This window comes from Mytilus edulis, chromosome 3 (genome assembly GCF_963676685.1).
Source record: "Mytilus edulis chromosome 3, xbMytEdul2.2, whole genome shotgun sequence".
In the NCBI taxonomy this organism is placed as follows: Eukaryota; Metazoa; Mollusca; class Bivalvia; order Mytilida; family Mytilidae; genus Mytilus; species Mytilus edulis.
The window spans coordinates 86,868,561-86,934,032 of NC_092346.1; the positions used below are offsets into that span (position 1 = coordinate 86,868,561).

The 65,472-nt window shown below is 31.8% G+C and overlaps 3 protein-coding genes across 4 annotated transcripts in view; all 3 read left to right on the top strand.

The window, feature by feature from the left end:
* Nucleotides 1-12,437, top strand: part of LOC139517679 (short-chain collagen C4-like) — a 12,674-nt gene extending 237 nt beyond the window's left edge. The window contains exons 1-4 of the mRNA XM_071308967.1: nucleotides 1-109; nucleotides 4,576-4,708; nucleotides 7,945-8,013; nucleotides 11,786-12,437. The exon at nucleotides 1-109 is cut by the window's left edge and continues 237 nt beyond it. Of these exons, the coding sequence (XP_071165068.1) occupies nucleotides 74-109; nucleotides 4,576-4,708; nucleotides 7,945-8,013; nucleotides 11,786-12,267 (720 nt within the window). The 5' untranslated portion in view covers nucleotides 1-73 and the 3' untranslated portion in view covers nucleotides 12,268-12,437. The remainder of the gene's footprint in view (nucleotides 110-4,575; nucleotides 4,709-7,944; nucleotides 8,014-11,785) is intronic.
* Nucleotides 12,438-23,892: 11,455 nt separating this feature from the next.
* LOC139517680 (monocarboxylate transporter 12-like) lies at nucleotides 23,893-42,525 on the top strand. 2 transcript variants are annotated; one of them, XM_071308969.1, is made up of 6 exons: nucleotides 23,893-24,031; nucleotides 27,263-27,512; nucleotides 27,945-28,088; nucleotides 30,604-31,443; nucleotides 32,237-32,362; nucleotides 42,401-42,525. In XM_071308969.1, exons 2-6 carry the CDS (start codon nucleotides 27,278-27,280, stop codon nucleotides 42,415-42,417), a joined length of 1,362 nt encoding a protein of 453 aa, XP_071165070.1. In that variant the 5' UTR covers nucleotides 23,893-24,031; nucleotides 27,263-27,277; the 3' UTR covers nucleotides 42,418-42,525. The 2 variants fall into 2 exon arrangements, with proteins under 2 accessions (XP_071165070.1, XP_071165069.1); XM_071308968.1 differs by lacking the exon at nucleotides 42,401-42,525 and adding an exon at nucleotides 36,050-36,352.
* An 11,445-nt stretch (nucleotides 42,526-53,970) lies between these two features.
* LOC139515474 (acetylcholine receptor subunit beta-type acr-3-like) lies at nucleotides 53,971-54,933 on the top strand. Its single transcript, XM_071305046.1, has one exon. The coding sequence runs from the start codon at nucleotides 53,971-53,973 to the stop codon at nucleotides 54,931-54,933; it is 963 nt and encodes a 320-aa protein (XP_071161147.1).
* The last annotated feature ends 10,539 nt before the right edge of the window (nucleotides 54,934-65,472 follow it).

Genomic DNA, 65,472 nt, shown 5'->3' on the forward strand with positions numbered 1-65,472 from the left:
CTAGAAAATCCAACAGCACGAGTTAATCTATTTATATCTATGTTAATGTTTACATCGCTTATATGGTCATCGGATGACTTTAGAGGTCAACTCGATAGTTAATAAGATGGTGAGTAGACTAAATTTATGTCTTACTGAAAAATTATAACACCAGGATTTTTGATATCACAAACTAGTCAAAAAACATTTACTAAATTTTATCATCGGTACAAGGAAATAATTCGTAAATATAACTCTACATGCAGACATCTTATACGTTCATGTATTTCACATCCAATCTTTTATGGCAATATTCTTTACAAAACACAATAGCAGTATTCATCACAAAAGCTAACAAAACCTTTAAACAGACTTGTTAAGAAGGGATATAGTTACGATACTGTTGTCAGGTCATTAAAGATTGCATATTTTGGATTTAATATTGATTCACTTATAGGGTCTTTGCAGCGGAATTAAGGGGCTCGCGGGTGTAAATTATTTTTTTCTTTACATAAAGGATTTCGGTATATTTTTCTATAGATGAACTTTATCATATACTTAATAGAAAAATGAAATAAAAAAATGGGATAACCGTTCATTTAAGCTCACAATCTGCCTCCAAAAGAAGAATACATTTTTGTTAAAGTCCTTTTTTCTGTTAAACTAATAGGAGAAATGTAGGTAATATCGAAGTAAAAAAAGAACTAATTTACAGAAATCACTTAAATTTCACAATTTAGTTAATGTACAGCTTATTTGAAAACAACAATAAAAAATATAGGTCACCGATGAGTTAAAAAAAAGATATTTCAACTTTAATGCAAAAAAATGACATTTTTGCACCATAGGGAGATAATTTTGAGCTTTTTCAGTGATATAAATATTTTAAAAGTCATCTGGGACCAAACCGAATCGATTTTTTTTTTTGGTTGATTTTTGTACCATATCATAAAGTTATAACTAATAGTGTAATAAATAAGACTTGTATTGAAAAAAAATATGTTGCTGAAAATTTTGTACCCGCGAGCCTCCTTAAACACATTTATTCTAAAAACAATTGTCGGCATGACACGGGTTATGTTCTTCACATATATTTCATGATGGTATAATACTAAACCCCTAACAGGATATTCATATGATGAAGACATAATCTTTCAATCAGTTTAATTGAGGTCTGGAGCTGGCATGTCAGTAACTGCTAGTAGTCTGTTGTTATTTATGTATTATTGTCATTTTGTTTATTTTCTTTTGTTCGTTTTCTGACATCGGACTCGGACTTCTCTTAAACTGATTTTACTGTGTGTATTATTGTGAGTTTGTTTTTCTACATTGGCTAGAGGTATCGGAGGAGCCTCTAACCTTTGTTAGTCTGGTATGCTTTTTAATGTTAGTAACTTGTGTATAATTCGGAGTTTAGTATGACGTTCATAATCACTGAACTAGTATGCATATTTGTTAAGAGGTCAGCTGAAGGACGCCTCTGGGGCGGGGGTTTCTCGCTACATTGAAGACCCATTGGTTGCCTTCGGCTGTTGTCTGCTCTATGTTCGGTTTGTTGTCGCTCTGACACATTCTCCATTTCTATTCTCAATTTTAAAATACACACAAAACGAAGCTACGTATTTTCATGCTCGTGCTCTGTTTATTGTTTTTTTATACTTTTAATAGTTTGCATAAATGTTCAACATTGTTATAAATAAAATATAAAAATTTGATTAAAATCGGTGGGAATGAATTCGACAGCTAGTGCCCCTTTAAGATAATTTTGCTTGATTAATAGAAAATGCTCTTGTACGTTTAAGTTGTTATGCCACATTCATTGTACTAACCAAAATCAATGCTATTCTTTTAAATATGTTATGCAGCTACATAAAAGTAACCTTTTGAATGGCTTTCTTTTGTTAGTGATCGATCAAAACTCGCTGAATGCAATATGCTTTAACATTACATATACTTGGCGATCAAAATGGTTGAATTACATGAACAGGTCTAATTGTATCTCTTTTACTACGCATTTCGACAAATATTGTCTCATCAGGGATGCGTTAGGCCAAAATATGTGAAAATACATAACTAATAAAAACAATGAAGATTTGAACAATATGCACATTTGCTATAGTAGCTGCAATGCAGGTGTGTTTATGGTCATCTTTGAATTACAGTACACGGCTTCTTTTTTTTGTCATTTTAAACGATGACTATGATAAATAGTTTTTGTTAAAATATATTCGTGATACATGCTAAATCAAACACAGATATTTTTGTCTAGGTTTAAGATGGATGTTCCATAATCCATAATTCATGACTTCAATATTTCTACATTAGTTCTTTTTCGCACAGTATATTTGAATATAAAACTTACCTTTTGCTTTTATATCTGCGACACAAAAGACATTACAAACACAAGTTGTAATATTCTTATCAGTGACATATTCACATCTACACGATTAGTATAGTAATACAAACACCTAATATCTCGTACATCCACTCATCATTTATAAAGTACAAAACAAACAATAAAAAAAAGACAAAAAAAGATTTGAATAACAAGGGGAGAAACAATTCCTCGTTGATCATTTGAACAAACTGCCGCAATTTAAATACATTTAAACTAAAGATGAAAACTAAATTGATATAGCCAGTCTACAACTTTTAGTTGTTGTAATAGAAACTAAACAGTATGCATTCACGTTTGAGAAACATTTTCAGTAATGTTGATGCTGATCTGTACCGTGTTATTATTAAACATTATCCTGCATACAGGGAAAACGGTACTATTTATTCTGCCATAGGCGACAATACTAACATTTTCTAAATTTATCAGTTTTCATAATAAAAACCTGGATAAAACAGTTATGTGTGGTGTTAGTACTTTATTACTCTATTTTAAAAATTGAAGCCAAATAGTATCATGACCAATTTCAAACGAAGCTTGTTTATGTTATCCATGCCCACCGTCATTTTACACCAAATTTATGAAATTTTGGAAGCCTTTTCGAATAATTCTCTAGAAAATATTTTAATAGGTTTTAAAATTTATATTGTAAATTTACACACTGTAGTTATTCATAGATAAATTAAAAAATATATTGTACCCTTACATCCAAAATAAAATAAAATAATAAAATATTGAATCTTGAATCCAATCACAGCCCTCCTGAGTTGACTTCCTTCACCTGTCTTTGGTACACAAAAGGCCAACCTAATGCTGGGAAAATGTAATAGTACCGTTTTCCCTACAGTGGCAGTCTTTTGTTGAAGGTTGTACTCTTAACCTTTTCTAAATGAAACAAGAGAAACATTGTTCTTATAATTAAAAAAATATGCGATCATCAATTGAGCTTCTATTGGTTGGTGATGATGGCCTTAAATTTCACCCTAGTAAAATAAAGAAATCGGTTTCAGTCCCTATCAGAATAACACATAGATTCACAACATATATTTTTCACACTTCAGTTCAGACCTGTCTTTACTTATATGTTATATTATATTATATTGTCCTTTTTTTATATATTTTTCTTTTGTTCTTGTTTTTATATCATGTTTATATTTGTATACGGACAGGACGTTGCCTTATCCCTAATACAGATCTCATCGGTACTAACGTTGATTTTGTATTGGTTTGGGTTTTTTTTTTTCATTTGAAACAAAACTTACAAGTTGTTTAACTAAAATTGATAAAGTAATGTAAATAATTTATTTAAGAATTTAATGCTTCTTCTTGTAACTTTAATGTGCTGTATAAGCAATGGTAAACGCATTATTTTTATACGCTTTTCATACTATAAATGTGCGCACGATCAACACCTTAACAGCTCTATAAAATAACCGAAAGAAGCATTAAATAACAATTTTATGTCAAAAAACAAGATATGACGAATATATCAAATTAGTCTAGTCGTTTCCTTAGCTGGGAAGTTGTAACGAAATGCACTAGTTTTCATGAATTTTACATTTTATTGAGAAACCACATCTAATTTTTAAATGCCTCTCTATTAATATCGATTCCTTGAAAGTAAGGAATGAATAAAATCAGATTCTAATAAAACATATATTTCTGTGGGGTCATTTGTTCTCTTGTGGAGACTTGTCTCATTGGCAATCATACCACATCTTCTTGTTTATATGTAATGTAAATATCGTCAACAAATTAATTGGTGCGAGTCTGTTGCATCTATCCATCCATAACACAGATGATATCTGAACGATAATAAAATTCTGTTTTTGCCTGAAGCATTTTGAACTACAGACTTTAACTATACAGACTTAACTATACAGGTCCAACAGATAAATATTTTCAACAAATGGAGCAGGTAATGCTTACTATATATTATTATTATTTAGTTGTTTTGGTAATATATCTTTCTTTCGCTTGTATTTTTTGTTTTTGTTTTGTTTTTGTGGGTGTTTAATGAATACAATTTGTCAGATATAAAAGTCATTATATATACACAAAGATTTTATTGGACGAATATAAATAGTAATACACCAAATTGAATATTTGATGTCCATTTTTCACACGTCAAACAAAACCCCTCACGCTCATGCAATATAAAGAGCATGTACTCATTAAACTGATATTTTTTTTTCCTTTAGGGTCTAGTATTCCGAAATTTCCGCCAGTGTTTGATATTATGGACTGGTATGTTATTGGCATCTGAGTGTCATGGTTATAACTTAGAGGAAGTTCTAGAAGAAATTGACTCCAGATCAGATTATCAGCTCAGAGGTAAAAAAAAAAGTACTATCATGCTAAGATACAAAACAATATACGATGTCTACAATCTTTTTTCGACATTTTTTTTTACAGGTATCATTTTCTGCAATATGCGATATTGATTTGTGCTGATACACTACAACAGATATTTATCATACATAAAAACCCTGAATAAATGTAGGAAAAGAATAATTTATGCAGTAAATGAAATTATTGTTTCTAAAACATCAAATTAATGTTGAGTAAAGTATCGTTTAAAACAAGAATAAATAATTTATCGATTTGCACTAACTAAATGTTATTCACCGCATCCATCCATGTGCCGGGATCCATTGGACAATATTGTAAATTTTTAACCCACTATCTACAATGTACATTTTAAAATTGCAAAGTACTAATACAGTAGCAGGTAAAAGCAATAACAGCAATAAGAGCGCTTGTCCTTTGCTTTTTGTGTATGTTGCTGTTCAAACAATGATGTTGTGTCATGGATGGATATCCTTAGCCTTTCTTTTCTATTATACAAATGTTGCCATTTGGGGCTATTACTCATACCGTCGCCAACCCATTACAACTCACAATTTATCAACAAGAACTGTATATGTTTAAACTATTTTGTTGTATAACCTTTAAAGGGGTACTAGCTACGAGATACATTAAAAATCTAAAGTAAGATTTTTTTTTGTTAAATTATAATGAAAGTGAAATAGTGAAATAATAATTCGCTTTTAGCAGCCAAAATAGTTCAATTTTATCAAATTAAGCGAAGAAACATTGATATTTGAAGAAACATTGATATTTGCTAATTCACTTGCAAGTGAATCTGTCTCAAGATTCAAGATTCTTTATTTCTTAAACACCATAAAGATACAATGGTACAAAGAAGTTCATCAAAAGTCATATAACATAACACAAACACACATGACAAGATGAGATGAAAATATCAAATAATACATGATAAACAGTATAGTAAAGAAGAGTGGTGATTAACCAGGAAGACTCACTTGAAAAGTTATAACCCTGATAAATTTGCACAGCTTTTTCAACTTATTCTTAATTTTTAACTGAAATAGTTTTTCAAATTTTAGTATGTTACATCTGTGCAAGAAAAAAGTATCCAAATATTGTGCTCGAAAATTTGCCAAAGAACTACACTGCAAAGTGTAATGAAATTCATCACCAATCTCGTTACAATGACATAAGTTACAATATCTAAGGTTTCGCTCAATCTTATTCCATCTACCAGTTTCGATGGGTAACTTATGGTTACCCGTACGAAATCTACAATATGTTATTCTATCTTTATCATTTAAAATATTCAGATATTCCTCAAATTCAAAATTTTGTTTATACAATTTGTAGGCCAAACCTTTTGGCGAACAGTCAATATCAGCTCTCCATTTCTGTTGAAACTGATCAAATAACTTTTGTTTTAAACTAATACCCAACCACTTAGAATTAAAATTTCCTTGTGACAACCATATATTGCTGTATCCACATTTATCTAATATATCTTTAATGCATTTCAACCAATCTGACCTAAATTGGTTGTCCGAATTTTTCAAGAACACGTATTTGTATAGTATTTTAGCAATCCTGTTATCATCCCCATTAACCATTTTTGACCAAAAATTAACCATACGCAGCTGTATATATAAAGACATGGGATAAATACCAAGTTCACCATAAATCATAAAATTGGGTGTCGACTTCTTAAGGTTTAATAATAATTTACAAAATTTTAGGTGCACTTTTTCTATAATATCAGTATTACTGAAACCCCAAATCTCACACCCATACAGGAGAATTGGCTTCACAATTTTATCAAAAAGATCATATTGTGATTTCACTGACAAGTTGTGCAACCTCCCCTTTTTCAATACTTCATACATTGCTTTATTTGCTTTTCTAACTAAAATCTTCTTAGCACTCATAAAGCTACCTGTTCTTGAAAAATTCAACCCAAGATATGTCAATCCATTGACTATCTCCAATGCATTTCCGTCATATATAAAGTTAATATATTGGGGTAATCTACCACCAGAAAAAATTATAATCTTAGTTTTACTTGTGTTAACTTTTAATTTCCAGGTACTGCAATATTCAAAGAATATATCTAATTGCAACTGCAGATCGGATGCATTATCCGAAAATAACACTGTATCATCTGCGTATAATAACACAAACAGTTTTAAGTAGATATCAAACTCATTCTCTATTTCATCAGTAATACAATTTAAACCACATACATTTTTTTCTTCAATGAATCTGTCAACCTCATTAAATCCGTATTCATGTGAACTTCAGTTTAACCCCTAGCTAGAGATTGACAACGCATGCATTGTACGTGTACTGGTTATTTTTAAAGAAAAAGAATGTCAACAATGAAAGTGAAACTACGGTAACCCATTTAATTACTTATTCGATCCATATAAAATGGTTCTTATACGGTTAAAAACAATGAGAAACATATATGTTTAATCTATAAAATAAAATCAAACAGACCTATAAAAATCTAATTGCACGTGTTGGTTTAATCTATTCATATCTTTATTATGTTTACATCGCTTATATGGTCATTTGAGGTCAAATCGATAGTTAATTAGATAATTAGATGGCGTCTGGACTAAAATTCACATGAAACGAACCTACATATTCTCTACCCCATGCTCTGTAAACTGTTTCTTTTGGACTTTTGGTAGTTTGGATAAATGTTTTACATTGTTTATATAAATCAAATATGAGAATTTGAAACAAATCTGTGACCATGATTTTGACAGCCAGTGCCCCTTTAATTAACATCAAATATATCATATTGCTCTTGAGGAACAGTTTGCTATGATTGAAACTGTTTTTTGCGTTTGGCCAGAGTTCTTGAAAAGTGGTGGTCCAAAGGTTTTGATATCCAAAATTTCTAAATGACCACCACAATTTTGCAAATAGTGAGAACCAGCAGATGTATTCCAATGACCATCAGGGGAAAATAAGATTTCGAGAACTCTGTTAGGCTAAAGGCCGCTTCTTCCAGCTATACTATATTCGTTTTTTTACCCCCCCCCCCCCCCCCCCTATTCCCAGTAAGAAACTATCGCAATGAAAAATATATTTTAGTTTCACATCTGTTGATTATGTAATTCTGTGAAAGGGCATTGTGATTGCTACAAACTATGATAATTATTGTTTCGAACATGTACACATTTTCCCTCCAGTCTTTGTAAAATTTTAATTACTGTATTGACTGATTTCAGGTAATGGACCTACATTCACCAGATGGGGTCGTTCTGAGTGTCCACCTACGAGCGAAAAGGTTTATAATGGTAGGTTTAATATCTATAAGATTGTTCATCTAGTCATTGTGTAAGCCTAGGCTACTTCATGTAACATACTTAAATATGGACATTTGAAATTCCTAGTACTTTTTTTGTTCTTTTATCGCTATGTAAAAACATAGAACTGATATTTGATTTGTCAGTCTTTAGTCGTTACAAAGTTATTTTCAAGAATTTAGGCTTTGAATGTTTGTTCTGTCTTAAAGTCATATGAAACCTCAAATTAAAAAAAATAATTATACACGTGCTAACTACACATGCTTCTTTGTTGATTGTTACTCTAAGGTGACAATCGGTAAACTACGGCTTCAAAACACGACAATTAAGTAGCTGCCATATTTTCACATCATAACAGACAGAGAGAAAAAAATATTGACGATTATAAGATATGTTTGCTTAAAAAATGATAAAATCGTGCCCAGAAGACTATGTTTATGATATATACATGCATTGGTTCAAGAATTGGATAAACATCATTTTTCAAAAGTCACTCGTTTTATATGACTTTTATTTTGATTTTAAACCAATTAACGAATTAGGGTCATTATTACACCAAGTCCACGTCAAAAATCTATATCTTACTACTAGTGTGAAATTCTTCTGGTTCTTTCATATATATATATAACAAAGTTGCCACTAAAATGAACACCATTGTTGAAACCGTACCGTACCCTTACAACATTTTTGTATACAATCAAAATTAAAATATTCAGTGCAAATTCTAATCAAGATGATTGTTCATCACACGATCAAATCTAAAACTATATGTGTATAAACAAGTTGCTTTCTTTATAATAAAAAAAAGAAAAGCAATACATGAACCTAAGACCGCTGACTGCCGGGTCACCAAAAGATTGTTGCTGAATTTGTGTTTGCTTTTGAATTGAAATAATTGACTGTGAATAGAAGAAGCCAGTTGAAAGTATATATTTACAGCTTCTATTTGAATAGTTATTTTAAAGCTCGACTATTTTAATTATTACTTTGGAATGTACATAATTTTTCCGATTATAACCCTTTGGCAAATCCTAATTTCTACTAACCGGATGACTTATGCAAATCGCACAAACCTATCGCACTATAAATTTGTGCACTCAGTTTGCAAATATAATCAGGAAATTCTGGATGCATTTATTTTATCTATCATATCTCTATATTTTGATTTCTACATGAATGCCTTTATATTCTCAACTCGTATTTGAAGTTGTCTTTACTTATGGTAGATGTTGTATGCGGTGAAACCTAAGGCATGCAATGGGTTCGGACCTCTTATGTAGAGACTTATTTTGGTCTCATGAAACATCTCAAATTTTAAGGATTTCCTGATTTTACTTAAATCAATTCAAACATTCTACAGGGAAACTCAGTTTTGCCGAAGAATTTCTTAATTCAGGAGTTTATGAATACCTTTACGCACTTTCAAAATAAACAATTTATATAAAAAGATTTAGATATAAAAATATACCAGAATTAAAATGATGTACGCCAGATACGAGTTAAGTCTACAAAAAAAGCATCAGTGACGCTCGAATGAAAAAAGTTAAAAGGTTAAATATATTTCAAAGTTAAGGAATGTATTCCTTGGGAAGACAATCCTTAGCTTTTCAAAAAGGTCAAAGTTTATAATAGGAACGTGACTCAAAAAAGGAACAAAAGAAAAACAACTCGAGGTCAGAATACCGTTAGTAATGATGACCGTGCTTGAAAGGCGCATGTAGTGAATTTAATAGTATTGCATGCAAGTAGTACTTTAGCGCACGAAATAATAAATAGAAAGCTCCTCACTGATACTCAGGAAAAGAATACGCATTTGCGTCATCGCATATCTTAATATAATAGTTAGTTCGAATGTCAAACGGCCTACATTAAATTGTTTGACTCCGGATTCATTGACATTTTATCCGGAATTGAGAACGTAAACCGATAGTATGCTTTTGAAATGTGATCTATAATGTGAATAAATCAAACCAATCAAGACGTGTAGGATTGTTGGTCAACACAAGGAGGTCAATGAATAAAATTTTCAAACCGTTACCATAGTACAAATATGAAGATGCTATAAGTTTAAACTATTAAAACAAACAAACAAAAATTGAATTAAAATTCTATAATAAACTAACGTTCCTGTTAGTATTTTTTTCAAATTCTTTTGAATATATATAATATCAATAAACAGGAACGTCCAGTAATTACGGATGGACATTTTATTTATCGAATGAATCTATTTTTAAATTCTAACATTCCACTATATGAATATATTACTATACAAAATATAAGCAAAGACTTCTAAATCCATACTAAAACAGTATAAAATAATCAATATTATGGTTGTAATTGAATTTTGTTGTGATTATTGTAAATTATTTTTTACGGTTGTTGTGACCTGCAAGGCTTTAAAATCATGCTTTATGAATTGAAAACACACAAGAACTTTTTTATTTACGACCGTTTAAAATTTTAATATTTAATAAATTTATCTTACTTTCCGTTTTATTGATATATTACAATGCAAAAAAAATAATAATAATTACTCATAAAACCTACATACTAAAATGGTATGAAATAATTAACGTAGAAATATAATGATTATTGTTTAAAAACAATTTTTTTTTGGTAGGATGCAAGAATTTATTTAGATTTAATTTTAATGTTTTCTTTACAAATGAATATTTAAAAATACCAAAGCAGAGTATCTTGTCATATAAAATACTTATTTCTTAATTGCAACTCTGAAAATATTCTGATTTCAATCATTGTTAGTTTCTTCAGAAACATAAATACAGTATATATTGTGTATATATTTCTTTGATTCTGATTGAATAAAATACTTTTTATAAGAAAACTCTCTCTGTTTTCCGACCTAATATTAATATTATAACCAGAAAGATATCTTCCGTAAGTCTATGATGAAATACACAGTATCCCGTGGTTGAATCTTCAAACATAATTAGTTTACATGTTATCGAGACAACAGACAATACCACGTTATAATTGACCCAGATACACACAGTGTACAGTGGTCTTTTTTAAACAAATATAATTGCGTCGTCAAGGGCCATCAAGAGACCATATCAAAGACGTAGATAACAACCTGTTAAGACCTGTATAAATGACCGAAAACATTCGAGACGTTCCGAGAATTTTCTTCTGACTTCCGGCCGAGAGATATCGAGTGGCCCATAGACACATCCAAAACTCGCCAATATATAAGCATGAACCCCTCAGGGGGTTCATGCAAAAAATGTAATAGGAGGATACACTTTCTTATTTGCAAATAAGTTTCAGTTTTTGCCAAATTTTTTAAAATGTAGAGTCAATTGTACCTGAATTTTTTGAAGGGTTGTGCCGTTTTCTAAATATTTTTCAACATGTACAAAAATTTGCCACATTATAGATTCATACAAATTCTTTGAATTTTTAAAAACAGTTTGCGCATTTTCGAACATTCTACCAAATTATAATTACCAAAAGATGCTTAAAGCTGGTAGAATTTTCAAAATCAGTGATGATTCACAACTGAAATGGAAGGACATTCTGAGTGAACAAAAATTATATTCATTGAGGAAGTAAGCCTATATACATTTAGGGAGATATACATAACGATTTCCTTTATAAAAAATGTTTACACTAAATACAAATGTAAAGCAAAATTTCATTAACTGATTTCTTTCTTGGTTTAAAGCTTTACAAGTCATAATATATAATGATATTCTTTTTTTATTCACCTGAAATGAAATGATATTTATATTGTACATAACAGGTTACATGTCGGGACCTAAACATAACTTCGGTGGCTCTGGATCCAATTACCTCTGTCTACCAACCAATCCGCAGTGGGGCGACTACTCTGCAGCATTTAATAACAAAAGAGCTGTCATAGTAGGTGTGGAGATGGAAACCAGTTCCGGAAAACCTTATCCTTCGTACTTACAAGATCATGATTCCGCTTGTGTCGTCTGCCAGACCATTAACAGTAATTCCATTTTAATGGTTCCAGCACGACTAACGTGTCCGCCAGGATGGACGAGTCAGTACAATGGCTATCTCATGTCAGAAATGTCTACAGCGAACAGACGGAGAACTGAATATATCTGTTATGATGGTTCGCCAGTCCAAATCCCAGGCTCAGGTAGTAGAGAAAACCAGGCTATGATTACACCTGTAGAAGTACTATGCGGTTCTCTAGATTGTTCTAAGTATGTCAGTGGTCGAGAACTAACTTGTGTAGTGTGTTCTAGGTAGAAAGGATGTTTTGTTTGGAATAAAGAAAATCAATCAAATGTTAGCAAATTTGTTTCTTACTCTGTTATCATCTGTCTGAATATGTTTCTTTTAAACTAATATATATACACAAACATCAGACAAACTAGGTATTGTGATTATAATTCAGTAAATAAAATAATAAATGCTGCGGTCTGATAATCCTTCGTCCCGCCTTTGTATAATGTTATAGTAATCATATACGTGTGAGGTTATTCGTTATGCTTACTCTTTAACCTATAAGAATAACTCAATGCTTAAATACTTTGAAGTGGACCTTTTCAAAATATGTTTGGCTTTATATACACTAACTACATTTTCAATCATATATATGGCAAATATTTGAAACATAAAATTAAACTGTATATGCTTGCACGTTAGAGTTTATGTTTTCAGAATGTTTCTGGAGTAACCGTTTGCAACCGTAGAATCCGGTAACTCAATTGCAGATAAAGTTAGACTTGCTTTCGTGCAAAAGGTTCAAAATGTTCAACGAATACTTTTCAAATTTTAATATATTGTAAATTTTTACAAAAGAAGTTCCGTTCGATATTAGCGAATCGTAGACTTTCACGTTTGTGGTTTCACCATTATGGTCGTTCATTAAATAGAAATTGGCAACTTATGTCGGGTCAGTGTTATTTGAGAGCTGGATCAAATTCTGATTAAATGTATATTTGTTGTATCTCGTGACAAAATCGAGGTTGATGGTGCAATTTTACTTTCTGTTTAGAAGTTGTTGTCCGTGATTGTAATTATTTCTGTCGGTGTCACAGCGTATTGTTAGGATTCACGGAACAGATTTAGAGATGAGCTACTAGTTTATCTTTCCAAAACGTAAGGCATATCTGCAACATCTTACTACAACCAAAATTGTCCACAGCACATGTTGGAAAAAGTGAATAACTTGGGAAAGAATTGGGATAAACAAGAAAACTTTAAGGTAGATTACTTGGTGCAGTTCAAACTACACACGCTGGATGGGCTGTTATATGTATATGTTTGAGATATATGACTACGTATCGTCCATTATAAATAATAACTTTTTATATGAAATATTTTTCTATGAATATACTTGCACATGATCAATTGAAAATTAATATAAAAAAATGGTGACTAGGACAAAATACATCAGTGGCTCACCCGTTAATTCGCTATTTCAAAACTCGGAAAGCGACATTTTACCGCTTAGTGGTAAAGTCTTTTTCGTTAAACCAAGAAATTGTAGATCTCAGAGGCCAAATTCATAGACAATTTTATCCTGCATCTCTTTTATACAATCCCCTTCCCTTTCATGAATGTGACCTACCGAATTAGACTATTTACCGGATTTGTTATAACATGAACAACACGACGGGTGTCACATGTGGAGTGTGGAGCAGGATCTGATTACCCTCCGGAGCACCTGAGATCACTCTAGTTTTTGATGGGGTTCGTGTTGCTTATTATTTAGTTTTCTATGTTGTGTCATGTGTACTATTGTTTGTCTGTTTGTCTTTTTCATTTTTAGCCAGTTTATTTTCGATTTATAAGTTTGACTGTCTCTCTGGTATCTTTCGCCCCTCTTTTAGAGTGATGTCCTTATTCGAACCAGTATCTCTTATAACTTTCTAAATATTGGTCCTGTAGCAGTTATCAATCTTAACCAGTAAATCTGGTACGAATAATCATACTTTATGACCGATCGGTGCTGTTTGAGATTTTTTTTCTAAAAATGGTCGTTTTTTTTATTTTTTAATTGCTAGTCCGAAAAATCTCTCTGTAATTTTGTAAAAATGTATCATGTGAATATGTGTGATAACTCGTTCGGTCTCTTCTATAGATAGTCTTACAAAGTAAATCATAGTACTTCGTACAATAACGGTATGGATATGCGAATTTATGGACTAAAATGTCTTTGAACATGTATATGATGGACATTTACATTAGGGCATAATAAATACCGGTAAACGGCTTTGACACAAATTTTAAATGGCAGAACTCATTTATTATATGTTCGTCCGTATTTATTCATTCTTGTGTGGATTTCGAAATGGAAGTGATTTTGTAAAGTCACACACTGCAGTGTCAAAGGCTAACAATACTCTTTGGTCCAACTTCTCCTCGCTGAAACTTTCAAAACGATACATCTTTCAATGATCCTGTGATATGAGGCAGGTGTTACCTGTGAAAGAAGAAGTCCATTTTAGGAGTTCTATTTTTATTGTAATGCTGTCATTATTCTTTTTTTTTTTTTTTTTTTTTTTTTTTTTTGTAATGTGTTTATTGGCAAAGAACTACATGTATATTAACAATAGTGAATAAGTTCATAATACATCAGCAAAATCGAGTACATACAGTTGATATTTTGAATCCTTCTATAAACATAGAATATTATTAATAATAATTTGAAAAAAACAATTGAAAATCTTAATCTGAGGTAGCATGGATTGGGTAGATATTTTTATTACGTGAAAGTTAACTTATAAAATCATTCTATTAGTTGGAGCCAGGGGTTCCAGCAGGTGTACGCTCTTTGCAGTGGTTTATTTTTATAAAATATTATTTTTTCAATAAACAAATTTTCTTTAAGATAATTTTTTAAGGCTATACTATTTAATTGTCCACATTGCATTTTTGTTTTGTATATATAGTATTTAGTTAATAGTATTATGAGATTTCTTATGTAGTTTTTTTCTGTTTTTTCTAATATCCCAAATAAGACAATATCTAAATTAAGTGGTAGTTCAATTTGGACTTTTGAATATATCCATTTATTAAGTTCTTCCCAAACATCAAAAACTTTTGGACATGTCCAGAATATGTGTTCAATAGTTTCTATTGAGTCCGAACAGAAAGTGCATTTATTGTTTTGTGAGACTTTAATTTTGTAGAGTAATTTATTAGTTCCCAAAATTCTGTGATTAATCCTGTATTGGAGCCACTGTAATTTTGAGTTTTTAGTAATGTAAAACGGAAGTCTGTATATTTTATTCCAAATAATATTATGTCTATTTAAGATTAAGGACCACTTTTCCTGTGATGTGATATTTGTTATTTTTTCATTTAAAGCATTGTACATGTCTTTTGATCCTTTTGTAGATTTCATAAAAATAGAAATAGTAGTTGGTATAATTGGCCCATAAGGCTTGATAAGCTGATTACTTTTAATATTAAGACTTTTCTTATAGGAATAAACAGCTGACATTACTCCTTGAAATATAAGAAAGTTGGTATCAATATCATATGTTTTTTTAAATTCCTGCCAATTCATTAAATGTCCATCATTATCAATTAAATCATTTATTAGCCAGACGCCCTTTTCAGTCCATTTTTTATACAGAGGGATTTGATTCCCAATTTTAATTTCTTTATTATTCCAAAGATTAGATGTGATAAAATCGTATTCGTTCTTAATAGCTATTTTGGTTTGTAGTTCAGTCCAAGCATTAAAAACCTCCTGCCAAAAAGGATTTCTTACTTGTGTTCTTGGACCTACCAAGAATAATTCATTTAATTCATTTTTTTCAGTACAAGTTAGTAACTTACAATAATTATTAGTTTGTTTGATTATTCTTCTTATCCAAGTTAGTTTTAATCCTTTGATGTATTGTTTTAGATTTAACATGTTTAGCCCACCCAGTTCATATATTTGAGCAATTGTTTCTCTTTTAATTTTGTCTGGTTTACCATCCCAAATAAAATCAAATAATTTTTTTATGAATTGATTTAGTAGTCCATTATTAAGATTTGGTAAAGTTAGAAATAGGTGATTGAGCTTTGAAATTATAAGACTTTTAATTATAGTAATTTTTCCAATTGGGGATAAGTATAATTTTGTTAGACCAGCTTTTCATTGTTCTTTCTATCTCTTTAAATTTGGGTTCAAAATTTAGCGTTTCCATTTCTTGTAAGTCTACTGAATATTTAATACCCAAGAGCGTAAATCTGTTGGAACCCCACTCCAATCCCCACTTTAAACACATTGTATCTTGGCTATATTTCTTTTTCCCAATCCAGACTACCTTTGTTTTCTCTAAATTCATCTTGAGACAAGACCATTCAGCATATAGTTCTAAAACACAAAGAGATGCATCTAAGGACTCTGGTGAACCATCTAAAATAAGTGTGGTGGCATCAGCATATTGTGATATCAAAAATTCTGAGTCTTCAATAGTAATACCTTTTATATTTTCGTTTTTTCTAAGTAAAATTCCTAAAATTTCTGCACATAACAAGAAAATGTAAGGGGATAAAGGATCCCCTTGTCTGCAACCTCTTTCAATTGTAAAAAAATCTGATAGAAAATTATTCTGCGTTATTGCTTATTTGGTATTTGTAAAAAAAGTTTTAACCCAATGTTTTATGGAATATCCAAAGTTGAAAAAATCAAGAACTTGTTCTATGAAAATCCAGGATATTGTATCAAAAGCTTTTTCAAAGTCAATGAGGAGGAGAATGCCTGGGATATCATTTTCTTCAGTGTAGTGTAGTAAATCGTATATTAGTCTGGTGTTTTCACCAATAAATCTACCAGGTATAAATCCTGTCTGGTCATTATTAATTATGCCCGCGTCACACTGTCCCGATTTTTCTATACGATGGACACCCGAATGCGAAAATTGTAAGTTCGTACGAAATTGGTCCCGATCTCGTTAAAATACCAAAAAGTGACCGAAGCAAGTACGATGAATAACGAAGTCTATACGATGGTGCCGAAATTATATACGATTGCAAAAGATGGACATACGAAGGTTAACCGAAGACGGGAATTTAAGCTTCATATCTCAGCCGAAGCCTACACGATGGATCACGAAGGCTACACGATGGATTACGATGATGGCGCGATGGCCATACGATGTCTAAAAACTGTCGTGTACATCTTACGATGCATTTAAATTATATGCCGATATACATATATATTATATAGTATCCATATTTGTCCCCAATATGTTACATACGAGGGGATGCCACGCTCGGCATTGCCTTGTTTGAACTGTAAAATGTGTGCACTAGTCTGAATAATCACCCATAATTATGCCCATGTTTACTGATCTATCTTAAAGATAAGGTAATGGGTTCGTTGACCCCTTTTATTCAAAAAGAGCTCTTTCCAGGAGAATATCATAATAATAAAGACAAAAGGAAGGACGTGGGGAAAGCAACAAATGCGGCAAAATATGACATATAGAAAACAAAATGGTTATGGAGTAAACATTCGTGTGACAACAACTCAGACGATACATAAAAAAATCAGAATAATGAAGAAAAAGTTGGTTTCCCTATATACGTGTACCTGCAGTGTTGGTGTACGAGACGCGTTTATGATTTTCATTATGTTACTTGATATGAAAAATTGACAAAAAATAATATTTTACTTGTAAAAGTAAATCCTGAGCCTGTAATAGCTGCTCTTCTTGTTCCATTTGAATTAATAGAAACAACGCTGTCGCCTTTCTTGTTCTCATAGAATCATATGATATGAGCTCCATGCTTTGTGAACGTCTTTCTTAACTGTCGTATTAGACTGACCAGTACATATCGCGCATGGCACTTTAAATGTATTTTAGCGCGAAAATTAACTTACATTTAGCTGGATTTATTGCCGTCGTAGTTCCATCTTGTCGCCTTCGTACTTTTATTCGATGGCAACACGATGGGATTACGAGGTCTTCACGAAGTCGTGTTGCCATCGTAAGACCTTCGGGTAGCTTCGTGATTCATTCGTGTAGACATCGTAATGTCAAAACTGCCCGATGGAAACGATGAAAACACGAATGCAATACGATGTTCAAAGATGCATTCCCGGTGACATTACGATGGTGAGGATGGTGATACGAACTCAATACGAACCCTCAACATCGGACGCACCTTCGGGGATTTTTTAACATGTTAAAAAATTTAGAACCCTTCCCGAAGTTGTCCCTGAAGGCTAGAAAAAGTGGCCGATGGTTCTAAGATGATTAAAGATGGCACTACGAATAGCCCGATCTGGATACGATTAGTCCCGATTTTGAAAATTTCCATAATCGTGTTGCCATCGGCGTAAAAATCGGGACAGTGTGACGCGGGCATTAAGATTGTTAAAACTGACTTTATCCTTTCTGCAATACAACTTGATGCTAATTTATAAATATTATTTAAAAGACTAATTGGCCGCCAATTCTTCATGTATTGTTTTGGTTTGTCACCTTTTGGTATGCAAGTTATAATACCTTGTTTTTGGGTAATAGACATTTCCCCTTGGTTATAGCCATATTTAATTGATCTATGTATGAATTTACCTATATCAATCCAAAAAAATTTTAGGAATTCATTTGTGTATCCATCCGATCCAGGGCTTTTCTCATTTTTCATTCTTTTAATTGCATCAGTCAATTCTATAAATGATATTTCCCCTTCTAACGACTCTTTCATATTTTCAGATAATTTTGGTATATCTTTATGGGGTAAAGCATTGCTCAGATTAATAGATTTTATTGTCTCATTTTTGGAATATAGATTTTTGTAATAATTTTTCGCTTCGTTTAGAATTCGTTTTTGGTTTTCAATTATATTTCCTGATTTATCAATTAATTTAGGAATTGTTTTATTTACATAATTTTTTGTCTCTAAATTTATGAAATATTTTGAAGGTTTCTCTCCTTCTTCTACCCATTGTGTTTTTGACCTTATGTATTGACCCCTCATTTTATTTTGTCTGAGAATTCTAAGATCTGTTTTCTTTTTTTCTATCTGTTCCAAAATTTCATCTGTTTGGGTTATTTCTTCCAACTTGTTTATATCTTCAGATAACAAATGTTCTGATTTATTTGTTTCTTTCTTTTTAAATGAAGCATATGATATTGTTTTCCCCCTTATTTCAGTTAACAATGTTTCTAAAAATAGTTGATCACTAATTGTGAACTCAATTTCACTAGAGTCTATTAAGTTTAGGTTTTCTCGATTATATACAAGAGAAGCATATTGCTCTTTAGTTTTATTTATTACCTCTTTAACAATATGGACATAATTTGGATCATATAGAAGAGAGTTGTTAAATTTCCATAAACCCCTCCCAATTCTGAAGTTATTAAGTTTTATTTGTAAAATAATAGGTGAGTGATCTGATCTATAACTATTTTGTATCTTTAAGTCATGTACATTTGGATAAAAGCTCTGTGAAACTAAAAAAAAATCTAGTCTGGCCTGCTTTATAGGGTTTGGTTTCCTCCAAGTATATCTTTTACTTTCTGGATATAGTTCTCTAAAGGGATCAGTTAGGTTGTAAATTTCCTTTATATCTAAAACTTTTTCCTTGGCTTTTGGATTATTTATATTTAAGTAATTAAAAGTATCAAGGTCTTGATTTTGCACTAAATTATAATCTCCTGTCACAATGACTGTATGATTATCAAATTCTTCAATTATTTCACTAACTTTATCATAAAAATCAGGGCTGTCACTGTTTGGACCATATAATGTAATTAAAGTAATATTGCTATCTTCAATTTTAATATTCAATCCTAATAGATTACCATTTTGATCTTTTTTACTTTGTAAAATCTTATATTCAAAATTATTATTAAATAAAATGGCCACTCCTCTTTGATTTGAAGAAAAGGAACTAAAGACACATTCTCCACCCCATTGATTCTTAACAAATTGTTCATCTTTTTCAGAAAAGTGTGCATCTTGAAGACATGTTACAATCTTTTGCTCTTAGATAGTCTAAAACATCTCTTCGCTTTTCAATTGAATTAAGTCCTTGGCAGTTGTATGAGACAATCTGAATAAGATTATTTTTCATTTAGAGTATAAATGACACAAATAGTTTGAAACATAATGTATATATAAAATGACAGAAAAAGTCCAACACAACTGGCAATAAGTAAAGAAAAGTTAACACAATCTGTGTTATGTAGTAATGGTCTGGTCTCTGATTCAAACATAATGTTAATAATAATACTTCTGCTATGATTTCTATACCTTCATGTATATTTGCCAATAAAATAATAAACAAGATAAAAAAACATTGTAAAGAAAAGAAATAAAAAAAAATTGAGTAAAAAATAAAGGAAAATAATAAATAAGAGCAAGTTAAAAAATACAAGATGTATACCTGCAAATGGTATAGTCACCCAGCTTACTGAAATTACAATTTATAGTCTTCTGTTGGGGGGGGGGGGGGGGGGGGGGGGGGTATTTGTTATACTTTGATCAAAGGTTAACATTATAAAATGATCATTCATTGAGTTGAAAATATAACTTGATTTATGAATAAATCAGCTGTACTCATCACAACATTCTTTTGCAGTTCTAATTAGTTAATATTTTTTAAATATACTGAGTACAGCTCTTGTTTCAAACTAAAAAAAAAAAATCCAAATGCAATGAATATCTTTTGAGTTATTTCCCTTTGATTGTGAAAAGTAGATTTGTGTTAAATCTTGAAATTATTTTTGTCTTTACTTTTCCTAAATTGTCACCTAAGGGTGTTTTAGCTAAAGTTTTTTTTTTTTATTTTCAAGTTTCACTGTCAAGGTTTCATTGCATGTTTATGAACATCTTTGGTATAAATACTATCCATTAAGAAGTCTAAACTATAGTTCCTGATCTTTAGTCCTAAAAGTTGAATATGTAAATGCAAACAATATATGTAACAACAAATTAACACCTACTACCTGTGTTTAAGGAGCAATGTAATGAGATATTGCAATGTATACCAAAGCTTCCTATTCAAAATATGAAGTCATAGCTTATTAGACAATCATGACAATGTAAACTTTATGCTAATTCTGATCTCATCTACATTTATCCATGTGTACAGAAAACGAAAGGCCTGCTTTAAATTTCAGTATAAGTTATGAGGAAATAAGTTATCACTGTTAATTAAGAAGCAACTTAAATTATTAAGTCTAAGTTATATGATTATGATAACATTGTTTTGTAGTAACATTAAAAATTGTGATTAAAATATATATTATTTCTGTTTTTACACATGTGTGTGTCTGAGTGTTTCCACATATTATGTACATGTATCATATTTTATTATATGTAGCCGTCATTTTGAACCAATTAATTTTCTTTACCAGGATACATGTAAGTAAGTCATGGTAATATAGCGAGAGTTCTTGTACATCATTACATGTGTACATAAGTAAATCTATTATCTATGGAACCTATATATATCAGATAAATCAATATGAAATTAATTCGCCATCTCAGAATCTAACACAATGTGAATAAAACGTACACCAAATTATTTTGATTGGTTTATGAATAATATAATGTAACTTAATTGGCTTAACGTTTTGTTAGTACATGTACATCTAAATTTCAAGAATAATCATTTTCAATTGATAATTGGCCTTTAGCTTCTGAAACGGTGAATTGTCAAGTTTGATAACAACATGCATGTCATTATTCTTTAGTGAAGAGGGATATTCAAATTTAGGGAAAACGGCATGACTTACAACATTGCAGCCTCCGTCAAAAGAACAGGGACAGAGTAATTGACATAAAATGCGTAAAATGTTATAATATAATCAATGGCCATTCATTGCATTTGTTTAAATGGTCAGTCTTTTGAATGACAACGTAATATCCCCAAACTAACAACTCACATTTCATTAGTTATACTGCTGTTACAGTTGTTAGGAAAGGCCACGTTGACTCTACTTTCAATTTCCGTTTCGCAAGCATCCATGATACTTCGCGCAAACGCTTTACATCAGATCAGAACTCGGGGACTTAGACGAAAAATATTTTTAAAAATAACTTAAATTTAGCTGATATGATTCCTCCAAGGGCAATACAATATTTTTGTAGAGCCTGCTACTTTCGTCGCAGAAAGCTCTACAAAGGAATAGTGATCCGGCAGCGGCGGCGTTAGCTAACTTCTGAAAAGCTCTATATTTTAGAAGGTGGGAGACATGGATGCTTCATACTTTGTATATAGATTCCTCATGTTACGAGGTTACCGTCTGTCACATGTCCATTGTCCTTGACCTCATTTTCATGGTTCAGTGACTACTTGAAAAAAAGTTATGATTTTTTGTAATGTTAATTTCTCTCTTATTATGAGTAAAAAGATAACCATATTTGGTTTGTGCATACCTTGCAAGGTCATCATGCCCATCAGATAGTTTTCACTTGACCTCGACCTGTTTTCATGGATCAGTAAACAAGTTTAAGTTTTTGTGGTCAAGTCCATATCTCAGATACTATAAGCAATAGGTCTAGTATATTCGGTGTATGGAAGGACTAAGGTGTACACGCCCAACTGGCAGGTGTCATCTGACCTTGACCTCATTTTCAAGGTTTAGTGGTTATAGTAAAGTTTTTGTGTTTTTGTCTGTTGTCTTAGGAAATAGGTCAACTATATGTGTTGTATGGAAGAATTGTAAGCTGTACATGTCTGCCTGGCATGGTTCATCTGACCTTGACCTCATTTTCATTTTCATTTGTCAATGTTTAGTTTTCTTGGTTAAGTCTGTTTTATTAAAACTATATATGAGCAATAGGTCAACTTTACTGCTTAGAGTATTGTATGATTGTAAGGTGTACATGTATTTCTTGTTTGTTTTTTATATGACCTAGACCTCATTTTCTTGGATCATGTTAAGTTTATGTGATAGTTGTAGTGATGCTTTATATTGAGGACTATCAACATGATATCAATGATTTGTAAAGAAGGCGAGACATTTCAGCGTTTGCGCTCTTATTTATATATTATTTTTGGAAATAAATTTTATATTTCTGTAACACTGCTGAAATAATTTGTTCTCAGAAGGACGGTGACATTGTGTCTCTGTTATAGTATCACCAGCCACTTAATTACATGCAGCTTATCTTGACATGGTAGAGGTTGATAAGGTCAATTACAAGTGTATACCATTTGCAAACTTCAGACAATAATCGATGTGTTCTCAAATATGTAGCAACGTAATTAATTTACGATATACCTTCTTGGAGAAACTCAGTGATTAGAAAATAATATTGATTTTTCTTCTTTGATTGAGGAATTCGACCTCATAGTATTACTATCCCTGTAAACAAATTAGTTACTGCAATATCTGTGACTTGTGTTGCCGGAAGTACATTAGAGAATGTAAACAGTTCTCGTAATTTCAATACAAAAACGGGTAAGTAAGAAACAGTAAAAAAAAATTATGAGAATAACTCTCACGTCATTAAATTATTTCAAATAATAACACTGTTATTCTGAACCTTCACGAAGAGGAGGTTACAAGGGTTGTCATTCCGAAATATCAAAAAACTGAAGCGTTATTTCCCGGACTATTCATTTATTTCAGGGTCCCAATAGGAGTGAATCCCTGATTTCCGCTTAAATAAAATTCCATTCATGACGTCTCGAAAAACGTTCTTCTCCCGCTCTTAAGTGTGGCCGAAAGAACTGTGAGTTTTTCTTCAAACCAACTAATTTTTAAAGAGCTGAATATTTGACAAATTGCATTCATATAACATGTATAACATGTGATAGATCAAAGATAACATTACATATTTACACTATTGCATGTATAGTACACGGCATACACTGTTTGTACTAAATATTCATAATTACTTTATCATAATCATTTGTACATTTCTAATCATCATAATCATATGAAGTGTAGTGACAATCAGTACACAGTACATGCAATATCACAATTTATGCTGTACTTAAGTGTCAAATATGTCCTCCGAACTTTAACTGAAAATATACTTTGAGCGAAAGATTTATCACGACTCTTCAATTGTTTTATCTATGAAATGGTCGTAACAGGTAGGATTATATATGCATACTTCAAACAGAAAATTTCTTTATTAGTTGTTATTGGCTTTGAATACTTGTTACAGTAACTGAGAGTTCTCTCAGATCTGCAGTTTTTGTATGTAGTGTCTTCGTTAGTTTGTTTTTTTGCTTTATATCGTCCGATGAGTGCAGCCCTTTTCAACTGATTTTTAATGTTTGTTCTTAATATTGTACTGTTACACCACTGGTCAATGCTAGGGGAGGGTCTGGCGCCTGCAATCATGGTTAAGCCGGCCAAATTCTGTGTGTTCTGTAATTCAGTGGTGTGTCGTTTGTTGTTATTTATCAATTATGTTTTTCGATTATTGTTTTGTACGTAAATAAGACTATTAGTTTTCTCGTTTGAATTGTTTTGATGCATTTGTCATTAAGGACATTTTATAGCTGTACAATGGGTTTTGCTATAAAATAATGCCGTTCTGTGATCTTTAGTTACTAACTTTTATATATGTGTCATGTGGTCTTGAGTGGATAGTTGTCTCATAGGGAATCAATACATAAAACCGAAGATGAAAATAAATATTTAAAGTACTTTAAGTTAAGTATCTATGATAAAAGTTATTATTTTAGATAAACTTTAAACATGCCCTTGATATGATTATATGTTATTATTTAGAAATTTAGATGCAAATCCTTTTCATACACGTACGAATGCTCAAATCAAAGGAAATGCATTTATAGAATCTATATTTCCTTATAATTACGTTTTACACAAATACATGATATGCACGTACAATAAAGCACATTTTGCAAATAAAACTATTTTCTGTCCTGTTTTATTTTATTTTTTTTATCGAAAACAGATCGTGTTTTTTTTAGATGAGTCTAGGTTTTATGTAGTAAAGGAAAAGAGGCGTTCGTTTGGTCTAAAATGGGATATTTTTTTATTTGTTTTTTGTATCAATAGCCTGCCAACACTGTGGTTAAGAGTTCGAACCCCGTACGTTTCAAGTGTGTTCGACTGAAATCTAAAAATGACTAGAATTGCCAGTGTTCATACCAAAGATCGGTAGTTCTCTCCTGGCATACACGCCAGGGATGGGCACGATTACTGACAAATGTAATCGATTAATATGAAGGATTTTTGTGCAATCGATTAATAATCGATTACTCAAATTGTAGTATGTAATCGATTACAATCGATTACTTTATCAAAAGTAATTACATTACTTTTCGATTACTTTCAATTACATACTTCAACATTTCAACAAAAAATAACATGAGTAAAACACAATTATATTGCTCAACATTTGTATATATAGTGGAAATTAAGATCTTTAGTAATGCATCATTCAAAGCATTGTTTCTAAATTATTATAAGTTAATAGCTGCTTTTTAGATCAAATCTCTTGATGAAAATTAGAAATATTTAAAAAAAATCTTGTAATTTTGACTTTCAACATATATGAAAGATGTCATCGCATTGCAATAATCACTTATTCATAACTAATTGTTTTTCAAAAAATTAGCTTTCTTACTGACACGTAAGCTTTTTTGTTTTTACTCTTTCAAATTTTTTTTTTTTAGCATAGTTAATTATTACAATGTTTAAGGAAATATAAAAAAAAGTAGAATAATTAATTAGTTCAGCTAATTTTTAAGATCAAAATTTATTATTATAATTAATATAATGACATGCATGTTTTAAAACTTTTGTTTGGATAACCACCCTAATTACAGATTATTTAACTGCCACTGGAGTACAACTTATAACCTGGGGCTAAATATTGTAAATTTCCTTCTTTATTAGACATAAGATAATTGAAATAAAAACAAAGTATGTTTGTTATTGATTAGAAGACTTTGATCATCTCATTAGTAAAGGCAAGAATGTTGTTAACTTCTCCAATCAAATTATATACAAAATATATTTATAGTGTCAAAGGGATACATGTATCTATTTCTAAAAAGAATTGCTATGCATTGCCATTGGTTCATTGTTAAAAGGATTTTGTTCTTTTTTAATCTAATTTATATACATGTATATATATCATAACATTTAAGAAACCAACTGTTTATGTATTCTAAGCTTTAATTTCAACTCTGATTGAAAATGATGTTTTCAGGAAATTTAATACAAATAAGCTTACTACTTTTAAAAAATGTAGTACAGAACTTAACGAAAGACAGACACATTTCTTATTTAAGATCTATTTTATTTTTTTTTAAATCTATTTTCTTATTTAAATATTAAAGCTCTTGAATTATTGACAAGCACATACATCCATTTGTTTCAAAAGCTAGATATAAAATAAATTTAGGTAGGGGAGGGATCTGGTTACTCATAATGCAGCTAGAGACATTAGATAGAAATAAGGCAGTTGCTTAAATCTCAAGTATTGTTAATGCATAATATTTTATCTGTACTACAAAGTGATAACATACATATTTTCCTCTGAAATAGGTTATTTTTCATCAAATTATTTTACTAAAGTAATCGAAATGTAATCGAAAAGTAATCGATGATTACATCCAAATTTTTGCTGTAATCGATTAAATTACGATTACATGTAATCGAAAATGTCTTCGATTACAGATTACTGTCGATTACTTGAAAAAATGTAATCAATTACAATCGATTACGATTACAGATTAGGATTACCCCATCCCTGATACACACCACCCGCCACGATATAGCCGAAAATGCTGAAAGTGGCATAAACACCAACAAATAATCAAGTAGCTACACAAAACGTTAAAATGTTATCAGAATAGATAGAAATGATTCAATTTACATCATAATCATACTAATGAAGGATATCTTTTATCCGAAATATTTATAAATGATTGCATTTTGTGTTTCCTATTTAAATATTGTTGTTGTTTTGGTCACTTTTATGCATTTATATAATTTATGTATTGTTTATAAGTATCTTTACTCGTAACGATTCAACCACCTCGTAAGAAAGGGAGAGGTCCGTTTGCGCCAAAAATGCGTCCTTTTGCGCCACAACTTTTTATCTCCAATGCTACGTTTGTGCCACCTGTTTTAAAATTACATGGTATCATTTGCACCTAAAATAAAACATACGATTGCGCCAATTAGAAGAAAAATTACTTCCCTCCTCCTTAATTCGGCATGGTGAATACACTATCAATATAGGTGCAATTAGGGTATCCTCACGTTAAATATACATTATATATAAAAATCTATCTCACTATTGTATTTGTAAGAGAGATGATTGTGGAAATATCTTACAGAGAAGGAGGAAAATAATGGTAAATGCAGAAGACAAATCGATTAAAGAATCGAAAATTGGTACTGCAAGGCCAACAGATGGGGGATACGGATGGGTTGTTGTTTTTGCTGCATTCATGATGAACTTCATTGTTTTTGGAATACTCAACTCATCTGGAATACTGTTTGTTGAATTGTCAGAGGAACTTCAGGCAGGAAAAGCAGCAACTGCTTGGATCAGTTCAATAACCTTTGGAACTTTGTTTGTTTCGAGTAAATAATTGTTTATTTAATAGTTATTGAAAATCATCTGAAGAACATTATACAAATGCACCTACACTGACAAAAAAATCGCATCATTGACATTTCAGAAGAGAAGACACTAAGCGGGCAATTAAAAAACAAAAAATAACATGAAACCATGGCAAAAACAAAAACAACAATTATAGCAAAATAACACACATTTAAATAAAGACTGAACAAAAGGAATCGCTCCGGAAGAGTAAGCAGCTCTTGTGTGCCGTCTGCATATGTTCGTACAAATGAAAAACTGTAGAATAATTAATATTATAGTTTTGTTTGTTATATTATTATATATCATATGATTTTTTTATGTAGGATTATTAAACTATAATTTGTTCTAACAGTATTGTTGAACATATTGAATTTGTTTTGAAATTTCTAAACATATATTTGTTTGTATAGGTCCAGTATCCAGTGCATTGTCCATCCGGTATGGGAGTCGGATTATTAGCATTATTGGATCCTTGATAGCTGGGATCGGGTTTATATCTAGTGGATTCGCTGAAAGTATTTATTTTCTATATATCTCACTTGGACTTGTTTCAGGTAGGCCTATTTTTCCAAATTATTTGTAATAACTTATATAATCAAAGCACCAAGGGTGCTATAGGCAGTAAATCAAAAACCCAAAGGCAAACTTGGCCGAAGTTCAGATGAATATTGTAAAGAATAAGTGCATTAGACATTGTTCTCAGCTATTTCTAAAGTATCAAATAATGCTTCTACAGTAATGTTTCCGCTATGCAATCCTACCACTTTCAAAAGTTATTTCCAATTTATATTTTTAAAAATTCAATGTCTGAGATTATGCACATACACTGTCCAATGTTAGGGGAGAGTTTTGTACCAATAAAGATGTTTAAGCCGCCACATTCTGTATGTACCTGTCCATAGTGAGGACCCACTAATGTGGCGATTGTTGCTGTATATCATATTTATTTTTCATAATTGTTTTGTACATTTTTTTTGAAATTTTAACCCCCCCTCCCCCCCCCCCCCATTTTCCCCTAGATCCGCCACTGGTCTGCTCTTAGATCAGGTTATTGTCTCTTTGACACATTCCCCATGATCGTCATTGTGCAGGATAAACAAAAAATAATGGTTGTTCTGTAGGTACTTAATGACAATTCCCTAATGACAGCAATGCTAATTGTCAATTTTGAGAATTCAATTTGCCGAATAATTCGTACAAAATAGAATTATAGTTTTCCAACCACTCGCTCAACGTGGGAACGGAAGTGACGACGCCCCTAAACGCACAAATGACGTTCACTAAAACCAGAGTTTTTGACGGAAATGCATCGAACTCGAAAGTTGTCTATTTTATTAACGTCTCGAAAGTTGTCTATTTTATTAACGTCTCAAATTATAACTGAATTTAAATATCTTGATTACGGTTTAACTGTCTTCCATTACTATAATATTATCATAAAAACAAACATTTCTTTAAATTTTAAATAGCTGTAATAGTAGGAATTAAGAAAAACTTGTTTGTAACTTCAACTTGTAGAAAACATTTACGTTACTCGAGCCTCGTTAAATAGTCGTTACCTTTTTATCGTATCATGCGATTTCTTTTCACATCATTTTCACGGGGAAATCGTTAACCAGCATCAAGTTGCTGAAGGAACCGCACAGAAATAATTCAAGAACACTTTCAGAGTGTTTAAATGTGAAAATTATTAAATAAACATCGAAAAGAGTTGTATTTTTCTGTACCGGAAATAAAAAAAAGTCCTTGTAAATCGAAAACAATTACGGTGTAATACGCGTCAATGATTCGGGCTTAATATTTTACAAAAATATGAGACTTTAGAAATTAAATAATGCCGTCCTTTAGAAAACAGTTGTTAATTATTTAATCTCAATATTTATTGAAGCACATTGAGCTAAATCAACCACGTGTTATGTAACACTAAAGCGAAACAATCTTGAAATGACCTTGACATCGACCAATCAGAAAATTACAATAACAACAACTTTATTTGACAAGCATGAAGGTCATTTACGAGATAACGGAATAATATTAACAAGAATACAAATGAGCATACATTTAAGATTACTGAATTAAGATAATTTATATAATTTCAATCATTTCAGACAAAAAACGAATAAAATGATTAATAATAATTCATGTATCATCAGAATCCTCCAAATCTAAAAGGTGCGTAAATGTAATTTGAAATTGTCGCCAACTTATATCAGCTGATTAATAGACTACGGACGTATGAAATACGTATCGATGACAAACAATATTCCTACGACTTTTGCCATTTGGAAATAATAAACTATAGAAGGATTTCTATCGAGCACTACTTCCTATGTGCAACTTCAAAACTTTTGGGTGATTCGACGATCATTTAAGGTTTTTATGGTAATATTTTTTATATTCCAGAATAAAAAGTATGAAAAAGTGTCCAAATAGTTATAAATAACATGATAGTCATCCAGATAATAAAAGTGGTACATTTTTCAGCATTTATTGGGTAGAACATAAATCTAGGGTGCTCGCATTAAGCAGCTCAACTGCTTAAAAAATCACACATCAGGTATTGAACCAATAATAAAAACCACAAGGAACACAAAACACAAATCGTTTGTAATATCTGTAAATGTTAGCATGCTTTACACACGAAACTCTTTTAAGTGTTCAATGTTTATTTTAGTTTTAAAAGTTTTAAGTTTTAAGTTTGATATATTTTGTACCCGATATTAGAGAAAGACTACCAAGAAATTAGCAAGTTTAATTGAACATATTTAAAACAAAAAGCTGCTCCAACATATCTTTTCTATTGTCACATCTTCATTAACTTTAACACGGTGCAAAAATATCTGTAGGAAGTATATATATGAAACAAATGATGTGCAAATATATTGTATGACTTTCACGGAGATAACTATCCATCAGCAGAGTTCAAATGATGTCTATTTGAGCAAATATAGGATACCATACGACCTTCAACAATAAGCAAATACCTAAAAGTCAATCTTATAGTCCCTGAAATGTGGTTTGATGAATAATATTAATACATTATAACACTTACCTATTTTTTTTCCACAGGGATTGGATTAGGATTGGTTTATTTACCGTTTGTCGTTTCTGTTGGTATCTATTTTGAAAAGAAGACATCTTTCGCAATGGGTATTTCTGTTTGTGGAACTGGTGTAGGTACTTTTGTATGTTCACCGATTGTGGAGGGACTTTTAAATGAATATGGATGGAAAGGTACAACTCTAATTCTTGGAGGAATAGTTCTTAACTTAGCAGTTTTCGGTTCTTTATTGAGACCGCATGTAAAACATTTTGACAATAATAAAAACATTTGTTTAAGTAAAGAGAGAAAATCTCATCCAGATTTCTATTCTGTACCCCAAAATGTTGCCTATGGTATCAATTCAAATAATTTTCTTTTCGAAGAAACAGAGAAATTTCTTGCTAATAAGCAAACAACGCCGTCAGCTATTTATAAAAGTAATTCACGTTTGAAGGAAGAGGGAGACTTAGACAATTTACCAAAAGAACATACTTGCACACGAATCCTTAAGTCGGCATTATCATATTATGATTTTTCTTCATTTAAAAACTTTAATTTTATAATTTTTTTGTTATCTAACTTTTTTATAATGCTTGGTATGAATGCTCCATACATATACTTACCTGATCGATCACAGGAAAAGGGCGTTAGTAAATCTGAAAGCGCTATCTTTATATCCGTTATTGGAATAGCAAACATGGCTGGTCGCATCGTGGTTGGCTGGTTTGCAGACCGAAAGTGGGTCAATCGTCTGCTGCTATACGGCACTTCAATGGTGATTTGTGGAACGGCTACTATCATCAATCCTTTAGATGACAGTGTGGAATATTTGATAGTTTATTCAGCGATTTATGGATGGTTTAGCGGTAAGATGTTGTAGTTCCTTGAATCTTTAAAAAGTATCATATGTTGGGTTTTTTTTCTCTCAACATATCAATGGTTTTCATCTCGCATAATTGCAAATAACGACTTTTAATTATTCAAATCAGGATCGTTATATTTTGTTTATGTTAAGTAGTTAATCACAATGAAGATAATAACTGAAAATGCCAAATAATCTATATTCTAAACGCTTCCTTTTATCTAGTGTACTGAAATCTGTGTTTTTTAACGCTTCCCTATATAAAATGTACCAAATAATCTATTCTTAACGCTTTTAAGGATCTAATATACCAAATAATATGTGTTCAACATTGATGAAATGCGATAGTGAGACTGCAACAGAAAAAGACGGACAAAATGAGTTCTACTGAGAAAAATCGCTTACACCATATACGGAAACACAAATCGTTGGCCCGAAACGGAATAATATTAAACTAGTAATGAATAAAACAAAACAATAATTAAAACGAATATCAAATATATAAAACGCGAAAGAGTATAAAAATCATCAATCTTCGATGAAATATTGACTTGGACTTTTATACGTTACCATAGATCCACCTATTGGATCACCAATGAAGGTGATACACGGCTGTAAACACAAATCTGCAATTAAGTCCATCTTTATGCCTACTATATCATGTACTGTGTTACAACTCTAGATTTAACAGACAATTTTCAAATCAAATAACTTTGATTATGAAAATCATTTCAAAGCTGCTCCAATTTAGAATACATTTCTTCACCTGTTTGCTAGATATTTAATTTTTATTTCAGGTGTGTTCATCTGTTTGTATGCAATAATACTTATAGATTTATTAGGATTACAGAAATTTAGTAATGCTTTAGGAATTGTCATAATGGTACAAGGAATCGCATCATTCATTGGACCACCTGCTGCAGGTAAATAAAAACGTCATTTCACAAACAATGCACTTTAAACGTAAATTATGTTTATTCTAATCAGCCATTTAAGCTTTAAAGTTAAGTTTAATGCATTATTTTGAAATGTAATTATGTGAAAAAATATCAGGTTAACTCGACACCATAGCTTTCCTGTCGAATAACATTCGTCATGTAAAGTGTCTGGATTACTCGTTTTTCTTTTTTTATATAGTTTAGACCGTTGGTTTTCCTGTTTGATTTGTTTTACTCTATAGTCAGTTTGGGGTCTTTTATTTGCTTGCTGTTCGGTGTGTGCCAAGGCTCCGTGTAAAAGGCTCTACTTTGACCGATAATGGTTTACTTTTTACACATTGTGGCTTGATTGAGAAAGTTTCTGTCTCAATACTCATCGGGTACACTACATAAAAGAAAAGATTCTAGATTACTATTCATCAAGCACACTCGACACCAAAAGTTTCTTGATAAGCATTCATCAGATACACTAGACATCAACAGTATCTGAATTAACACTCATCGAGTACACTAGACACCAAAAGTATCTGGATAACACTCATCGGGTACACTAGACATCATAATTGCCTGGATAACATTCATCGGGTACACTAGACATAAAAAATGTCTGGGTTAACACTCATCGGGTACATTAGACATTAAAAAAAATATCTGGATTAGCACTAATCAAGTACACTAGACGTCCAAAGTATCTGGATGAACACTCATCGGGTACACTAGACATCAAAAGTATCAAGATTGTCACTCATCGGGTACACTAGACATCAAAAGTATCTGGAATAACACTCATCGGGTACACTAGACATCAAAAGTATGAAGATTGTCACTCATCGGGTACACTAAACATCCAAAGTATCAAGATTGTAACTCATCGGGTACACTAGACATCCAAAGTATCTGGATTAACACTCATTGGGTACACTAGACATCCAAAGTATCAAGATTGTCACTCATCGGGTACACTAGACATCCAAAGTATCAAGATTGTCACTCATCGGGTACACTAGACATCCAAAGTATCTGGATTAACACTCATCGGGTACACTAGACATCCAAAGTATCAAGATTGTCACTCATCGTGTACACTAGACATACAAAGTATCAAGATTGTCACTCATCGGGTACACTAGACATCCAAAGTATCTGGATTAACACTCATCGGGTACACTAGACATCCAAAGTATCAAGATTGTAACTCATCGGGTACACTAGACATCCAAAGTATCTGGATTAACACTCATCGGGTACACTAGACATCCAAAGTATCTGGATTAACACTCATCGGGTACACTAGACATCCAAAGTATCAAGATTGTCCCTCATCGTGTACACTAGACATACAAAGTATCAAGATTGTCACTCATCGGGTACACTAGACATACAAAGTATCTGAATTAACACTCATTGGGTACACTAGACATCCAAAGTATCAAGATTGTCACTCATCGGGTACACTAGACATCCAAAGTATCAAGATTGTCACTCATCGTGTACACTAGGCGTACAAAGTATCAAGATTGTCACTCATCGAGTACACTAGACATCCAAAGTATCAAGATTGTCACTCATCAGGTACACTAGACATCCAAAGTATCTGGATTAACACTCATCGGGTACACTAGACATCCAAAGTATCAAGATTGTCACTCATCGTGTACACTAGACATCCAAAGTATCAAGATTGTCACTCATCGAGTACACTAGACATCCAAAGTATCAAGATTGTCACTCATCAGGTACACTAGACATCCAAAGTATCTGGATTAACACTCATCGGGTACACTAGACATACAAAGTATCAAGATTGTAACTCATCGGGTACACTAGACATCCAAAGTATCTGGATTAACACTCATCGGGTACACTAGACATCCAAAGTATCAAGATTGTCACTCATCGTGTACACTAGACATACAAAGTATCAATATTGTCACTCATCGGGTACACTAGACATCCAAAGTATCTGGATTAACACTCATCGGGTACACTAGACATCCAATTTATCAAGATTGTAACTCATCGGGTACACTAGACATCCAAAGTATCTGGATTAACACTCATCGGGTACACTAGACATCCAAAGTATCTGGATTAACACTCATCGGGTACACTAGACATCCAAAGTATCAAGATTGTCACTCATCGTGTACACTAGACATACAAAGTATCAAGATTGTAACTCATCGGGTACACTAGACATCCAAAGTATCTGGATTAACACTCATCGGGTACACTAGACATCCAAAGTATCAAGATTGTCACTCATCGTGTACACTAGACATACAAAGTATCAAGATTGTCACTCATCGAGTACACTAGACATCCAAAGTATCAAGATTGTCACTCATCAGGTACACTAGACATCCAAAGTATCTGGATTAACACTCATCGGGTACACTAGACATCCAAAGTATCAAGATTGTCACTCATCGTGTACACTAGGCATACAAAGTATCAAGATTGTCACTCATCGAGTACACTAGACATCCAAAGTATCAAGATTGTCACTCATCAGGTACACTAGACATCCAAAGTATCTGGATTAACACTCATCGTGTACACTAGACATCCAAAGTATCAAGATTGTCACTCATCGGGTACACTAGACATCCAAAGTATCAAGATTGTCACTCATCGGGTACACTAGACATCCAAAGTATCTGGATTAACACTCATCGGGTACACTAGACATCCAAAGTATCAAGATTGTCACTCATCGTGTACACTAGACATACAAAGTATCAAGATTGTCACTCATCGGGTACACTAGACATCCAAAGTATCAAGATTGTAACTCATCGGGTACACTAAACATCCAAAGTATCAAGATTGTCACTCATCGTGTACACTAGACATACAAAGTATCTGAATTAACACTCATCGGGTACACTAGACATCCAAAGTATCAAGATTGTCACTCATCGTGTACACTAGGCATACAAAGTATCAAGATTGTCACTCATCGAGTACACTAGACATCCAAAGTATCAATATTGTCACTCATCAGGTACACTAGACATCCAAAGTATCAAGATTGTCACTCATCGTGTACACTAGGCATACAAAGTATCAAGATTGTCACTCATCGAGTACACTAGACATCCAAAGTATCAAGATTGTCACTCATCAGGTACACTAGACATCCAAAGTATCTGGATTAACACTCATCGGGTACACTAGACATCCAAAGTATCAAGATTGTCACTCATCGTGTACACTAGGCATACAAAGTATCAAGATTGTCACTCATCAGGTACACTAGACATCCAAAGTATCTGGATTAACACTCATCGGGTACACTAGACATTCAAAGTATCAAGATTGTCACTCATCAAGTACACTAGACACCAAAAAGTTTCTATGACATTCATCTGTACACTCAACACCAAAACGTTTCTTGATTTCAACAGGTACACTTGACATTAAAACGTACTTGGTTAACATTCATCGGATACGCTCAACATCATAACGTTTCTTGATTTTAATTCATTGGGTACTCTCAACATCGGAATGTTTGGAAAGCAAATGTTCAATAAAAGGTTCACAGTTGTTTTGTATAGATCTAAGTTGTGTTATATGTATACGTGGAAGTGTTGTCCTTCTATGAAAGTTTTGTTCTTTAAAAATGAAAAAAAATGTGTTCGTCATAAATGATCAAAAGTTCTTTTTTAGGGTGGCTTTACAGCAAAACTGGAAATTACAATACATCTTTTTATGCAATCGGCGCTGTGGAAATATTTGGTGGACTATTGGTTTCTTTTATACCATTAGCACGCAAATATTTCATAAAACAAACATTGAAATTAGATTCTGAATGTGAGGTTATAGAGATAGACACTGGTGACAATTTCTGAAATCATCCGATTCTTATTCGAATGAACGGTCAAGTTAGACGAAATCGAACATCAAGCACGGAACAGCCATTTTTAATGATTTTAGTAATGAAATTATCAAATAAAATAACATCAAAAGCTATATTAGAGTCTTTAATAACAATCACACATTTTAGTTTTTTTCTTGAGGGTTGAAAGGGAGTTCTTCATTTCTTTAATGTTCTTAGCCTTTTGGTTTTTAAACTCGTTTAAACGACTTAACTAACTTGTTATAACAACTTAGCTTACTCGTTTAAACAACTCAGCTTACTCGTTTAAACAACTTAGATAAGTTGTTATAACGAGTTTGATTAGCTAGGTTGTTATAACACGCTAGCCGAGTCGTTATAACGAGTAAACTAAGTTGTTATAACACGCTAGCTGAGTCTTTTAAACGAGTAAGCTAAGTTGTTTAAACAAGTAAGCTAAGTCGTTTAATTAATTCTGAATAGTTTCGTCTAATTAATGCAGAGAACAATTAAAAGCCAATATGTTGTTATTGTTGGCGTTTGTTTGTTTTTGAATACATCAATGGAAGTAGGTCTTTTTATTGAAGACTTGATAAATTTGATAGGCCGTCATTCTAAATGTCACACGTTATAATAAACGGTAAGATAAAAACGTTACACAGTGTGCTTGTGTCCTAATACGATATCTATAGCCTTAATTAATTTAATATGGATTGAGAGATGCGGCCTCAGACCTGTCTAATTTACGTATTTATTTGAATTAAAGTATTCACAGAGGACAATAAATTCCTGCTTAATCGGTTCTTTTTTATCATTCGTTACTCAATATGACCTTTCAGTATTGCTTAAACAGTAACTTACTTCATGTAATACATTATATATTTTGAACTCGGTATGGTAAAGTGATAAGTGTGACGTTTTATAATAAAATGAGTAAGTTATTGTTTCAGTCAAACAAGGATTTCATTAGTAAGCACTTATTTTTTGTTTTAATAGTGAACCTCATTATGAAATAAATTCAATATGTGAAGTGCTTCATTCAAAATATTTTAAATTTTAAAAGCATGCATTAAGATTGTTAACAGAATTTTCCAGTCATTAATTATGAATAAAAGAGAACAATAACTACCAATTGACATACCATATTGATATTTTTAATCTATATTTTATCAGCTGAGATAAACTATAGGGCAGTATTTTTCGATTTCGTTTACTTGAGATTGTATTCATCACTCACTGAATAATGAAGTGCACGACTATGCCATTCTTAGTTGTCTTATTAATTATTATTCCTGGATTCAAATGTCAAAGTCACGCTACTGTACAAAATCTTTATTCACATGTGTTATCAAACTACACCAAAAGGATAATGCCATTAGCTAACCATTCCAAACAGCTTCATGTTGGGGTTGAATTTTTCTTAAATTCTTTCATATCCATGAGCGAAGTTGACGAAACTATTTCCATCATGGGAACTATGTTACTTAATTGGACTGACCCAGCGCTCCAGTGGGATGTCTTGTCTTTTGATAACTTGTTTGTTATAACCTTAGACCCATCTGACATCTGGACACCTCTAATGTTTCTTGTAAATGCAGTAGATGAAATGGAACCTATTGGAAAAGGAGTTATATTTTACTCAACTTTAATGTATACTGGACAGGTTTACACAAGCCCGGGAGGAATAATGAAAGCAAAGTGTCCTACTAATGTTGCAAAATTTCCTTTCGACACACAGGAATGTAATTTTATGTTTTTAAACTGGGGATTATCAACAACCAAGATAAAATATTCTTCTTCGTTTGACCAAGCAAGGTTAGACTGGTATACACCAAATTCGGACTGGACCCTTTTGAAATATTCAACATTTGTTGAGACCAAGAACAATATCAGCACGTTCAACGTAAAAATTAAAATAAAGCGTCAGCCTTTGTATTATGCCGTGATGATGATTTTACCAACTCTGTTGTTTGCTCTCTTGAATCCCTTGGTCTTCGTTATTCCAGTGGAATCAGGTGAACGTGTATCTCTAGCAATGACAATATTACTTTCTTACGCCATATTCTTAACTTTAGTGTCGACCGCTATTCCAACATCTTCCAATCCAATGTGCGTACTTTTAGCTGTCATGATAACAATAATTTCACTTAGTGGTCTAATGGTGGTAAGTGTCATAGTTATTTCTAAATATTATTTTGAAGAAAACGCAGCGGAAATAAACTCCCCATTAAAAAAATTGGCAAACTGGGGTATGAAGAAGATGGAAGATGGAAGATCACAAGAAAGAGATTGATGATATAGATAATAACATAACAGGGAAGGATGTAGCTAACGCTTTAGATTTTGTTTGTCTATGTATATTCTATCTCGCTATTGTGGTTTGTTTGATTGCATATTTTCTCTATGTGTCAAATTAAACTTTGAATCATTCTGTTCGAGATAAATGTAAATGAAAATACAGCACAACAAATGAATATAAAATAACAGAATATATTGCGGTTGTTGGTGACACAGATACTCGTTAACCTCCTTTACAAACTGCTGATTTCATCATTCGATATTTAATTCTCTTCCATGGTCACCGTCAATATTTCGTTCTGTTTGGGCATGGGATGATATTAATTAATGCTATCGAAAGAACACTTGAATATAATATACCTAGTCTTTACGTATAACATTATAGTAAGATACTGGAGATGAATATTTACTGATTTTGCCTGCTTTAAATACGGATCGACTTTTTAATTCATCTTTAATAAAACAACAATTCACCAGCGTAAATTAACAGTCGAATTCATACCAAAGATGTGCACATAGAGATCTCACTATACAAATCCTTGTACATACAAAATAACAGCGGACAAACATTGTGTACGCTTTATCCTAACATTTTTACTGCAGGTTATGACATTTGTGACATATTTTATATTTCAAAATGTTTAGAATTACTGATATAAACAACTTTATGTACTTGAAAGTTCTGATAGCAAAACATACAAATTAATCATTGTAATCCTTTGTATCTATAAATCATCAATTCTTCTATAACAAGCATTGAACACTTATTCAAATTATCTCAAATATGAGTGGACCCGGTAATATTTGTACCATTATTCACGATGATGTACTACTTATTTACTAGTATCCTGCAATTGACCTTTCTTATATACAAATAGAAAAGTACCTGGGGCGTATCCAGAATTTATGCAGGAGTTTGTCACCTCACCAAAACAAAATTTCAAAACATGTTTTTGTAAATATCTTGGTCAAGAGGGTACATAGTTTAACTGTTTATGTATTTATATGCATACTTGATTATGTGTTGTTGGGTTTTTTTTGGTGTATATTGTTAAATGTTCTTTGTATGCCCATCTGATAGGAAATAAAACCTGCTGTTGTTGTGGTTGCTACAGAACCGAAAGTTACATATGTTTTTCAAAAACCTTATTTCATTTTTTCATGGATTATTTTGAACAAAATTATAAACCTGATATAAGTATAAACAACAATGCACGTGTATCAGTGCTAATCCATTGAGTTTCTTTTGATACCATTTATATTATCAAGATGGTCAAGCCGGTTATGTTTCTTTTAGCTTATGAATACAGACTTATATTTCATCCATGTCTAGAACAATATAAACTTAAACTAGAGATTCAGAGCCTCCTGTTATACTGCTATGTTAACTTCTGTAGCGAACAGTTAAAATAAATTACTGTTTACATCTTTGTTTAATTTGAGATCCTCGTTGTGCTCCGCGTCTGTGATTTCATACAAAAAAACAATTCTGCGATTTGAAAGAAAACGAATTATACGCTTAAGTTCGATGTCAAATTGGAAAATAAACACATTATCGTGCAGTGTATGAAAAGATTTATAAAATGTAAGTATACTCCTAACTAGATAGGAGAAAAGTTCGACGAGCCATTATTTTCCCTCTGTTTTTAAAGCGCGTCAAATGAATATTATATTTTTCTAAAAGTCTTAAATTCTGTACAAAAGTCATCAGCTAAATTGTGAGGTTTCTACAGCTTTTTTTTCTAAAACTTTACTATACATAGAAATGTTAAAATATAAGTAGCTTGATTTAAAATTATAATTTAAGTAGACATTTGAATTAAACCCATCATATCCCCCAGACGCGCGTTTTGTTAACAAAAGATTCATCAGTGACGCTCGAATCACAAAAAGTTAAAAAGGCCAAATAAATACGACGTTGATGATGAAGCAGGACCCAAAATTCCTAAAAAAATTGATATTAACTGAGGTTTGAAAATAAATGAATTGCTTTAAAAAAATGGCTTAGTACTGCCTCTTCCCGGAGGAGCCCGGGTAGTTACATTACAAGCTTGCCTCTGACTTATTATGAAGCATGTCTTTATTGGTTTACTTTAAGAAAGCGATTCTATTCACAAAACATCTTACGAGAAAAATATTCATTAGTCTTAAAAAGTGAAATCTCAAAAATACTGAACTCCGAGAAAAATTCAGAACGGAAAGTTCCGAATGAGATGGCAAAATCAAATGATAAAATAACATCAAACGAGTGGACAACAACTGCAATATTCCTGACTTGGTACAGGCATTTTTAAATGTAGAAAATGGTAGAATGAACCTGGTTTTATAGCGCTAAACCTCTCACTTGAATGACAGTCGCATCAAATTCCGTTATTTTTACAACGATGCGTGAACAAAACTGACATAATCGGTAAAATAGTCAAAATATGGTTATAGCAGTCATCACTGTTCTACAATCTCAAAAGCACAACAATTATCATATTGAAAAACACATTCATTGTTTCGCGTGTTTGGCGTCAGACAATGTAAACATTGAAAACTATTTTGTCGTTCAATATATACTCAAAACAATTATACTTTCACATGGGGAATGGTTGTGTGCAGGGTTAAAATATCAAAAGTTATGTAAGAATTAATATTCAGTTAAAATTAATCATTATTTTTTGTCAGAAGATATTTTTGTGAAAAATGCTCCAGAACAGTAAATATAATAACAGTGTGTAACTGACTAAAAGTAGCACAATATAAAGATTTTTCATCCCCAATAAGACATCTTTAAACTGAATATGCAATTCCACTCATCCTTCTTTAAACTTTATAAATGAGGTACAAAAAAAAAAGAAGGAATAATCTTTGAAATTGTGATAATTTCATTATGACATGATTATTACATATTCAATATGACAACAAGCCCAGTTCACACTTTCGGTTTTTTTTTAATAAACCGTGAAATTTTGGTCAAAAATATAATTTGGCTTTTATTTTTCATAATTAGTGTGCTTGGGTACTCAGTTTCTAATGAACGTAACAAAGTCTTGAAAGCAATCTAGTCTGAACTAAACATTTATGCTGATATGGATCAGGCAATTGTAAACAAACAGACACTTGCACAACCTTTTTTTTCAAATGCTTTTAATTGCCACAGGAGGGATATATCAATCCATGTCAAATTGAGCTACTAGTATGTCTTTTCAACAATTTCTTCGAACGATCTTCCAGGGAAATGAAACCGATAAGAAAGATACATTCTCTACCAAGGCGACATTCTCCGCGCCTCGGTTATAACATGAATATCAATTATATGATTTTTATAAATTTACTGTTTGTTAAAGTATGAATTATTGAGAATACTCTGAACTTTCTTATCCCCGGAAAAGATAACCTCGGCCGTATTTGGCACAACTTTTTGGAATTTTGCTCTTTAACTTTATACTTTTTTTGCTCTCTAACTATTTTGATCTGAATTCAAACTTACATTTTGGTTTTTTTAAGAAGGATCTCTTGGTAAAGTACTTTGGGTTTTTTCCAAAATTAAATTTAAAATTTTGTACGAATACTTATACGAATACCAAAGTTTTATTTTGATTCGATTCACATAGAACAATACAAACATAAGCATTTAAGCTCTTTATACTATTTGTGCTAAGTTGAATTAGTTATTAGAAGGTGATAGATTGACATATTTTGTTATTCAACATGTCAAAATTTAGGTCGCCAAGTCCAAATATATTATTAGTGTTCATTATACATTAGTCTATAATTTTTTGTAAAGTTTCCTGAAAAGTTATTGTCAGATACTGTTGCATGGGGGTTTATAAATACTTATCATCATCCAATTATGTTATTTACGAACCTCTAAACTAGTGTTCTCTAAACTTTTCCAGCTCTACGACTAGATTGAAAGTCAGAATTTATCAGTAACATGATGTCACCACCTAGATTGCGTGTTTCTGTCATGCCGATGAAGTTTGTAACCATCTATTTTGAACAAGTTATCATAAATTTAAGCGATTTGTCTGCAACTATAAGGAGATCTACAATTTTATAATATATTAGTTCTTTAATCTCATCGAATTTATACATTATGTTGTTTATATTTATATATACTACCATGAAGTTGCTTAGGTGTTTTTTCCTGGACTCAATTAGACTCATTTATAATGATATCGGTTCAATATGTTATTGAATATCATTCATTTAAACTGTTTATACAAGTTTACCATGTGTTTGAATTGTTTACATGATTTCTTAATTATCCATTATATTTAAACGACGACGATAATAACTACTATTGACATACCATATTGTTGTTGATCAATCTATATATCAGCTTAGATAAATTTTAGGGCAGTATTCTGGAGTTAAAATTTGGTTTGGTTGAATTATTATATATCACCAAAAAAAAAACCTTTTCCCAGGTAAAAAATTATATGCCCCTAAATTTAATTGGGTATAAAATTTGTTCTATTGATGTTTTTGAAAAGATTGATCTTTTTTCTTTCTTTTGGTACCTCATTTATAAAATATAAAGAAGGATGAAATGAATTACATCAGTTTAAATTGTCTGATTTGGAGTGAATAAATCTTTGTATTGTGCTACCTTAATCATTCTCTTTTGAACCAATTGATGCCGTCGGAGCAAACCTTAAGCTATTAAAGCAAATTTGACCAGGGAAACATTGTTCAATTGGTCACGATCTATTAACCCTACAATTTTCAGACGAATTGAACAACCTATTGATTGTTGGGTTCCTGCCACTAATCTGCCATTTTAAGGCATTTTTGCAGTTTTTGTTATTATCTTGAATACTATTATAGAAAGATATAAACTGTAAAAGCAATAATTTTCAGCAAAGTAAGATCTACAAAAGCTAATATGACCAAAATTGTCAATTGACCCCTAAAGGAGTTAGTGCCTTTTAAGACCATTTTAAACAATTTGTTCACCAAGTTGTTAACATTTTAAAATCTATTCCTCGGAAATACATGTGAGCGGTTCAGGCTCTTGGGAGCTTCTTGTTTTGTAGATGAAACGCGCGTCTGGCGTATAAAGTCATATCCTGATACTGCTGATGGCAATTAGGAGATATCTGTCTTGTATTTTAAGCTCCGGCAGCATCAATTGGTGTTTCATAGTCGCAAATTAAGGTTACTGTCGACAAGGTAGCGACCATCAAATCACCAATTGATGCCGTCGGAGCTTTAAATAAAGATACAATATTATTATCTCCATTCTAATAAAACTTACAGAATACAATGTTAAATCATGTATTAGAAATCAGTCATATTTCGTCTGCGCTTGCGTCCCATGGCATCATTCGCCAAGTGATGTCATGAAAATTTATCCAATCAAAACGAAAGTTACAAATGTTGTTGCATTATAATTAACATTTACACACAACACCAAATAACAATATAACTACTGACTGAACCATAGCAATCCTTTCGAAACCTTAGTTGATCTAAGGTGTTCAGGAAGGCTAAAAACAACTCATGGTAACCACACATTTGGTAAACAATATCATAGTGATGTTATAATCGAGACAAAAGGGAAGGACTATAATTACGATAAAGGAAACATTAGCACATACTTACAACTTCTCGTCCAATCAAATTGCTTGAATTTGCCTTCTAATTTTCATAGTACATACTTTTTCCGTGTACTTAGTAACTACGCATGAATGACCACAATGGTAAGATTTCATTGTATCGTAATCAAGATATTGAAATACAAATTGCTACTGGCTATTTTGAAATAAATTCTGTGTTCCAAATTTAACTAAATAGTTTGTAATTAGTTTTCAAACAGATTTTTAACATCCAACTAATCAATCTTTTTATCTTAATTTTGTTTTGACAATTAAAAAAGTTTCTTTCATTTAAATAAGGAGTAATAATTATGGTGCTTTATACCTTGATTAAAGTACAATTCAATTTTAATTTGTAATCCTTTATCTTCCATGCAATTACTTTGTACACAAGAAGAGTCAACCATGAATCTTTTGAAGGGAAAGTATTAATAAAGCAATTTGATATATTTAGTCATAAATTGGTCGATAATTGGTTGCCTAATGTCCAGTGACAAATATTTCATGCATATAAACTATCCACTAGACTACCTATGGGTACATACCAGAGGCAAATCCAGCCATTTTTAAAAGGTGTTTCAACCAAGGATGTGGGATCCAACTGTTTGTACTCATTCAAAAGCATTTTCAAGATAGTTTTAGGTTTTATGTGAAATTAATAAAATGTTTTCAAGAATGTAACGCTTTCACTGCAATTTAAGAATTGTCTGCTCTTTGTCAATTCATTTTGTCATCTTACCATGTACATGTATAGTAAAACAACGCTTCGTTTATATCAATAAACATACTTACACCAGCAGCTACCTTCTTTACATTCTAAAGTCAAGGGCCTTTTGAAATCCCGTTTTTACAAGGATATAATAGTGAGTAGATTGACAAAACTACGTAAATGAGCTACATCCAGTCATCCAAAACATATCAAAAGACTAATTACAGGATTACTCAAGTTGTAAATATGTGCTAAATTGGATATTGTATAGAAAGGTATATACTATGAAAATAAGAGCTTTGGGCAAAGCCCCGCGCTCTAATTTTCATAGTATATACCTTTCTATACAATAACCGAGACTTATTATTAATTGTTGTCTGTGTCACATATATTTTATAGTAATCCACCGAATCGTTATCCCTTACGAAAACCTTTGAAAGGGATGATTAGTGGATTAAAAATTATTTAGAAATTGACAAACTCTTGGCGCAGGATCTTGTTTAGCTATTAAATAATTATCCATTAATTCCATGAAATGACCTGGACTAGTTTAACATTTTTACTCTGTAATTTATGCTACATATCATAAGGCGCATTTATCTATTTTGTTTATTTTATTTCAATCCGAATTCAAACTTACATTTTGTATGGTTTTTTTTAAGAAGGATCTCTTTATAAAGTACTTGGGTTTTTTCCAAAATTAAATTCCAAATTAAAATTTCGTACTAATACTAATACGAATACCGAAGTTTTATTTGGATTCGATTCACATACAACAATACAAACATAAGCTTTTAAGCTCTTAATATTAATTGTAATAAGTTGAATTAGTTATTAGAAGGTGATAGGTTGACATTTTTTGCCATTCAACATGTCAAAATTTAGGTCGCCAAGTCACCAAATATTACTAATTAGTCTATATTTTTTTGTAAAGTTTCCTAAAAACGTTTTTGTCAAAAACTGGTGCAAAGGGAGTTTATAAATACCTATCATCATCCAATTATATTATTTACGAATCTCTGAACTAATGTTTTCTAAACTTTGTCAGCTCTACGATTAGATGGAAAGTCAGAATTTATCAGTAACACGATGCACCATCTAAATTGCGTGTTTCTGTCATGCCGATGAAGTTTGTAATCATCTACTTTTAACAAGTTATTATAAATTTAAACGATTTGTCTGCAACTACTAGTATTAGATCTACGATTTTATAATATAATAGTTCTTTAATCTCATCGAATTTAAACATTATGCTGTTTATATTTATATATGCTACCATGAAGTTGCTTTGGTGCCTTTTCCTGGACTCAATTAGACTCATTCATAATGATATCAGTTCAATATGTTATTGAATATCATTCATTTAAACTGTTTATACAAGTTCACCATGCTGTTGAATTGTTTACATGATTTCCCAATTATCCATTATAGTTAAACGACGACGATAATAACTACTATTGACATACCATATTGATGTTGATCAATCTATATATCAGCTTAAATAAATTTTAGGGCAGTATTCTGGAGTTACAATTTGGTTTGGTTGAATTGCTATATATCACAAAAAATGATGTGTACGACTCTGACACTTTCAACTGTGTTAATTATTCTTCTTTCTGAGATACACTGTCACAATCACACTTTTGTACAAAATCTGTATTCCAATTTGTTAACAAACTACAGTAAAAGGATAATGCCGTTAGCTGACCATTCTCAGCAACTTGATGTCGGGGTAGACTTTTACCTAAATTCTTTCATATCCATCAATGAAGTTGACGAAACCATTTCCATAATGGGATCTATACTTCTTAATTTGACTGACCCAGTACTTAAATGGGAATTTTGGTCTTTTGACAACTTGTATTATATAATCATAGACCCATCTGATATCTGGACACCTCTAATTTTTCTTGCAAATTCAGCAGAACAAATCGAACCTATCGGGAATGGAGTTTTTTTCTGCTTTAGTGTGCACTGGACAGGTTTACACAAGCCCAGGAGGAATAATGAAGGCAAAATGTCCTACTAATGTTGCCAAATTTCCTTTTGACACACAGGAATGTATTTTTTTGTTTTTTAACTGGGGATTATCAACATCAGAGTTAATATTTTCTCCTGTGTCTGACAAAGCAAAGTTAGACTGGTATACACCGAATTCGGACTGGATCCTTTTGGATTATTCAACATTTGTTGAGACCACGAACAATTTCAGCACGTTCAACGTAAAACTTACAATAAAGCGTCAGTCTTTGTATTATGTCGTGATGATGATTTTACCAACTCTGTTGTTTGCTCTCTTGAATCCCTTGGTCTTCGTTATTCCAGTGGAATCAGGCGAACGGATATCTCTAGCTATGACAATATTACTTTCCTACGCCATATTCTTAACTTTAGTGTCCACCGCTATTCCAACATCTTCCAATCCGATGTGCGTACTTTTAGCTGTCATGATAACAATGATTTCACTCAGCGGTCTTATCGTGGTAAGTGTCGTAGTTATTTCAAAATATTCCTTTAAGAAAACCACAGACGAAATCATCACCCAATTGAAGAACTTGGCAAAGTGGGGGTTGAAGAAGAAACGTAATGTTGTTTTACCAATGGAAGATCACACGAAGGAGATTGATGATATAGATTATAACATAACAGAGAAGGATGTGGCAAACGCTTTAGATTTTGTTTGTCTGTGTGTATTCTATATCGCTATTGTGGTTTGTTTGATTGCATATTTCATGTATGTGTCAATTTGAATAATTTGCCGATCTTTCAGTGTGACATAAAAGTCATGTCATTTTGTTGGAAATATATAGTTACAAAAGATAATAAGTATAATGTATACAGTGTGTTGACAATATAAAATCACAGAAATAAGGACTCCTAACAAGATGTAATTTTTCCAAGGTTCCTATCAACGTTTCGGTCAGTGCAGCTCTGTTAAAAAGGTCTCCATCAGAGTTTTGTTTCAAGAATTTGTGTCAACTAGAATATAATTACGGTTTCCATCAACATTTTGATCAGCGTATTTGTGTCAGACAGATTATAAACAATATCCCCTACCACAGTGTTGTGTGGAGCATTTATCAAACAGCAGCTATTCGCGTCCATCAACTTCAAATTAAGAACAACTGTACATGTGTCGGAAAGTATTTTTAAAAATCTTAAATGTTACAAAGATTTGTGTGTCATCAATATGTGACTCACAAGACATTTTAGGAATTGAAAGAAGAAGTTTAAACAGTTTTTACAACAAATTTGTTATTCAAATGTTAGTTTTATCGATATTCGTAAATTTAACTAAGTAGTGTAAATACTACTCAAAACGAAACTATTGTTCAATTCATTTAAAAGAAATTAGTCTTTGTCTCGAATCTATATTTTGATATGTGTTGTTTTTTCTAATTATATAAATAGGCCTTTTTTTATTTGTTTAATAACTATTTTGAACATCTATTTTATGTAAGTCATTTAAACATATTAATTTGGTATTATTTAATTCTTGTTGGCCTCTTTACAACTATGTCAATTAATCCATGTAATATTAGTCTGCACGCCACATTTCTACGAATATTAGGAATAACTTGAGGACTTTATATTTCAGCTATTCAAATATTTAAATTAGCTCTAGCCCCGAAAAAGCCCTTTTGCGTGGATGATGAGTGTATCAAACATTAATCAATCAATCATATTGAAGCAATTACTGGTAATTTAACTATGATACCTTGGTATTGAAATGAGCTAAATATGTATATTCTATTAAAATCAGTTATCGGATTATTAGCACTATTTTGTTCATATAAAGTGGATAATATAACAACAATTAAAACTTATTTTTTTCCATCACTGGGAATAAAGGTAAAGATGGATTCTGAGGATATATTGGGTATAAATAAGGGCAACAGTGTTATACCGCTGCTCAAAAGTCATAAATCGGTTGAGGGAAACACATCCGGGTTACAAAATACTTAACAACGACGATAATAACGGAACAACAAAAACATTAATGTGCAATAAAAACAGACGCCAACTACATTAAAACCGACTATTAGAAAACAACTGCGATATTCCTGACTTGGTTTGTGACATTTTAATGAAAATAAAGTGGATTGAATCTTTTTTATAGGTAGCGAAACCTCTGGCTCATATAAAATATGGCTTAAGACGGTCAACTCGTTGCCCAAAGAAAGCAGTTTCTTAAACGTACAGACAAAGTGACACTTTTCCTATATAAGGTATCCGATTAAATGTCATTATGATGATGATGGAATCGTTTAACGACCTGGACTGGTTTTACGGCCCTCACACGGTATGCTTGCTGCTCGAAGGCGTTTGGTGCGCGTTTAAATATTTTCATGCGTGACGATGGAAAGTTGAGAATAATGGCCACCATTTTTGGTTTTGGTAAGATCTTTTTGATATTTTGACTATTTTGGTGTTGATTACTGCCTCCACAACGGCTGCTTTTGTTGCCAAGTTGGTCAGCTTGGTAGCCCGCTAACCACGATGTTGAAGTTCTGATCGATGGATCTTGAGATAGTAAGACAGTAGGCTTCATCAGAAGTTGTAAGACAGTGAAATAGCAGTCCATTATCCAACACCTTCAATACTGACCCTCGGACTTCATTTGGCATAATGTGTCCCCCACATTGGGTTTTACGGACCAAAAGCTAACGCGGGTATTTCGCAAAACCACAAGTTTATAAACGAACTGTTAATGGTTGGATTTATTTTTTTATTTTTTTTTTATCGAAAGTTGTGTGTCGGCGATCCATCTATCAGTAAACCAACATCGTAGATTGCAGGTAAAATGGAGTAGACCCAGCACGTCCTTTCCGTTGTAGTGACCGGACTGATTGTCATCTCAAACATCAATAAACGGATGCCCCTTTCTTGTGGGGTTTAGCAGCTATCATGTATCTTCTATATATATATTTAATCAATTCGAAATTACAATTATATTGTCAACTTTTCTGTGACAAGTCGTATTCTCAAATTAGTAACTCGGGGAAGATTTTCTAATAGGGTACTCGTTGGATTTACCGAGCGTTACTCAAGTACTCGCTTGGAAAAACATCTACAGAATAGAAACAGAAAGTAATACTCATTTGACGTATGATTAGACGTTGTGTATGGATGTAAAGGTCTCACCACTATTATCTATATAATAATCCGAGGAAAATTATACCATAATAAATAGTTCATTTACCACATGTACTAAATATGTAAATTGGCAAAAATCTAATCAACTTAATTATTCAACACTATTCAAAATTATTGCTCAAATAATTAACTAAGTATTTGGGAATCTTAAGAAAACCCTTTTTAAATATTAACCAAGGAGTGGTGATAAGAACGTACTGATGTCATTAACCATTTTCCAAAGGTCGACACTGGATGCAACAAATTTTTCCTTATTTAAAAATTACAATTATATTTTCAACTTTTCTGTGACAAGTCGTTTTCTCAAATAAGTTACATAACTAGCAGTTCTGCTGGTGAAAATAACCTCTCTGATGGTTCAGATTAAGTTGAAAGACTAAGAAACGATTAACTAGAAGTGAAGGCTCTGAAAAAGTTATCACGTTTCATGGCCTACCTATGATCAGACGAATTTAAACGCAAACATTCTGATTTTAATTTGGATTAATTTTGTTTTTATTTTTACATTTAATATCTTGGGAGGTGTTCTTAATAAAAGAGTGTTATTCCCTTAAAATGGCATCAACATGTAACAAGAAATCGATTAGTAGAGTATCACCTTTTTTGTTTTCTTTCTTGTTTAATGATTTAGAAATTATTTTGTTAAAATCAATATAGAAAGTCTAAATAATATTTCAAATATGTGCTTGTAATCATTACAAATGTATGTTAAATTGTGTATTACACTATATGCATAGGATACTGCGCAATTTTCGGAAAGTGCAGAAGGATTACAAATAAAAACTTGTATAGGTTTTAAAGATTATAAAAAAAAATGAATACTAAAGATTAACAAAAGAAAACCTAAAGCAGAGATTTGTTGTAAAAAGAAAGCAAAAAGAAATCAGAATTTTATGATATATGGAGAAAGCATTGATTTAGTTGATTTATACTGCTACCTTAGTGTACTTTTCAATTACAAAGGTAGTTTTTGTAACACACGAAAAATAAAAAATACATTTATTCCCGTCGATTTGCAGCTTGAACTTTTTGACTCATCAGTTAGTCCTGTATTATTATATGCCCCAGAGGTATGGGGATTTGAAACTAAAGATAGCATTGAGAAAATACACTTTCAATTTTGCAAAAACGTTTTCAGAAATTTAGAAGCAGTACACCAAATCATATGGTTTATGTTGAACACGGACGATTCTCTTTGGAAATTGTTGTTAACGTAAAATGATATTGTTTTGTAATAGTTTAGTATTGGAGAATAACAAATTATCTTACATTATGTATAAGTTAGTGCTCAAATGACATTTTCAATACAACAAAAAAATAAGATTACGAGAATGGAATTAGTTTTTTTGGCAAGATCAACTTCCATTGGATAAACTGGATAAGCTTGGTTTTCAAGAACATAATTTCACGACAGCTGAATGATATATTTATCCAACATTGGATTTACCCAAATGAAGACCTCTTCAAGAGATTTATTTTATTTATATTACAATATTCGTTTCGAAACCTATTCGATTAAGTTGGGGCGTGGACTAGAATACAAACAGATGAGCGAATTCGTCATATTTGTTGAAATAGAATAGGAGATGAATTTCATTATCTATTCATTGTATAAAAAAAAAACACAGGAAAACAAACTGCTACCACAATATTGTACTGCGAATCCAACGGAGTACAAATTAAAACAGATTTTGATATTTTGTCATGTAGAAAACAAACTCATATATACCTGGACTGAAATTTCATATTTACGCCAGACGGGCGTTTCGTCTACCGAAGACTCATCAATGACGCTCGAATAAGAAAATGTTAAAAAGGCCAAAAAGAGAAAGAAGTTGAAGTGCATTGAAGACCAAAAATACCTAAAGGTTTTGCCAAATAAATCTAAGTAAATCTATTTCTGAGGTAGGAAAGCCATAGTATTTCACAAATTCAAAATTTTGTTAACAGTTAATTTATAATTATTACCATATCAATGATAACTTCAATCAACACAGAAGTGCTAACTACTGGGCTGGTGATACCCTCGGGGAAAAAATTTCCACCAGCAATGGCATCGACCCAGTGGTTGTAAATAAACTCACCATATGTACAAGAACTGAAATTTCATATTTACGCCAGACGCGCGTTTCGTCTACCAAAGACTCATCAGTGACGCTCGAATAAAAAAATGTTAAAAAGACCAAATAAAGTACGAAGTTGAAGAGCATTGAGGACCAAAAATTCCTAAAGGTTTTGTCAAATAAGCTAAGTAAATCTATGTCTGAGGTAGAAAAGCCATAGTATTTCACAAATTCAAAATTTTGTTAACATTTAATTCAAAATTAGGAACATATCAATGATAACTCAAATCAACAGAAAAGTGCTGACTACAGGGCTGGTGATACCATCTGGATAATTAATCTTCACCAGCAGTGGCATCGACCCAGTGGTTGTAAATGAACTCATCATGTATACAAGGACAGAAATTTTATATATACCCCAGACGCGCGTTTCGTCTACCAAAGACTCAATAGTAACGCTCGAATCAGAAAATGTTAAAAAGACCAAATAAAGAACGAAGTTGAAGAGCATTGAGGACCAAAAATTCCTAAAGGTTTTGTCAAATAAGCTAAGTAAATCTATTTCTGAGGTAGAAAAGCAATTGTATTTCACTAATTCAAAATTTTGTTAACAGTTGATATATAAATATGAACATATCAATGATAACTCAAATCAACACAGAAGTGCTGACTACTTGGTTGGTGATACCCTCGGGGAAAAAATCTCCACTAGTAGTGGCACCGACCCAGTGGTTGTAAATAAACTCTTTTTTTTTCTTTTTTTCAACTTTAAATATTTTATTTCATTCCTGGTTGTGAACAATGTCCCTTAGCGCTACAACAATGACGCTAAGGTTCATCCCTGTGTTTATAATTGCTAATGAAACCAGGGGATTTGATTAGCAAAATATATCTTATATGAAAATATTGTAAATAAACTCATCATATATACCAGGACTGAAATTTCATATTTACGCCAGACGCGCGTTTCGTCTACCAAAGACGCTCGAATAAAAAAATGTTAAAAAGGACAACTTAGCAATATTTTTTTTTTACTAACACGGTACTTCTGATTTATGTTTGTCTTTTTTTTTTAGTTGAATGGTTATTTGTAAATTGACATTTTGTTGTATTTTACAATGCATACATTTGTATGTTTAGTGTTAATGTATTGGATATATAAATGTGTCAACGTGTATATATACTATCCTCTTGTGCACCTAACTAAACATTGTTGTGCTGATATTTATAAGGAATATTATATTGTATGCATAGCTCAACAATGTTAGATCTTTAAATTTGTTGTTCTTCCCTTAGTGGGATTTCGTTTTTATAAATACTTGAAAAAATACATTCATATTTAGATAGTAGCTAATGCCTCTTTAACATTTCGTATTTCAATGAATAACATTTTACTTCGTGTGAACTCGATCGGGTCCAGTGATTAGTGTCACGTTTAATATAACCATTGTTGAGGGTATTTAAGATTAAGGAAGGATTGTCGTAAATTCTTTAGATTGTGTTTTAAAAGCTTGCAGTGAAAACTGAATTACAGTTTACTCATATTACTATATGGATTGTTTGCGGAATTTTCCAATCATCAATTATAACAAGATGATCAGGTGACGATACTATGACGTACCATACTCGTATTAATGGTAGCGGTGATAAAGTTTATTGAGGCATTCTTATGTGAAAGGTTCTTATTTAGATAAAAGGATTCACTGTTAATTAACATGCATATCAAATATATTGTTTTGTTCGTAATTTATAATTTCCTACATGGTATACAATGTCAAAGTCATGCTACCGCACAAAATCTGTATTCACAATTGTTTACAAACTATAGTAAAAGGATAACACCGTTAGCTGACCATTCTCAAAAGCTTAATGTCGGCGTGGACTTTTACCTAAATTCTTTCATATCCATCAATGAAGTTGACGAAACCATTTCGATTATGGGAGTTATGTTACTCAATTGGACTGACCCTGCACTCAAGTGGGATTACTCATCTTTTGATAACTTGTTTGCTTTAACCATAGACCCATCTGACATATGGAAACCTCTAATGTTTCTAGTAAATGTGGCAGATAACATGGAACCTATTGGACATGGAGTTACGTTTTATTCTACTCTAACTAGCACTGGAGATGTTTACTATAGCCCGGGAGGAATAATGAAAGCAAAGTGTCCTACTAATGTTGCAAAATTTCCTTTTGACACACAGGAATGTAAATTGATGTTTTTCAACTGGGGAATAACAAATACCACATTAACATTGTCTGCTTTGTCTAACCAAGCGAGGTTACTTTGGTATACACCTAATTCAGATTGGACCCTTTTGGAATATTCAACATTTGTTGAGGTTTACAACGATTATAGCACGTTCAACGTAAAAATTAAAATAAAGCGTCAGTCTTTGTACTATGCCGTGATGATGATTTTACCAACTCTGTTGTTCGCTCTCTTGAATCCCTTGGTCTTCGTTATCCCAGTGGAATCAGGTGAACGTGTATCTCTAGCAATGACAATATTACTTTCCTATGCCATATTTTTAACTTTAGTGTCGGCCGCTATTCCAACATCCTCCAATCCGATGTGCGTACTTTTAGCTGTCATGATAACAATAATTTCGCTTAGTGGTTTTATCGTCGGAAGTGTCATAATGGTTTCGAAATATTATTATGAGGAAACAACAGCTGGATTAAGTTCACCACTGAAGAGATTTGCAAAATGGAGGTTGGAGAAAAAACGCAATGTTGTATTACCGGTTAATGATCCTAATAAACAGATAAATGAAATAGAAGTAAATGTAACGGGGAAGGATGTAGCTAACGCTTTAGATTGTGTTTGCCTGTGTATATTCTATGCCGCTATTTGTGTTTGTTTGACTGGATATTTCGTTTACGTTTTAATTTAAAAGTATTTTTGTATCGGAAAATATTAATCGTAAAATAATAAAATATAGGAGTTTGTTTGTGACACAGAAACAAATACAAAACTGATAATTAATTATTTTGTTATTTTGTTTTAACTGTTACCCATGGTTGTCATCCTACTTTTGGTTCTGTGTCAAATGATATGAAATGAAATCAAGCTGAAATATTGTGCAGTAACACCCTGATGAAACAATATATGTTTATTGATATTAATTGATAATGTAAAAGAGATAACTAGGCTAGTACTATGAGAGCATTTTTTTTTTTAATTTTTAATGCATATACCTAAATTATATATCTGGAAAGCTAAGAATGTGCACTTTCTAAATATTCTGGTCGTAAAAAGAAATGTTGGTGCAATTCTTTTTATGTAATTTCACTTCATGGATATTTCCAGTAGAAAAATCGAGTTAAAACAAATGCAAAAACGAAACAATACTGCATAAACACTGTATTACTGCTAGGAAAATACATCTCTATCAAAGTATTAATTAATTTCGGTCTATTTTAACGGTAACGTATGTTACGTAACGTTGTCTCTCGGATTCTTTGAAAACTGATTGCAGGTATTTACACACATACATGTATATCTGCAAATTTTATAAAAATAATCCGTAACAAAATATTTCAGGCAAAGGGGGAATATGACATCTGACGTATTTTTTAAATTTCATAGAAAAGTCCCATAATGAACTGACATTAAATGGAGGAAACGTATGATCTCCTTTAAGTTTAAAAGCCTGCCAACCGCGTCAAGATCAGACAACTATAGGGCTCCAAAAAAAATATTATTGTAGTGCAATATGTTGAGTTTCCTCCATTTAATGTCAGCAATTTCATATATCACTAAATCAGATATGCTAAGAGAACTAACTAACATTACTAAAATGAGTAAAGTGCTACTAGTATATTTATATCAACAAATAGACAATTTGGATATGAATTATCACAAGGAAAATATGATCACTCATTGTACGTCAAACTGTGTTAGATTACTTTAATCGGCCGCCGTGAATCTTGGGGTATTTAATTAATCACACAACACTTGACAAAGTACTTAGTACTTTTAATTACGCTGGTGTTGACTTTTGCCTACTTTGGCACTAATATATTTACTTTTTTCCAGTACTCGTTTCACCGCTTCAAACCACTTCTAATAATGAACCCTTTATTTGGCTTTCTAATGTTAATATTCCGTTATCGTAAAAACGTTGGACCAATTGGATGTCGGATCAATTAGATGTCGGTATGTTGCGATATCGGAATATCATAGCTTCATTTTAACTTGTAATCCCATCATTCTTATCGGTCAATATATTCCTACAAATACTACTTCCTTGTCGTGGACATAAATCGGTAAAGCAGAAGTTTTGCTCAAAGCCGACACAAGATCCACTTCAGATTGATTTTAAAATTGCGAATAGACATGAGGAATGTGCCAAAGAGACAAGAACCCAATCAAAAAGCAGACTACAGCCGAAAGTCATCAAAGCAGCGAGAATCTCCGATACCCGGAGGCGTTCTCCAGCTGTCCCCTAACCAAAAATGTATATTATGTTGAAGTGATAATGGACGTCATACTAAACATACTAAAATAACAACTAAATATACACAAGGAATTAAAATCAAAAATCATACAAGACTTACAAAGGCCAGAGGCTCCTGATTTGGGACCGGGGCAAAAATACGGTGGGGTTAAACATTATTTTTGAGATCTCAACCCTCCCCCTTTACCTATACCTTTGAGTGAACAGATAAAATCTTGCAGAAAGTCAGATAACATCATACCAGTAAATATAATTGGCATCGGACCGATGTTGCCTTTTAGCCAACTAAAGTCATACAGAGAACTTGTATTGTTTCTGTAGTATGTCGACATTGTCTTAAATAAGGAAAGGAATAATACCATGTAGAATGTATGCCCCATCTTTATTGTTTTCTAATCTTATGATCATCCACACTTGTTTTAAAATAATTATCAAAAGTGTGTCCATAAAAAATGTCTATTTATAGATCCTATACATTATGCTAAGGCCATACATCCAAGAACTTTGTCAATGGGTATATCGTACTCTTTATTTACTGCCGCATATGCGCCATTGTCAAAAAGACAATACAAAAATGCTTTTAAAGCCGGTGGCATAATTTCAATTGAATGATGCAGTTAAAGGTAAATTCCGCGATTTTTTACTTATCATCTAATTATGTTCATCTTAACATAAAAAACACATTTGCAAAGTTTTAAATTTATAATTCTTTTAATAACGGAGAAAATCAAGTATTTGTAACTTTTTTGGTTGAATTCTCGAGTGGGTCGTGACGTTTAAGCCCGATTTGTTGAATTCTGGGGAAAAATTAAATCTGTTTAACTCTTATAGCTTATCGACAATATACGTAATTAAAAGCGCACAGCTGACAAATGGTCGTAGTTATTAACCACAATATAAGAATGAACGAAAATGAATATGCATATACCATTTTGTATTGATTGAATTAAACTCCTATAAAATTATCTCTAGTAAATGTTTTCGAAAAAATTTCATTAATTATTGTTGAGATTTTTTTCATAAAATATTTATTGAACATTTTTACTGATATTGAACTGAAAATATTTCAGTTCTATTTACCGTTATTGTTTTGATTACCATTTCAATGCAACTAATGTGTGAGCAGAGCGTGTATATTATTTTGTAAAGGTCACTGTATATTTCTCGGTTTGAGGTCAATTCGTTTACCTTGCAGCTATTTAGCCGCAGGTGTGAGTTCAAGCGTACACAGGTATAAATGTTGTTATTGGAAAGGATAAACAGAAAGGATTAGAAAGAGTATGATGTGGTAATCCACTAAGATTTAATACACGATGAGAATAAAGATACAATAATTAAATTGTGTAAATTAATTGAAAATAAAATTCAGATTCGTAATTCCGAAAGTGTATAAAAATAACAGGAAACAATTTTTATTACTTTCTTAGCGGCAATTGGTGTAAAGATTCAAATATGAAGTAAAAAATAGTAGTTTTAATCTTTAATAAAACTGAATGCAATATTACCCAATTTGATATCCCATTGCACATCTGTTTGATATCATTGACTTTACCGGAATTTCTTAACTTGTATTGAAATCTTAAACTAAGGCATTTATTATGAGGATTTGTGTACATTTTTTTTTAAATTCTATGATAATATTTGTGCATTATTGAACATGATAGCCGTCATTAATCCAAATAAGTAATACAGTAGTTGTAATAAAACTTATATTTTAGAAATGCATAACTGATATTGACGAATTTAGAATAGTTCGTCCCTACATCGTTGTTCTTAAAACAATCATTATTAGTATACATGTAAGTTTCCTGACGTATAAGCGCCATTGAGGATGAGCTCCAGAGAAAGCAGACTAGTAGCGTTTCGTTAGTTTGTTTGTTAGGAAAGGAGAGTAAATGCAACCCCTTGTATAGATAAACGACAGAATTACCATGCAAGCATTTATAGTCAACACAACCAGAAAGAGTTCCCATCGTTAGACGGGGAAATATGTAGGCTTCCAAAAAGGAACAAGTGACATGTCTAACTCTGAATAGTTAGAAAACGGACTATCGACATCGACCGCTTGTTCTGAAACTACATGCATATATACGTATACGTTTATGATAGTGATGAGTTCTTACGTCTGACAAAAACAATTCATTTTTTTACATAAATAAGGCCATTAGTTTTCTCGCTTGAATTGTTTTACATTGTCTCATCGGGGCCTTTTATAGCTGACTATATACGGTGCTCATTGTTGAAGGCCGTACGGTGACCTATGATTGGTAATGTTTGTGTCATTTTGGTCTTTTGTGGATAGTTGTCTCATTGGCAATCATCAAACTCATCTTCTGTTTCATAAATTCCTTCATGGTTATATCTTGCCATACGTTTATATTGATTTGTAAGGAAATTACTCAAAATCGTTATTTGAAAATCCTGATTGTGAGATGTAGATTCATTTTAATACAGAAATTTCGTCTATATATTAAGTTTCACAAGTGTATAACACGGAGAAGCTCTGAAGGTTCATTGCTCCCATTTTGTTTGGGTGTGAACCATCGATGTTAATTTACAGCAATTTCAAAGAATAAGATGATGATGGTAGAAAGAACTATGGGCGTCATGTGGCAAATATTACATGCATATCGGACTATGAGTTGTCAATCTGTATGAAAAGATTTCAAATACAACCATATTATTGAGAAGGAATGTTTACATGCTATACTCTCGTACTAGTATTACGTGGTTCTTGTGGCGTTCACCTTACACACACAACTTTTTAACGATGTTTTAAAAAAAAGACAGAACCAATTTAATGTCATATTTACCTTTTTTTTTAAGATATAATCAAAAGTCTTTTATCTGACAAGAATACCCCTTTTTAGCGGACAAGTAATTTATTCTTTTTTTCTGTTATTGAATACTAAGAAAAAAAAATCCCGAAATTAATTCGAAACTTTGATACTCAATAGTTTCCAAGCAAAATATTCCCATCCTTTGGTTATAATTAGTGTTCGTCCAGTGGCATATATATACAACAAATGTGATGACGAATTCTTTCCTGTGTTCGAGAACAATCTTATTGAAATATAAATTAGTGATTTTACTATGTCCACAACTTCGATGAACCAAAGCAAGTTATACATCGACCTGTATTTAAATCAAATTGGTTCTCTTCTTCTTCTTCTTCTGGTATACAATAGTCTATCGACATTCGATGATTACATACTGTTGGCATACGTGGACTAGTCTATTTACAAAACTTTTACCCCAATTTATTCGAAATATATTTTTTTTCTTATGTTCAATGTATACATGTATATATTTTAAATTGCGCTATAGTTCCGGCGTAACTTTCTACCCAGTCGTATAAACGAATCGTCGACAAGTGCGTACATTTTTTTTAAATCATTTTTCTGGTATGTTCCAATCTGTCCTTCACTATTGACAATGAGTATATTTTACATTTTCCAAAATTCACCCTTGGAAAAAATATTTAATTAGATTTTAATTTCATCAAATCTTATTTTTTTTGGTATTATTTTTATTTTTATGAATAATATTCTTTACACCAGATATGTTATTTATAAACAAGCGTATGAGTTTAGTAATGACAAGTAAGACAGTTGTATATTATACATCTGATAATTCAAAATGGAAAGTTTTAAGTTATCGCCCGTGTACACTGATCAATACCTGCGGAAGTGAAACGATGCATGAACTTGCAAGGCCGTGAGGAAATCGCTTGAATACCTGGACGTGTCACCTCACACCCCTCACAATACCTTTGGAAGTAATACCTTTAGTCATAGTGGTGATCAGATGAGGGAAGATCAGAATTTATTTGAATAGAAATTATTACTTTAATGAATTATGAACAAATAAGATTTTCGAAAACAATTTTCCCGGAACATTTATTTATGATTTAAATTTTGACTTTATACCTAATTCCAATATTAACAGTTTAAAAACAACAGACCACGGTAATTTTAAAAAAAATAAGAATATGTTCCGTATCAAGTTAGTTAGTCGGATAAAACAACCCGGTACGATTGACAAGATATCGACACGCAATTACGACTACATCGGTTACTGTAGTTTTGTTTCTTTGTGGTTTATAGACATATCGGTGTTATAAATCGGGAAAGAAGACAAAATGGCTGAACGAAGAGAATTGATACTCTAAATTTAAAATCGATGGTGATCGCTTATCTAGCGGAATAAAACTTTAATATCTATGAATTTGAGCATTTTTATACAGAATGAACATAATATCAATTTTTGATTTTTTGGCGAAGTTTCTATTTAACCCTACAATTTTCAGACGAATTGAACAACCTATTGCTTGTTGGGTTCCTGCCACTAATCTGCCATTTTAAGGCATTTTTGCAGTTTTTGTTATTATCTTGAATACTATTATAGAAAGATATAAACTGTAAAAGCAATAATTTTCAGCAAAGTAAGATCTACAAAAGTTAATATGACCAAAATTGTCAATTGACCCCTTAAGGAGTTAGTGCCTTTTAAGACCAATTTAAACAATTTGTTCACCAAGTTTGTTAACATTTAAAAATCTATTCCTCGGAAATACATGTGAGCGATTCAGGCTCTTCAGAGCCTCTTGTTTTGTAGATGCAACGCGCGTCTGGCGTATAAAGTCATATCCTGATACTGCTGATGGCAATTAGGAGATATATGTCTTGTATTTTAAGCTCCGACAGCATCAATTGGTGTTTGATAGTCGCAAATTAAGGTTACTGTCGACGCGTTAGCGACCATCAAATCACCAATTGATGCCGTCGGAGCTTTAAATAAAGATACAATATTATTATCTCCATTCTAATGAAACTGACAGAACACAATGTTAAATCATGTATAAAAATGTGTCATGTATCGTCTGCGCTTGCGTCCCATATCATCATTTGCCAATTGATGTCATGAAAATAAGTGACGTTATCCAATCAAACCGAAATTACAAACGTTGTTACAATATAATTAACATAATTATAACTCAACATCAAATAACAATCTACATACTGACTGGACAATAAGAATCCTTTCGAAACCTTAGTTTATCTAAAGTGTTCAAGAAGGGTAAAAACAACTCATGGTAATCACACATTTGGTAAACAATATCATGGTGATGTTATAATCGAGACAAAAAGGAAGGACTATAATTACGATAAATGAAACATTAGTATTAATTGTTGTCTGTGTCACATATATTTTATATTAATCCACCGAATCGTTATCCCTTACGAAAACCTTTGAAAGGGATGATTAGTGGATTAAAAATTATTTAGAAATTGACGATCTCTTGGCGCAGAATCTTGTTTAGATATTTATCCATTAATTTCATGAAATGACCTGGACTAGTTTAACGTTTTTCCTCTGTAATTTACGCTACAAATCATATGGCGCATTTATCTATTTTGTTTATTTTATTTCTATCCGAATTCAAACTTACATTTCGGTTTGTTTTAAGAAGGATCTCTTTATAAAGTACTTAGGTTTTTTTCCAAAATTAAATATAAAATTTCGTACGAATACTAATACCAATACCAAAGTTTTATTTTGATTCGATTCACATATAACAATACAAACATAAGCATATTAATTGTGATAAGTTGAAAGTATTATTAGAAGGTGATAGATTGACATTTTTTGTTATTCAACATGTCAAAATTTAGGTCGCCAAGTCCAAAAATATTATAAGTGTTCATTATACATTAGTCTATAATTTTTTGTAAAGTTTCCTGAAAAGTTATTGTAAGATACTGGTGCATCGGGGTTTATAAATACTTATCATCATCCAATTATGTTATTTACGAACCTCTAAACTAATGTTCTCTAAACTTTTCTAGCTCTACGACTAGATGGAAAGTCAGAATTTATCAGTAACATGATGCCACCACCTAGATTGCGTGTTTCTGTCATGCCGATGAATTTTGTAACCATCTATTTTGAACCTGTTATCATAAATTTAAACGATTTGTCTGCAACTATAAGGAGATCTACAATTTTATAATATATTAGTTCTTTAATCTCATCGAATTCATACATTATGTTGTTTATATTTATATATACTACCATGAAGTTGCTTAGGTGTTTTTTCCTGGACTCAATTAGACTCATTTATAATGATATCGGTTCAATATGTTATTGAATATCATTCATTAAACTGTTTATACAAGGTTACCATGTGTTTGAATTGTTTACATGATTTCCCAATTATCCATTATAATTAAACGACGACGATAATAAATACTATTGACATACCATATTGTTGTTGATCAATCTATATATCAGCTTAAATAAATTTTAGGGCAGTATTCTGGAGTTAAAATTTGGTTTGGTTGAATTATTATATATCACCACGACTCTGACACTTTCAGCTGTGTTAATTATTCTTCTTTCTGAGATACACTGTCACAGTCACGCTACTGTACAAAAGCTGTACTCCAATTTGTTAACAAACTACAGTAAAAGGATAATGCCGTTAGCTGACCATTCTCAGCAACTTGATGTCGGGGTAGACTTTTACCTAAATTCTTTCATATCCATCGATGAAGTTGACGAAACCATTTCCATAATGGGATCTATACTTCTTAATTGGACTGACCCAGTACTTAAATGGGAATTTTTGGTCTTTTGACAACTTGTATTATATAATCATGACACACAGGAATGTATTTTTTTGAATAGAGTAGTGTTTTTTTCTACTTTAGTGAGCACTGGACAGGTTAACACAAGCCCAGGAGGAATAATGAAGGCAAAATGTCCTACTAATGTTGCCAAATTTCCTTTTGACACACAGGAATGTATTTTTTTGTTTTTTAACTGTGGATTATCAACATCAGAGTTAATAGTTTCTCCTGTGTCTGACAAAGCAAAGTTAGACTGGTATACACCGAATTCGGACTGGACCCTTTTGGATCATTCAACATTTGTTGAGACCACGAACAATTTCAGCACGTTCAACGTAAAACTTAGAATAAAGCGTCAGTCTTTGTATTATGTCGTGATGATGATTTTACCAACTCTGTTATTTGCTCTCTTGAATCCCTTGGTCTTCGTTATTCCAGTGGAATCAGGCGAACGTGTATCTCTAGCAATGACAATATTACTTTCCTACGCCATATTCTTAACTTTAGTGTCCGCCGCTATTCCAACATCTTCCAATCCGATGTGCGTACTTTTAGCTGTCATGATAACAATAATTTTACTTAGTGGTCTAATGGTGGTAAGTGTCATAGTTATTTCTAAATATTATTTTGAAGAAAACGCAGCGGAAATAAACTCCCCATTAAAAAGATTGGCAAACTGGAGTATGAAGAAGAAACGTAATGTTGTTTTACCAATGGAACATCACAAGAAAGAGATTGATGATATAGATGATAACATAACAGGAAAGGATGTGGCAAACGCTTTAGATTGTGTTTGTCTGTGTGTATTCTATATCGCTATTGTGGTTTGTTTGATTGCATATTTCATTTATGTGTCAATTTGAATAATTTTAACTTTGAATCATTTTGTTCGAGATAAATGTAAATGAAAATACAGCACAACAAATGATTATAAAATAACAGAAAATATAATGGTTGTTTGTGACACAGATACTCGTTAACCTCCTTTACAAACTGCTGATTTCATCATTCGACATTCAATTCTCTTCCATGGTCACCGTCAATATTTCGTTCTGTTTGGCCATGGGATGATATTAATTAATGCTGTCGAAAGAATACTTCAATATAATATATCTAGTCTTTACGTATAACATTATCGTAAGATACTGGAGATGAATATTTACTGATTTTGCCTGCTTTAGATACGGGTCGACTTTTTAATTCATTTTTTTTAAAACAACAATTCACTAGCGTAAATTAACAGTCGAGTTCATACCAAAGATGTGTACAGAGAGATCTCACTATACAAATCCTTGTTCATACAAAGTAACAGCGGACATGCATTGTGTACGCTTTATCCTAATATTTTTACCGCAGGTTATGACATTTGTGACATATTTTATATTTCAAAATGATTAGAATTACTGAAATAAGCTTTATGTACTTGAAAGTTCTGAAAGCAAAAAAAATACAATTCAATGATTTAATCCTTTGTATCTATAAATCATCAATTCTTCTAAAAAAAAGTATTGAACACTTATTCAAATTATCTCAAAAATGAGTGGACCCGGTAATATTTGTACCATTATTCACGATGATGTACTACTTATTTATCCTGCAATTCCAGGCGGATCCAGAATTTGTGCAGGGGGTTGTACCTCACCAAAACAAAAATTCCTAAATATTTGTTTGTTAATATTTGGTCAAGAGGGTACATAGTTAAACTGTTTATGTATTTGTATGCATACCTGATTATGTGTCGTTGGTGTTTTTTTGGGGTTTTTTTTTTTTTTTTTTTGTCATACATTGTTATATGTTCTTTGTATGCCCATTTGATAGGAAATAAAACATGTTGTTTTTGTGGTTGCTACAGAACCGATAATTACATTACATATGATTTTCAAAAAGCTCATTTCATTTTTAATGGATTATTTTGAACAAAGTTATAAACTGATATAAGTATTAACAACAATGTACGTTAACTTCTGTAGCGTACAGTTAAAATGAATTACTGTTTACATCTTTGTTTAATTTGAGATCATACAAAAAATAATTCTGCGATTGAAAAAAAAAAGAAGTATGCGCTTAAGTTCGGTGTCAAATTGGAAGATAAACACATTATTCGTGCAGTGTATGAAAAGATATATAAAATGTATGTGTACTCCTAACTAAAAAGGAGAAAAGTTCGACGAGCCATTATTTTCCCTCTGTTTTTTAAGCGCGTCAAATGAATATTATATTTTCCTAAAGGTCTTCAATTCTGTACAAAAGTCATCAGCTAAATTGTGAGGTTTCTACAGCTTTTTTTCCTAAAACTTTACTATACATAGAGATGTTATAATATAAGTAGCTTGATTTAAAA

What these genes read in the sequence shown, in the direction of transcription:
- LOC139517680 (XM_071308968.1), top strand. Translation starts at nt 27,278, where the DNA reads ATGGTAAATGCAGAAGACAAATCGATTAAAGAATCGAAAATTGGTACT. An exon ending in CTCACTTGGACTTGTTTCAG is followed by an intron (nt 28,089 to 30,603) that starts GTAGGCCTATTT and finishes TTTTTTCCACAG; the next exon opens with GGATTGGATTAGGATTGGTT. An exon ending in GATTTATGGATGGTTTAGCG is followed by an intron (nt 31,444 to 32,236) that starts GTAAGATGTTGT and finishes TTTTTATTTCAG; the next exon opens with GTGTGTTCATCTGTTTGTAT.
- LOC139515474 (XM_071305046.1), top strand. Translation starts at nt 53,971, where the DNA reads ATGGGAGTTATGTTACTCAATTGGACTGACCCTGCACTCAAGTGGGAT.